The 72,089-nt window shown below is 44.4% G+C and overlaps 1 protein-coding gene across 1 annotated transcript; it reads right to left on the minus strand.

The window, feature by feature from the left end:
- Positions 1-944: 944 nt before the first annotated feature.
- GRHL3 (grainyhead like transcription factor 3) lies at positions 945-53,381 on the minus strand. The gene is made up of 16 exons (XM_053398768.1): positions 53,206-53,381; positions 35,188-35,374; positions 33,719-33,780; positions 32,145-32,481; positions 30,414-30,493; positions 29,366-29,519; positions 28,601-28,712; positions 27,948-28,042; positions 25,801-25,959; positions 21,989-22,067; positions 16,048-16,181; positions 14,203-14,240; positions 13,333-13,421; positions 12,153-12,238; positions 10,761-10,825; positions 945-1,881 (listed from the first exon to the last, which is right to left on the minus strand). Exons 1-16 carry the CDS (start codon positions 53,220-53,222, stop codon positions 1,767-1,769), a joined length of 1,809 nt encoding a protein of 602 aa, XP_053254743.1. The 5' UTR covers positions 53,223-53,381; the 3' UTR covers positions 945-1,766.
- Between the last annotated feature and the right edge of the window lie 18,708 nt (positions 53,382-72,089).

Here is a 72,089-nt window from a genome sequence, read left to right on the forward strand (position 1 = left end):
CCTGACATCTCCAGGTATGGCAGAGAAAGATTCCCTTTTTGAAATTCTGAAGAGCTGCTGCCAAGCTCAGCAGAAGGCTGCTTTTTATGCTTACAACCATTTCCCTCAATATTCTAAAAATCACATTACTATGTTTTGCCCGCTCAAGGGAAACATATGTGCACACATGCTCCCACTTGTCTTTGTATGCTTGAGTATATTTCCCATCAAAAGTGGAGTGAGAGTGGGATTGTAAGGCTTTTGTTCGTTTGCCTTTCCCGCCATTGTTATCTCTCTTTTGCAGCTTAGGCATACCCACCCACACCCCACTGTCATCCTTTCCTGAGTGATTCCAACCAATCCTGGCCGACATAATAAATGCAGTGACATAACACACAGCAGCCAGTCAGATTTGGCTGCAGGACTGTGCCCCAAAGCCAATTCAATTCAATTCAATGAACAAGGTATCTGGTTAAAGCCCTTCATCAACCCAATGGGGCAATGATTTACAGGGGTCAACCATGTTCACAAAGTACCCCAATATCAGCTAAGCTCCTGTCACTTATGATGCTGGGTGCATACGAGGGGGCTTTAAAGGCCCAACCCATTTGTAATTAATCCATTTCCCCTTGATGATAATAATAATAATGTTTTTATTAGTTCCACAGCCACTCTGGTGAACTACTGGCCCAAATGAATCTACCACCTTTACCAGCCTTCTCCCTTGAGAAGCTCTCCTCCTATCACCTCCAGCTTGGTGCAACTTCTGTTTCCGCAAAGGACCAGAAGCTGCTTCCTAAGAGAGGCCTGGCTTAGGCACATTGTCAGTCTACGGAATGTTATCAAAGCTGCATTTTTGCTGGAAGCAAGACTCAGCAGCCAAGGTCTCCTTGTTGCCCCACTTCCAAAATGCTCCTGAAGAAATTAAAAACCCATTCCTATTCAATACTTACACTGTCCCAAGCTTGCTTTCAGTCTTTGAATCTTTATTACCATAATAATAACATACACTTTTTTTTTACTTTTTTTTTACAAAAATGAACAGAAAAAACAAAACAAACAAAGACAACAACCCTGGGGAATTATGAAGCAGCCTGGTTTTGAAATGCTCTACCTTCCTCCATTGTCAAGTTCAGTATAAAACAAGATACTATTTATACATATACACACAGAAAGAGAGAGAGAGATATTATTATTATAATTATTATATATATATTTATAAAATAACAAATGGAATCAGAAATGTATAAAAAGGTCACTCTGGCCAGGTACTTCTCTTGCAGGTATTTACATCCAGGGTCATAAGGGCAAGTAGTAAGGCAGTGAGAAAATGTAAGGTTATGTGTGTGCTTGTGTGTAGGCATATTTGGTAATATCCATATGCAATTGTGACAGTCTCTTGTTTGCTAGTTTGGCAGTTCAGAGAGCCAAGACAGGCAATGGGTCGTTCCCCTGCCTGAAAGAAGTTGGTTCTTCCCTAAGTGCGGAAAAGTAAAAAAGCTCAGTATTGATTGCCTGGCAGAGGATCATAATAAAAATAAAGTATAAAACAACAGCAACAGCAACTCCTCAATGGACAGTTCCACATTCACACTGAGAATGGATCTTCAAAGCAATCTTCACATGTGGAGCCTTGGTTCTGTCTCTCTCTTGCTCCCTCCCTCCAAAAGGGAGGGTGTTCAAGTTAAATGCTTTGAGCTGATGGTTTGACTATGGGGTGGTTTGCTAGTGGATCGAGCTCAGTTTCACAAGTGGCCTCCCAGCAGAAGTGTAGCCTTTTTGAGTCCTTAGAGCTCCTTGAGGGTCACCTGGAACTTGTCCTCTGCTTCAACTACGTCAAGTAAAAAAGCCATGTGGTTGCTGTAGTGTTGAATTATGTTGTTGTCCATATTCACCAGGATTCTGGAAAAGAAGCAGAACAGAGAGGCTCAGCTCAACAACCAATCCTTCAACAGCTCCCCATTGGAAGTCCCTCAAAGATGGGGAAACCCTGCAATTTTCTGAGGTGGAGAATTGCACTATAAGATCAAAACAATGTTCTTTGGCGGAGAGCCATAGTACTTCTCTCTTAGGGGGCTGACTGCCATTTTGAAAGGAGAAATGAATTCCCACCCCACCCTCTAGGGCAAGCTTAACTAAGCATCTGTTGAGGGCAGGGGGTGAAGAGGATGGCCTCTCCAAATGACATATGTACACTTGCTTGTATCCAATCAAATGACAAATGCTCTTTAACTACAATATGGATAGTGGAGTGACTTGCTTCCACTTTCTGCTCTGTTCTGGTTGGAGAGGCCAGTAATCACATCCACACTGCACATTTAAAGCATCGTTCTTCGCCCAAAGAATCCTGAGAACTGTAGTCTTTAGAGGGTGCCAGGGATTGCAGCTGTGTGACAGGTAAACTACAGTTCCCAGGATGCTTGGGGTGGGTGTGTGACTATATAAAGTTCTTGTTGAGCTTTCTCATTGGTATGTCCACGACAAGCACAGTACATCAAATCACTTGATCATATAATAATAAAGCACAAAATAAAAGCCAGTTGTACAATGTTTTCTAAGTACACAAGTGTCTTGTTTAAGACCAATGATAATTTCATGAATGAAAGTTTGATTTATGGACTTTGGGGCTTAAAACCCATTTACTGCCAAACCAGCATTATAAAGGAGATCTGATAATTGATCTCTTGGCTTTATTTTTTATTGAAATGGGAAGAGACCGTGGTGGGCTTTGAATCTGATTGTAGCTAGCACCAGTGCTTGGAGGTGGAGTGTTTAACCTTTCCCCTTGTGCTATTTTCTCCAATTAAACCCATACCCATCCCAGCTACTCTGTGCAGGGCTGGTGGTGAGAGTACAGTCCCCCTGCACATATAGTATGGGAGGGGAGAGGGCTATGCACTTATGCCCCAGGACCTTTGCTCCAATCAAACTGGCAACCCTGTGCAACTCTATTTGAGTAAACATAAATCTGGGAAATTGATCACAGAACTCCCATGTATCGTGTGGTTTAGCTCTTACCTACCAGGAACAAGTCATTGTAATCATAGAGCATACACACCCTTCAAGCTACAATTCAAGGAATGTCAGCCAGCCTCAGATACAAGGGGGAAAATCCCAGGCCCATAAAGTCGGAACTGGATAGATTATTGTCATATTTTAAATTTCTCAACTGCAACCAGTTCTCTCTCTCCTTGTAGTGCACAGAGAGAGGCATTTTATATGGACAAGTAACTGCGGAAGAATTAGAAGGTTTTCTCATGTTGTACCTGGTGGTTTTGGGTTTTTTGTTTTTTTAGAAAAAACAAAAAACAAACCCCGGAGACTCTCTTCATTCAACATTGAAAGCTTATATATAACGACCCCTAATAAATTTTACCGCTCTTGCTGTTTCCAAAGCACAAAATTGCTCCCCTGAGGAAAGATGTCTGGGTTACATGCTACAAAAGAGGGAGCTTCCAGGTGGAGTGGTCTGAGAGTCAGGTGTGCTCTGCGCTCATGCCTGGCTCCCATAAGCCACCTGGTGTCTGTGTGCCTTGTCTGGCACAGCAAAGAGTAGCATCTAGCCAGCCACACCAAAGCATCACACTGGAGAGCACTTTAAGATACTTCCTGAACTGGTGTTCACCCCAGACTTGTACAGCTTACTACCCATTAGGTCTGATGCAGTTTGCCAGGCCCAGAGGAGGCTGATCTATTAGGGTTGATGTGCTACTGCCCCACCAAGCTCAGCATGCCCTTGGCCAGCCCTCACCTGTCTACCTCCTTAGGTATAACCAGTCCCCGGGGTTGCATTGGTTGCTGGCTTCTTCCTCCTATAAAAGCTACACTGACCGCAAGAACTCAACACAGAAGGGCGGGGGAGACAAGAATTAGTCAGCACCACCTGCCATTGGCTCTGGCTTCACTTACTGTTTGGGTCCACTGTCTTCTACCCTACTGGTCTCAAGGGGCTCCACCCACCACTGGCCTGCCAGCCACATATAGCAGCCCAGCAGGCAGCCCCAACCTGTTTTGGAATAATCATAAGAAGGGTCTGCTGGATCATGCCAAAGGCCCACCTAGTCCAGCTTCTTGTTTTCACAGTGATCAGCTCATGGGAAGCCTTAACATGCAAAACCTGAGCACAACAGCCTTCTCACCTGCAGCTGCGAGCAACTTGTATTTTGGGGTATATTGCCTCTTGACAGTGAAGGCAGAACATATAGCCTTGTCCTCCATAATTTGCCTAACCATCTTTTAAAGACATCCAAGTTAGCGGCCATCACTACCTCTGCAGTGAGAAAATCCCATAGCTTAATTCTGTACTGTGTGAAGAAGTCCTATCCTGTGTCCATCTGGAACCCTCCAACATCTAGCTGCCTTCAGGAACACATTTTAAGTAGTCTCAACTGAGTAAATGAGCCACTTCTTTTCCCTGTTACAGGTGCCTTACCAGTTTTCTTGTTTTTTCAAACAACTGGCAGGCCACAATTGTGGCTGATTAGTCATGCTTGGTGAGTTATGTACGTTGGCCTTATTCTCTCTCTAGCCTGATGCTCTCATCACCACCCACAAGCTACTGAGGGCCTCCTTTCCCTTCTCCAAAGCCCTGCTCAGCTGTGGGCTGCATCAGGCACACCCTCTAGTGCTCGGCAGTTCTGCTGCTTTGCCTCTCTTTTCAGCCCAAGCCCTGGACTGGGTCCAACGAAAGCAATGAGCTCATCTGCCAAGCATTGATTGGGAGGTGCGGGGGAGAACCTGGGATACTCGATTGTATCTCACTCACAAGGAGGCCTTCAAGGAAACAGAGGAGAGAAAGTTTGGCAATGGAGGAGATGTTCCTCACCTGTCAGACAAGGGGAGAAGGGCTGCGGTTTGTGGAGGACCTGGGGCGGTTCAGAGACACAGCTGCTTCTTTCAGAAGCCGCTCTGGAAAACCTCAGCTAGCTCATTCCCATGGAATTAAAACCTGCCCCTCCAAAAGTGGAGGGCCTCTTTGCCTGTTCTGCAGATGAAGCCGACCCACGTCAGTCAGATAACCCTCCTTTGATGGGATGAAAGGCTTCCCTCACCCAGCTCATACAGGTGCTTTTTTTTAAGGGGCTACAGTAGCTTCCCTTCCAGCGCCACTATCAGTCTAGGCCCAAGCTTGATGTAATGCGGCAACAACTGTGGGAACAAGGGCAGCAAACTTCCACTGGTTGGGAGCCAATCTGAAGCATGGGGCAGGGTGTTGGAGGCCCAAGTTTTAATCTCTGCTCAGCCATGAAACTCTTCGAATGAATTTGGGCCAGCTGTGTTTGCCTAACCTACCTCACAGGGTTGCTGGGAGGATAAGGTGGGGTGATTGACACACCCACACACCAGCTCACCATCCAAAATGCCAATGTGATGAATGACAGTGATTATAATCAACTGAAGCTTAAGTGGGAAGGAACGATACAATATTAAAAAGTGGCCTTTCTAACATAGCGCTAAGTTTTGGTTTGGTTTAGCCAAGGTTTGTTCAACAAACCATGAGCCATCTCACAGGTGAGCAAACAAGCCATGGCTCATTTCGACAAAGCTTGAGTTGCTTTCAAGATGTTCCTGCTTCATGCCTCTGTAGCTTGGTAAAGGGGCGACCAAACACACCATGGTTAAACAAGGCTGCTGGCGTCAGACAGGCTACCAAACCATAGTTAAAACAAGCCACGTGTCATCAATGAACTATGGCTTCACATCATGGTTTGTTGCCAGGAAATAAGCCATGGTTAGTCTGCTGAGCTAGTTTCCAGATGCTGAAACACATCAAATTTTGCCTAAACTAACAATGGCTTAGCATTATCTGTGAGCAAGGCCAATGTGCTTTTCATGTGTGCTGTGTATGCAACCTGAGTCTCTTGTCATCAGTAACTTCCCAGGTTCTGGCCACTTGAACCAAGGACTTGCCAACCCATTATGAGCTATCATGCCATATTAGGTCTTCCTTGATTGGGATTATTAGAGCGAGGGAGGAGTCATTTCATGAAGACATGATGGTGGAGGCAGCAGATTTTTCAAGGGCAAGTTGGAAGTACTGAACCTTCCTGCTGTCACATAGCTGCAGTTGGTTGTCCAGGGATCTCATGCAAGAGTGCTGGTCTTTTTCCATTTCAGTTTGCTGCTGACCAGGTCAGGGTTTGGTGGTTTCATTTATAAGCTTGTGACTTTGCATTCAGTTAATTGCACAGCAATTTGGATAATGAGCTTGTTTGTAAGTGAAAGACCTTTAACACCAGTCTCTGTTGTGTTTGCTGAGCTTGCTCATTTCTATTCAGAGCACAGAATTGCTAAGAGGAAAACTCAAACCTCTCTTTGGGCTCTACGCTTGGAACTTCACCTAATTCCAACAAACATGTGATTTCACAAACACATGTTTGCCCATTAACTGATGTGGAGGGACCAGCCAAGAAAGGATAATCAGCAGGTGAGGAAAGACTGTTCTGTCTTCAAGAATGCAGAGTAAGGCTACTTGCACGCACAAATGTCTGCATTAGTATTAGGAGGCAAACATAAAGCTAGGAACTCTGTTATTTCCTCATGAGGTATAGGACTCATGCAAGACAACCCAAAGAGGCAGAAATGATGCATGATACAGTCCTTATTGGATTGTACTATTTCAGATGGTACAGTGTTCCAGGCTCAATCCCTGGCATCTCCACTAAGAAGGGCATCAGACCACAGGGCCAATAAAACCTCTGCTCGAGATTTGGGAGAGCTGATGTCACTCAGAGGGTGCTTTCAGATGGTCACTATTTTCAGGATTAAATTAACTGGAATTTCTTGTATAACCAAACCATTTCCTGAAAATGCACAGGAAAGTGCGGGATTACACTTGCTGGATGCAACATCGTCTAATCAGGATGAATGTTCACTAAATGTTCACTTTTATTTATTAATTTTATATCCTGTCCTTCCTTCCAAAAGTGCCCAGTCCAGCAATCCCACAAGCATTATAACAATTAAAACATTAAATCAAGTAACATCCTCTCCCCAAAGAATCATTGGAGCTATGATTTGTTACAGGTATGAGGGACTGTAGTTCTTTAAAGAGTAAACCGCAGTTCCCAGGATTTGTGTGCATGTGTTTGAAATGTATGGTGTGTACATACCATCATCAACACAGCACTGTGAATGGTCACGGTAATAATTTTATATACAAGTAAGTTTTAAAACAGTGATCACTCTGAATTTCTTACATTTCTCCCCTGACTACTTCACAACTAACTTTTTTCTTCTCTCTCTCTCTCTCTCTCTCTCTCTCTCTCTCTCTCTCTCTCTCTCTCTCTCTCTCTGTGTGTGTGTGTGTGTGTAGCTATGTATACCTTTCAATACTCCATACATCTGATGAAGTGGACTCCAGTACACAAAGATTTACACATATTGCCCATCAAAGTTTATACAATGATAAAAAAATTAGACTTTAAGACTGTGTTGTTCTTGTTGCAACTGAGGAACATAGAATCTACATCTCTGGAAACCAGGGTCTGGTGCCATGAGAAAACATTAAGTGAAGCACCATGCAAAAATAACAAAGCTATTTTTCCTACAAAACCCCAAGGGGCAACAGCGATAGAACTCTCCTGTCCCTACCATGGGCTAGAAAGAGCTGCAGTTTTCCAGACACAACAAGATTAGGAGAAAGGGGAAGGAAGGGTCAGCCGCCCCATGACAAACATGCTAAACTTGCTCCTTGTCTTACAACATGGGGCAGGTGGGCAAGAGCAAAAAAAGATTAGCAACAGTCTAGCCCCCTCCCCCTGATCTATTTCTTTTGTCTTCTCCCAGACTCAAATGGCAAGGTGGAATGCAAAAGATCCTTAAGCCCAGCAGGGAAGCTGCTCTATTGTTCAGCCTGGGGGGAAGAGTTAGGTAGAGATTGCTAGGCCCCAAACAGAAATCGGTTACCTGAGGCTGCATACACAGCTATACCTTTAAGGCACATTCAAAGCGTATTCCTCCACCCCATCATATAAGTTATCAACACTGTTGGCTTCATTAACTATGAACCCAAAAAAATCAGGGATCCCCTCCAAACCATCTGTAAGGTTGTGTAATCTTTTTGTAGGGTGAAGCCTGCATTTTGTATCTCTCTCCCCGCCCCGCCCACAAACCGAGTAATTAATACATCAAAACCAGGGTTCATAGTTAACATCCGGAAATCCAACATTGTTCGATTAAGCCGACATTATTCTTTGTTAAGGCTTGCTGGGAATGGTAACTTTGTGAGGGGTAAACTACAGTGCCCAAAATCCTCCAATGGGGCTTGAGGCAGAAAGCTGGGGCGCAAGGCAAGACAGTCCTCACATCTCCCCCAAGGTCACATTGATTAAGCTAATTGTTCCATCTCTGCTGGTAGCTACAAGTTGAGGTGGAGTGGGGTATCCGGCACCCCCAAATTAAGAGGCAAGAGGTGCTCAAATTATATGCAAACTCATTGTGGAGGCATTGATCCTAGTGATGAGTGTAACAACGTATAGGCCAGCTGTTTGGCAGAGCTATAGCTATGTGGGGGCTAGCCAGGTTTTTTGCCCCAGGCGAAACCTCTGGAGGGGAGCCATTGGGGCTGCCAGCCTGTGTGTGTGTGTATGCAAATGCGTGTGGGGGGGGCGCCAAATTGGATCTTCAACCTGGGTGAAGATTAGCCTCATTTCGCGCCCACATTTGGCTCATGGTTTTCTGTTTTAGCCAAAAAGTCACAGTATTAGGTCTCACAGAGTTTAATGTCCCTGACTGCAGGCAATGTCCATTGAATTTGAGCTTCAGGTGCTCCGGCTTGGGTGATAGCATCTAAAACAACTAAGTGCTGTATCTGTACCAAAATTAGTCACCCTGGTGGGATCACACACAGACACACACTTTCCATCCAAGACTGCATTGTTCCAGTGTCATCTGCCACTAGGAGTCAGAGGGTTACTCTGACCCTGCTAGCTTTGTGAAACAAACACTGGTGCCCTGGTGATTGAGATAAGGTAAACCTGTTGAGACCTCAGGCAACTACCTTGGGAGATAACAAAATACCCAACAAATTAGCCAGGTTATTCCACTTGTGTACATATACACACACTTCTTGGTAATTCCTTTTCCATAGGATAATCTGGCCATACTACTGAGAAGCCAACAGGATTGCTAGGCCTTGTACGCCCCACAGCCATGGGCAGACCTTCTGCATCTGGCTTTTTCCAAGAGCTCCCAAGGATCAGGAACCTATTTCAGCCTGAGGGCAGCATTCCTTTGTTGGCCAACCATGGGCAGAACAAAAAGTGGGTAGGGCAAGAGTCAAAGTGGGTGGGGCAGCAGATGTCACTCTTACCTCTGACCCTAGGCGACATACCAGCTATGCAAAAGCAAGTAGTTTCTACCCACCACCACCCATTTCTCCATCCAGGCAAGCAAGAGGCATTATATCCCAGTTCCATGATACTTCTCAGCCAGGCAAAAGCACTCTAGGAAGGTGTTGGGCAAGGCTTCTGAGGGCTTGGCCTGGGGAAGAGTACTGAGGGCCAGAGAGGGGCCTGAGTGGCAACATGGTGGGAATGTGGAAGAGGACCTTTTTTGGTGGCCACTCCCATACTTTGAAACTCTCTTCCTAGAGAAGCTAGACTGGCTCTCCCCTTATTGTTCTCCCACTGTTATTCCTGCAGGGCTTTGGGAAGCGGTCGCTTTTAAGGAAAGGGCTTTCATTCACACTGTGTTGTGTTGTTTTTACTCACTTTGTTTACTAGATTTTATAGATTTGCTTTACATTGTTTTAATTCTATTATAGTGAATTACATTGAAACTATTATCTTTTATATGTTTTTAGCTTTCTGTGTTTTATCCGTGTTTGTTTTAGTTTTTATAAGCCACATTGAGTCCCAGTTTTTGGGGAAAGACAGGATGATGATGATGATGATGATAATAATAATAATAATAATAATAATAATAATAATGATGATGATGATGATGATGATGATGTAGTATCCCCAACCTTGCTTTAGGCAATCTGATCTGGGCCAAAATTACTTCCCTCCCTAAATGATGATATTCTTAGTCGCTCTCCTCACAAAAGTGACCCAAAGTGACTTTCATCAAAATCAATTAAAACAAATGCAGAAATCATAGAATTGTAGAGTTGGAAGTGACCCTAAGGATCATCCAGCCCAACCCATTGCAATGCAGAAATCACAATGGAAGCATTCCTGACAGGTGGCTATAACCAATGAAATTCAAAGAACACAACTATACAGACGGGTCTTGCACATCCGCCCCCAACTAAAAAACGGCCAGTGATGATCTATCAGGTTTTGGTCATGGACAAAAGCACCACCTCCCACCATGCTCAAAACAGCCCTGACCTTTATTGGATAATATTTATCTAGGGACAAAAGCCTGCTGTACTATAGTTACAGCTATAGTCATCATGATGGCTCTTTGATACCCAGAGGATGAATGCTAGTTACCATGGAACAGCAGCAGGAGACAGCAGTTACCTGCATGAGTTAGCCCCTGTGGGAATCTGAGTCCTGGATTTAGATAGGTCATTAGTCTGATCCAGCACGGCTGGACTTAAGTTCTTCATGGAGGTGCACAGAACTCTTCCTCAGAACCAGTACCACAACAGCGCTGAAGGCTGGTAAGAAGTTCTGTTGGTTTCTAAAGCCTGCATACTCAAGGACTACTCCCATGCTGAAATTGTCTTGCCTGTTTTCTAGTACAGCACCCACTGTCTATGTTACAGTGCAGAAAGTCACAGAGTGGAGCAAACCACACAGAGTAAACATGGATGGGCCATCACTTACCCTCGCTTGCATTTTTTATAGACTTTATAGATGCTCTCTTCAGGCAGACCGTATTTTTCTGAAATCTGGAAGAGAAAAATAATATTCTGTCAATACTGTTGCACCCTACGAGAGGCATCCCCCCAGTGGATAATGTTCTAGCAGTAAAGGGAACCACTGCAGGCAATGCTGGAATCTCTGACCTACTGAGCCTGTAATCTTTTGCATTTTTATTTTATTGTACACCGTTTCAATAGTTTTGGTAGCAAAGCAGTATATAAATCTGAGGATAAGATTAAAATTAAAATAATTATTTGGGAGCAGCCCAAACCTCTCTCCTGCAATCCCTTTTCTGACGCTTTCCCAAAGGCGGTTCTGTAAATTGATATTTCCCCCCCAAAGTGCTGTTTGCTCTTTTCCAATGTAAAAGTGTGCAAAACCAACACACACACACAAGCACAGCCATAAAAAACGGCTATCAGATAATTTCAGACGATTGTTTGCTTTATTCCCCACCTCAGCAAAGAAGAGCTGGGGTTATCAGGAATGGTGCTGATAGACATCACAGAAATATGCTTCGCATTGTGTGCTCTGCAAACACTGAGAAGCGGGGAGGGGGCGGTGGGAGAGAGAGAGAGTTTCCAGCCAGCCCAAGGGAAAGGAAGTGAGGTGCAGAGGAGAAAAGCCTAACCAGAAAAACTTTCTCCACCTGGGAAACTGATTGGAGAAGGGGTGTTTAACAGTGCAAAATATGAAAGTCATCACCATTAAAACAACATCAACCAAAAGATGCACTTGGCAGGGGGCTGTAGTTGGCTGTAACTTTCTGCATTGTGTAAAAGAGCCCCCATACTGGTCAAGGTCAGAACAGGCATATTGTAATCCAATATGCAATATGCATTCAAATATAACACTCCAAAAGTGATTGCACTACACTATTGGCATCAGTGCTGGCCCACGACCTTTGACTGACCAAGGCAGAAAAGCCTCATTACGCAACACAAAATCTTCTGCACAAGCCTCACTGGGCCTGCTGGGACCTTAAAGTAGCTCTTAGCTCTTCCAATGGAGATTCTGCAGAAGAAGGCCCTGCATGTCATGTAGTGTAGGGGTTTAAAATGTTGGATTAGGATCTAGGAGACTAAGGTTCAGAATCCCCACTCAGCCATGAAGCTCACTGGGTGACCTTGGGCCTGTCACTGTTTCTCAGCCTAACCCACCTCACAAGATTGTTGAGGCGAGAAAATGGGGAAGGGGGAGAACCATTTATGCCACCTTGAGCTCTTTGCAGGAAAAGCGGGATATAAATGCAACAACTCCCCCCAAAGTATTTACTATTACTTCATTAGGTAGCCTAGTAATTTTATGTAGCAGAGATGACAGGGGCGGGGAAGAGATAGGGGGGAAACTTACAGCATTCCTCAGGCCTTTGAGGTCTGGCGTCTTCAGCATGAGAGCATCGAAAACCTCCTCCGATTCTCTTCGTACATAGAGCAAGACTGAAATGTAGGAAACAGACAGGTGTCACGTGTGGGCTCAGCCTTCAAGAGTTGGTCATTTCTAACCACACAGAGGCTACATATATACACTCCTGTTTACTCTGCATCCAGTGCACTCTCGCCACTGTTTCTGGATGCGATGTACACACAGTGTTAGCCACAATTTATATCTATACTCTCGTTTCTTATGAAATTAGGGCTATGTACACATTACTGGCTTAAAATGCAGTGAGGTTGTCTCCCCATTCCAGACACTGTGTTTTAAGTTGCATTTATATGGTGCTTTACACACCAGAGAATCGGTGGGGATGCCTTCACCCAATGCACATTTACCCAATTGGTTTCCCCACACTTGCAACTCCCCCCCCCCCAGCTCCTATTCTGTGAAGCTGTTATCTGTGCATGTGTTGTCATCTGCACAGGTACAACAGCAGTCTCAAATGTACACACCTCAGTTAATGCAGCTTAGGCTTTCAAACTGGATAGAAGCTGGTTTGAGAGAAATCACATCAAGCAGCAGTATCTCTCAGGAAACTACAGGATAGATATGGATTGTGGGTAATGTCATGTGTACCCGGCTTCAAACACCAGCGAGCACGCTGGAGTCAGAGTACTGTATTTTTCCATGTATTAGACAATGTTTTTCTATACATGGATAGTGGTTTTTGGCAACCCCTCAAAAAAAGCTCAACAACTCTGGGCAATCGCCCCCTCATTTCCTTAATTTGGAGTCCCCCAAAATAGGGGTCGTCTTATACATGGGGGCATGTTATACATGGAAAAATACGGTAAATGGCAATGTGTGTACAGCTATATTAAAAATATAGCTCCTCTTCTTAGTCTGCTGAGACTTTGGAAGTGCCAGTTAGTTGTCCTTCACCCCACCAAGTTGCCCCATGGTAAGATCCTCAAGTTGAGATCTCCTTTCTGGGCCTTGCCTTCAGTGCCATTTTTCATGGGCACTTGCTGTTTATTCCCTCACATTTTGTAAGCCCACAAGGCTCTTTCCTCATCTGTTCCACCTGAGGTTGTTGTTTCTATCTATAGCTTGGTGTGGAGGTATGTGTATGCGTAATCTCTGAGAGCAATATTACCTCGTTGAGGGTCTTCCTCTTTGGCTTGCTTTGAAGCTAAAGGGTCAAATTCATCAGGAAATGAAGGGCAGCTCCTCTTTAAAGGCAACCTTAGTGAGGAAAATGAAAGTTCAGAAGATTCCAGGATGGGCACCAAGATTCAGAAACAAGTGGTTCAAATGTCAGTACTGATGCATTGTTAAAGAACAAAAACAAAAACACAGCTTTCCTTCATTTCCACAGGGCCAATGCAGAAAATGTCCTAGTGGATTGTGCCCCATGGAGAAGGTCCCTCTGGTCTCCTTCTCTGCCACTCCAAATCCAATTCCTCACATTGCCCAACAGGTAAGGACACCAATGATGCTGAGCATTCTTCCTGCATCTCCAACCATTTCCTTGTGGAAGGCTAGGTTGTGGCAGAGTTCAGAGTAGAACTACTGAAGTGAATTAACATTACTAACTTAGGTAGGTTCATCCATTTCAATGGGTCTACTTTGAGTACAACTTCTTTGGACACAACCCAGAGTATCTATCCTTGCCCTCAGTCTCACAGCACTTCAGCATAGCTCCTGTTCATTTGGTTTCAACAGGATTCTCACCACTTTTATATATCCTGCATTTATTCCATTAGGGACCTCAAGATCTGGTAGACATCAACTTTGCAGGGCTGAAAGCAGCTGATGCATCAAACTTCCTGTGGTTAATTGGGTCTGGGTTTGGTCAGTGTCTGGATCAGAGGCCTACTTATGTGGCCTTGACAAGACTCCCAGAGAAAGATGGGATAGAAATAAAATCAAAATGGGAAGTGGGAATAGGGCCAATGGGCTGTCTAATTATGCAAGAATATCTTGGACATGTGAGCCAAAGGGGGGATGAATCCATATTTTGTACCTGCTAGAGTCATGTGGAACACCAGCGGTGGGTAATGCCTGTTGGGAAAAAAGAAAAGAGAGATGCTTTAGCCCTTTGAGATTAAAAATGCCCCAAACTTTTTGGGGCAAAAGCATTGTGGCCTCTCAGAAGGAAATCTTCTTCAGACTTCTTCAGACTTGGGTTGTATTCACCCAAGTCCTACTCAGAGTAGATCCCCTGAAAGTAATGAATCTAAGTTAGTCCCATCTATTAACTTCAGTGGGTCTACTCTGAATAGGACTAGCATTGAATACCAGCCTGTGTGATAATTTAAAAGATAAATGGGGTGTACTTATTAGTTATGCATGCCCAAGGTACTGATTCCTTGTCTTAAGAAAAGGGGGGGGGGTAACTGACTTTGTATTTATAATGTTGTTATGGTTACAGTGAGGTTTAAGAACAACATCCAGAAAATAGAACAGTCCCACAGCAGCCTGCTTTTGCAATTTAATCATGAACCTATCTGAGAGTATACCTTTCAATCCTCTCCCTCCCCTGCTTAAATTGTGCTTCTGTGGCCAGACACTCTCCACTCCTGCTCTCTAATCTCCTCACATCTTTATATGAATCCATTTTGACTTTTAAATTCCTCCTCAAAGCCTGCACTTTCCTTGCTAGGTATCTCTAGACAGACAGTGAGCAGATATCTACACTACAAAGAAGAGAAGAAGAAGAGTTTGAATTTGATATCCCGCTTTATCACTACCCGAAGGAGTCTCAAAGCGGCTAACATTCTCCTTTCCCTTCCTCCCCCACAACAAACACTCTGTGAGGTGAGTGGGGCTGAGAGACTTCAAAGAAGTATGACTGGCCCAAGGTCACCCAGCAGCTGCATGTGGAGGAGCGGAGACGCAAACCCGGTTCCCCAGATTACGATACTACTGCTCTTAACCACTACACCAAACTGGCTCTCAAACTTAGGTTTAGTTTTAAACCAGTTTATTCATTTATGGCATCCCTCACAGAATGCTGGGAATTGCATTTTCAGGACATGACAAGTTCTGTCATGGAGCTCTATTACACAATTAAGTTCCCAGGGTTTCCAGGGAGAGGGGAAATACTTCTTCTTCTTTTAAAAAAGAACAGAAGTCTGGGGGGGGGGGTTTAGAACTGGCCTTAATCAGTCACTTTCTTGATGCTATGCCTTGCACTCCCGTATCTCTTTTTTGCTTCACACAAAATTTACAGTGCAGCGTTTAAACCAAGGCTGGGAATCTGTGGCCTTCCAGATGTTGTGGGACTCCAACTCCCATCAGCCCAAGCCAACATTGGCCAATGGCCAGGGATGATCGGAGCTGGAATCCAACAACGTTTGAAGGGTCGCAGGTTCCCCATCCCCAATTAAAACAGCATGCCTCTTCTCCCAAAATCCCTACTCTTGCAGTTGAAAGGTTCCTTTGAAATAAATGAAAATTGAGTCTTGATGCCTAAAATAAAGATAATGGCATTATTAATGGCGGCTTCCTTCCATTCCTGTAGCAGCAGGATGTTTCACTGCCTTAAGAGGTATTTGAAGGCAACATGCAGTGGGAGCTGTAAGGGGTAGGGGCAGCCTGTCCCATTTTGCTGCCTGAGGTGAAACAGGAAGGTGCTGGCCTGCCCACGTGCTGTGTGTTGCTGGTCCTGCTTACCAGGGTCACATGGCTGCGACTTCCTGGTTCCAGCACGATTGTGTGATAACAGCTCAAGATCACGTGAGAGCCCCATGAGATCGCATGGAGGCCTCACACGGCTCTCATAAGATTTCTCCAGAACCCAGAAGTTGCCACAGCTACTTCTCCTTGGTGTCTCATGGATGGGCTGGCTATGGTAAGGGGGACTTACCGTTCCACATCTCTGGAGGTTTGAAAAGTGGACGTTTGGAATAAACAGGACGGGCTGGGTTTCCAAGTCAGCCTGTGGCTTGAGATACGTTATTTCATTGCCTCGGAAGCCCGAAACCAAACAGCTTTTCAGACCTGGAAGGAAGAAGAGAAACTTAGTTTTCCACCATGTTTGTTGCTATAGAGACTCATCAAGAAGGGGAGTGGCGGAGACTCATCCAAGCCATGGGTGCTTTAGCTGAGATTCCTGCATTGCATGACCCTCAGGGTCCCATCCAACTCTACAGTTCTATGATTCTAAGTAATGAATGCCTCAGTTTGCAAGATTAGGACAAGACCAGCCTTCCCCAATCTGTTACCTTCCAGTTGCTTTGGACCACACACTCATCAGCCCCGGCCAAAATGTCTGGAAAGCACATGGTTGAGGAAGACTGGGCAAGAAAGAGGGGACCTATGAGCACCCTCCCAAAGTCTTTCCCTTTGGTTAAAAGCAGCTAAGCAGTGAAGGAAATACTCAAACTGCAGCATCCTCATCCTTCAAAACCTGCACTTATCCGAATTTTGCAATGCAGTTCTCTATAGTCAACTAATGAGCACAGAAATGCATATAACTGGGGTGTAGTTTGTATAAAAATGTGTAATATTAGTGAAGACAACATACAAGAAAGAATTATGGTAGGGAATATTGCTTTGCAAAAAAATCCACATATTCAGAGAAATTTGCCAGTGAATTTTCACGTGGCCTTGAAAAAAATGATGTGGAAAGGTAGAGAACTGGAGTTAAGATTAGAAAAATGAGAAGCTGAAAGAAACCCAAACTGACTCATTGACCAGCCCTTACTCTCTGCCCAAAAAACATATCCACAAGGTGGCTGAGAATTGTTTTTTTTAAAAACCAATGAGGTTGGAGGGGGGAGGAAATTCAAATGGAAAAGACAATAGAAACAGACAAAAAACAAAGCCAAAACAAAGACCCAAAGTAGAAGTCTCAGACTTCATGCAACACTAACACAATCTGATCAATCAGCACACACACTGAGCTTTCTGAAATAATAATAAAAAAAGCCTTTGGGGAACTATTTAACTGAGAGGTGGCCTGGACACTGTTTCTGGAAAGCAAGTTTCTGTAATTTTCACAATCTAATTTTCAGACAAGAATGATTAGATGTGTCTGAAGAACATTAAAAAGTCCAGAATAGAGCATAAGAGTTTCTGTCTCACCTTATTATTAGTAATAATAACCTCTAGAGCGCCTACAGTAATTAGGTGCCACACACAAATCAAAATGAAGACACCTGCCCTGCCTTCGAGCTTACAATCTCAGAGACTAGACTTATAAGAGAAAGGGAGTGGAGGGGGAGTGTTGAATGGTTTCTTTAAATGTAAAGGTTCATCATTGTTCCACCCGATGTGTATGTCTTTAAGGGGCCAGAGCAAGGGCCAGAGTAAGATAACGAGACCCAGCTTTACAGCTGTGAAACGTAGCAGGTGCTGTTGAGTGTATTTGATTAAGGTGTGTCAGCATTTGGGTGTAGTATATAAGGAGCAGCACCTAGCTCTCCCATTACCCTGGGGGATGGGTTGGTGGTTGGGTCTGGTTTGGTTGTTAATGTATTTAGTGTAAAAGGAGTTTTTGTTTTTCTTATTAAAACCTAGTTTAAGTTATTTTTGAGTCCTTTATCTTTTAATGCATGGTCTCCCCAGCAAGCTCTCTGCGCTACTAAACTGCAAACAGCCAACATCTTTGGTTATGGGCCCAGCTGCTGAGTGGATGGCTGCATATTTTTGGACTCTGAGAAAGGTTTGAAAACTCCTTCTCCTGTTAGTGTAGTTCTGTGGGTCTGGAAGAGTTCCAGAATGGTTGACCAGGTTCCTGAAGCTGAGAAGGCTCTGGTCTTCCCACAGCTAACAGATGAGAACTATAGTTTATGGTCTTTTCGGGTGGAGGCGCTTTTGACCTCTAGAGAAGTATGGACCTATGTAACTGATGACCCTCCTGACCCTGTGACTAATGCTTGGTCGAAAGGAGATGCAAAAGCCAGGGCGATAATTAATTTGGCAGTCAGCGACCAGCAAGTAGTCTATATAAGAAATAAGAAAACTGCCAAAGAAATGTGGGACAGTCTTGCAGCAGTGCATGTTAGAAAAGAGTCAGCATCTGCATTGACGTTTTTCAAGCAGTTGTACCAGACGAAGTTGCAGCCTGGTGGTGATTTGGCAGCACACTTGAGACGTCTGGAGGCAATACGCTGCGAATTAATTCGAAGGGACATGGACATACCTGATATTCAGTATGTTTTTATCATTCTATGTTCCCTTAATGAGGACTTTGATGGTATAGCTAGCCAGATATCTGCCGTTCCACCAGCACAATTAACTGTGGAAGGGGTGACGGCAAGATTAATGGGCGAGTTGGACAGAAGGGAGGCTTGTGACATAAGCACTCCTATTTCCAGAAAGAATGAGGAACGCCATATGCAAACTTGTGGTGATACAACTGTATTTAAAGCTGCCAAGTGTTGTTGGTTCTGCAATAAGCAAGGACTTTTTGCAAAGGACTGCAGATCCAAAAGAAAGCAAAGTACTCCCAAGCCTGTTTCTATTTGTCAGTCACGGTTGTCAGCCCAACAGCCGACATCGTATAGTAGAGACAGAAACGAGCCGCGAGTTTTCCATGCTAGGACAACAGATCGTAAAAGACTTAAACGTGCCAAGTGGAAGTCTTTTGTTGTGGACTCAGGAGCATCTCAGCATATTTGCAACGATCGAACCTTGTTTATTTCTTTCGAAGAGGAAATTGGTAATGTACATTTAGCCAATTCACAAGTCTTGCAGTCGCTTGGCAGGGGTACTGTTAAACTTGACTCTTTAAACATTACAATAGGGAACTGCATTTACTGCCCGTCAGTGGACAATTTATTGTCAGTAAGGTGCTTTGCTCGTCAAGGCATAACTGTGCGTTTCTTAAAGTCAATGTGTGAGTTTTTCGATGGGAACAAACGTCTATTATATGCCCGGGAATCTGATGGTTTATATAGACTGTATTTTCGCACCTACTCCCAATCGCCTATAAATTGCAGAGCAGCACAGTCAAGCCAGGGGTTGAGGAATGTAAGGCCACATTCCGGGTGTGTCCATGAGGCGCACAGAATTCTGGGACACCTGAATTTTGCTGATGTAATTAAGACAAAGAATATTGTTAATGGCCTCAACTTAAAACCATGTAAATTCTTTATGCAATGTCTATCTTGTTGCAAGAATAAGATTAAGGTTGCACGCAAGGGTAGGTGCTCAGATAGGAAAGTAACTGAGCCATTTGAGCGTGTACATTGTGATTTAGTTGGGCCACTCCCACCATCATTAGGAGGTTCTAAGTACTGGCTCACTCTGATAGACCAGTATAGTAGATATTGTTGGACTTATGCAATAGCTGAGAAGTCCCAAGCATTTGAGAAGTACAAAGTTTTTTGCAACTGGGTAAAAACGCACTTTAACAAATCAATTAAGAACCTGTTTTCTGACCGGGGCGGGGAATTTGTTTCTGAGGATTTTGAGAATTTCCTGGAAGCGCAGGGGACTACTCATGAGTTATCTTGCCCTCGAAGTCCCTGGCAAAATGGGCTTGTTGAAGTTGTGCAGCGTGACCTACAGGCAGGGGTTAAAACGTATCTGCACGATGCTAATCTGTCCAAAGACTTTTGGGCTGAAGCGCTTAATGCGTTTTGTTATGTTAGAAATCGCAGTTATCATTCTGGTTTAGATGTCACCCCCTATGAGAAGCTGTTTAAAAAACGCCCTAATCTGAAATACCTACGCATTTGGGGTTCAGATGTAACAATGCATTATCCCGCTAAGCAGAAATTGGGTGAACGTAGTGTCCAGGGACGGGCGATGGCCTCCGTTGCCCTCGGCCAAATAATTGCAGGGGTGTGTCTGGTATGGTGTTTTGTTATAATGGTTGTCCATTTGAATGGAAGTCCCAGACACAAACCATTATTTGTCTCTCCACAACAGAGAGTGAATTATGTGCATGCGTTCAGGCCACTCGTGATGTAGAATGGTATCTGCAAGTATTTGCAGACCTACAGATGCAAGTAACACTACCAGTAAAAGTTTACCTTGATTCCCAGAGCGGACTTGCTATCCTGTGTTCAGAGACCAATACGCAGCGCACTAGAGTCTTAAGGTTACGTTTACAGTTTGTAAAGAAACTAATTGCTGACGAAATGATTGTATTTGAATATGTTCCAGGTGACAATCAAATTGCGGACATTTTTACTAAAGCACTTCCAAAGGTTACACATGAAAGACATGTACAAAATATGCTTTATGTTTTTGTTCCACAATGATGAACCGCAGGGGAAATGTTGAATGGTTTCTTTAAATGTAAAGGTTCATCATTGTTCCACCCGATGTGTATGTCTTTAAGGGGCCAGAGCAAGGGCCAGAGTAAGATAACGAGACCCAGCTTTACAGCTGTGAAACGTAGCAGGTGCTGTTGAGTGTATTTGATTAAGGTGTGTCAGCATTTGGGTGTAGTATATAAGGAGCAGCACCTAGCTCTCCCATTACCCTGGGGGATGGGTTGGTGGTTGGGTCTGGTTTGGTTGTTAATGTATTTAGTGTAAAAGGAGTTTTTGTTTTTCTTATTAAAACCTAGTTTAAGTTATTTTTGAGTCCTTTATCTTTTAATGCATGGTCTCCCCAGCAAGCTCTCTGCGCTACTAAACTGCAAACAGCCAACAGGGAGAGTAGAAGCCAGAGGATAGGGATCAGCTTGACAGTGCCAAAATGAAGAGATATCTCATTCAACTGAGATCTTCTTCTCATTGGTCCCCCACTTTTGGAAGCTGTCTTTGGCTCCATACACACAGCACATCTGAATAACATTCAAAATACCCCCCCCAAAAAAGAATCATGGGAATTGTAGTTTGTGAAGGGTGCTAGAAGTGTAGCTCTGTCAGCAGTAAACTGCAGCTCCCAAGATTCTATGGAGGAAGCCAAGTACTTAAAATGCACATTAAATGTATGAATGCAGCCTCTGACTGTGTCAGACCAATGGCTCATCATAGTTGAGCCAGTGGATCAGACACTGTCCTAGGCTGCATACTATTGACACCTACTGCCAGCGGCTATCCAGGTTTCAAAGGAGGGGTCTTCCCCAACCCTACTTTGGGATGACAGGGATCAAATCCATGTCCTTTTACGTGCAATGCAGATGCTCTCCGACTGAGCCACAGCCTCTCTCCAGCGGTGCCCAAATTGCAAAACTCTCAACTTGAGGCATGTTCATCAGGCACGTTCGTTGCTAATTTTTAGGCGCCAGGCAAAGTCCGCCGGGAGCTTTTAGTCGTATTTTAAGGATCTCAATCACTGGTTTTAGCTGCTATTTTTATCTTGCCACACTCGTTTGCTCTTCTTCCACCTTTCTGTAGTTTTTATTGCTGTTTTTATTTGACATGCTGTTAATTCTGTTTTGAACGTGGAACTGTTTTGTAAGCTTCCCAGAGGGCACGTGTCAGGGCATAAGGATCCCATGAGTAAATAAATAAATAAAAACGAAAGAGGTGCGTTTGTAAAAACAACCCTTGAAATCCAGTTAGGGCCAGGCTGAGCTGACCCCAGCAGCTGCTCTTTGCTGGGATGAAGGCAGAGCAATTTCCCTGCAGCCCTTGATCCTTCTCCGGTCAGGGACTAAGGCTAGATTGCCCTTGCCTTCTTCCTCTTTGCAACCGCCCAAGGCAAGGGACTGTTGCAGCAGAGGCCTCTCTGGCAGCTGAGGGTCCTAATCACCAGGCATCTCACTCCCCGGGCCATCCTGCGCACCATGCATTCGAAGCGCACTCTGCCGGCAGCACATGACCTCACACACCCTCCCCTGAAGGCAGCGTTTATATATACAGGGCCCACACCAGCTTCCTCGCCCCCTTCTACTCACTCACCATTGTTATTGGCGTCCAGGCATTTTCCCTTCCTCCTGAACTGCTTGCGTTCATCGTCTCGCATTTTCCTCTCTGCTCCCTGCAAGGGAAGTTGAAAGAGATGAGAAGCTGAAAACTTACCAGCACAGGCAACTCCCAATTTACAACACGGCTTACGTTCCAAGGCGCCACACGTTTAAGTGCAATCGCATCTATTCGAAACACCTCGAGAAAGCCTGCAAACGCCCTTTTCGGTGATGCTTTTGTGATGTTTTTGGGTCACGTCTGGGTTTGGCGCAATGCATGCACGGCCGCGCATGTATCTGATGCGTCTGAAACGATGGCTGCCTGTATGTTGCTGTGAAGCACGTGCCTCCTGAGCATCCGTGGTATTAATAATACTGTCACTTGGGAGGAGATTGCGCCATCTCAGGAGCAAGGCCGCAGCGAGGGGGTGGTGAGGTGGGCCCCCGCCAGGGGCGCAGGCAAGGCAGGGGGCACAAAACTGGCTGGAGGAGAGGCAGAAAGAAGAGCTAATTTGTCCATGGCTAGGGGGCACAATCTGGGCGGTTCTGCCAGGGGCGCAAGATCACCTAGCTATGGCTCTGCTCAGGAGCCTGTGCACCAGACACACTGCACCTCCAGGTCCTTGTTTGCAAAGGCAACGCTGCCTAGTTTCAGGGGGAGAGGCAGGTGTTGCTTCCAGTGAAAATGGCAGCTGAGGTGGCTCCGTTAGGGGAACCGAAGCATTGCCCCACCAAACACAGTCTGCCTGCACCTGCCGGCCTTCTTGCAACCAATCTAAGTGGTAGGACTGCTTCTTCCTCCTTAGTCTCAGGAATATCACAGGGACAAAACCAGAAGTAGTTGGCTCTGCCTCTACCTGCTCCCTATCTTCTGCCCTACTGGTCTCAAAAGGGAGCACCCACTGTGGGTAAATGGGTACACTCATAAAGGAACACCTTCGTCTCAGAGATTTACCTAGGATCAGGGTGGATAAAAATCAATGTGGTTTTTTTTAAAAAAAACAATAATCATTTTTTTAAAAATTTAAATCAGATTTTTAAAATTTAAATCGGATTTTTAAAATAAAATGCTTTTGGAGGAAAAATCTTTCTGAATATAGTTTTCTTTTTTTAAAAAAATAATTTTTATTAACCGGCCAATCAAATCAAATTAAATCACATCACATAAATTCCGAATTACAAAGCCGAATTTTAAATTTTGTTGGGGGGACCCATATTTCAAGATCCGAAGGGGGAATATAGTTTTCTATTTAAGTTACACTATAGTCCAAAGGCTATTGATCAGGAAAGAAGGATTTGTTTTAAGTTTTTCATGTGTGCTAAAACTCAGTCTAAAGTTGTTGTTGTTTTTAATTGTTTAACCACACCAGTTAACAAACATGGATACATATGCTATAATGTTACTCTTTCAGCTAAATAAATTGTTTAAATTGTTATTAAGGAAATGATTATTTTTCTCCTTCCATTAAAGTACAGCAGAAAAGTTGTCCAAATATAAACAATTAACTTATTAAACCTTACAATAAGTTCATAATTACCTCTCTATGTATTTCTAATAGTATAACCAAATCAGAAATTTTTGTTATAACTGTAAAAACTACTCTGAAAATTTATTATTCCAAAAAATGAAACCTTCACCTGGTTGTGAATATTAAGATTATACCAGCAAGAATGAGTCTTTCTATAAAAAAAGATTTAAATCAAGTCTTACTGACTAGTGATTTAAATCGTGATTTAGATCGATTTGATTTAAATCAAATCCACCCTGCCTAGGACAGCCAGATGCGAAAAGAGGACAGCTTAAAGCAACTATTTAAAAATCCAGGTGATTTCAGCAGATGTAGGTATTAAAGGTGTGGGGCCCTGCCCTCTTTTGCATCTGTCCTCCCTAGATTATACCTGCCTGCCCCTAGTGATTTACGGCTAGGGAGAGAAGCCAGGTTTCTCCACCTTCCCCACCCCTGCTCCAAACATTGTGTTTCAAATTGCAGCCCATTGACTGTGTGCCGCAGAACACAACAGGATGCTTTCAGAGAACCAAAGAAGCCCCTTCTTTGGGCATCCTTGGTTCCATTTCTCAGTTACCCTGAGCTGGGCAGGGGGGAGAGCAATGCTGGAATATGTGTGCATAATATATGTCCATGGCAGCCTGCATAAGCAAGAGTAGACAGAGCACTCTTTCCATTTCAAATATAAGCTTGCCATTTAAATGCAAGCATTTATCTTAGGGGCAAACTAGATGTGGCATTAATCTTGTGACGGCAATTAACAGGCATTTTGGAGTTTGGAGAGAGACACCGTGAACCATTATCTCCAAAGAGAAAGAAGATTGTAATCCATGAAGCCGTTTCAAACAGGGGAAGGTAAAATTATAGGAGATGCTGTAATTCCACAAGCAGATATGTGTTCCCAGGGAGTCTTTGGGGTCGTAGTTCTCAAGCAACAGTCCCTTCATTCCACCTGGCAAGCCATTTTTTTTAAATGAAAGGACTTTTGGAAGAGGTCAGGATTGTGTATGTCAAATTGCTGTTCAAAAAAATAAAAAGCCTTTGAGAAACCCAAAGTACTTGTTTGGGTCCCAGCCTATAACTGGGGCCAAAAATGCAGAATGCAGGCCTGAACATATTTCTCACTTCAAATTTTGGAAAGTTCGACTAGTGAGGAAAGAATCTAGCTGAACTGGTCTGACGGCCAGTCTAGATGTGATGTTAACAGTATGAACATGTGTAGCACATATGTGTGTGCATGCAATTAACATGCACATTTAAAAGAATGTTCGCAGAATGGAGGCTTCCCTTGTGATGTAGCAGCTTCAGAAGAGTTATTATTGCCAGAATCACAGCAGCACAGTAAGTGTCGAGAGTCTCCCCACCTTCTGCAGTCCTGCTGCTTGGCCTCCCTGCAGGCGATATTAACTTCTTCTTTTGTAAGCCTTCGTCCCAATTGCACCCACACGACTAACCTCACATCTAGTTTGGCCCTCAGTGAAAGGATCCAGAACATGGAATGTCACCTCTGGGCTAGTACTGAATCAGATTAAGCTCCTAGAACATTTTTATTATATGTTGCCTCCTAGCATTTAAAAACTGGAGGCTCACAAGTGAATTCCAGTCTTGACCGATTTACAGGTGAACTCTTGCACAGTTTACGTTATTCACGTTTAAAAGCTTTCATCAGAGCCAAGTTCTTCAGCTAGCAGTTCAGCTCTTGCAAAGCTGCTCTTAAAAGGCCATGTCTTTGTTTAAGAAGCTTATTTCTTTCTTTCTTACATTCAGTGCTTTTTTTCTAAAAAAAGGTTTAAGGGTACTCTCATTTTCCTACTCTTATTGAAATACTGCCCCTCAATGAGGCCAAACTTGGATTCACAAAATGTTTAGGGGTACCCCTGCGTCCTCCCAGAAAAAAGCACTGCTTACATTTATATCCTGCCTCAATCACAGGGAGTACAAGATGACATACAAGGCTATCTCCTTCCTGTTTGAGCCTCACAAAAGCTCTGAGAGAAAGTGACTGGCCCAAGGCTATCCAGTGTGAGGAAATTTGAACCTGGGTCTCCCAAGCCCTAGTTCAGGCATCCCCAAACTTGGCCCTCCAGAAATTTTTGGGACTACAACTCCCATCATCCCTGGTTAACAGGACCAGTGGTCAGGGATGATGGGAATTGTAGTCCCAAAACATCTGGAGGGCTGGGTTTGGGGATGCCTGCCCTAGTTCAATGCTCTTACCACCCCTTATTCTCATCACTCAGACACACGTCTTTTGGAAGTCCTTCACATCATAACTTCTTTCCCAAAGGCTTCACTCTACCTTATCACAGAATATTTTGATCTGGCAGACAGCTCGGTGAATAAGCCGGTTCGTCCCAGTACTGTAGTCATAAGTGTCTATCTGGAGGTTCAGAGGGACTCCCTTGACGCCTTTCTGGGAGGAGAAATCTGTGCTCAAGCAGTTGACGCCGATAAACACCTGCAAGAAAAATGGACAGTCAGGATGCAGTGGCAGTCAAAGCACTGCTCTGAAAGATACAGTGAATTCCAAGAAGTTTGTAGCTCAATGGTCGGACATCTGCTTTGCATACAGGCGGCACCTGATTCAACCCCTGACCATCTCCAAGTAGGGATGGGAGGCTGCAACCCTGGGGTGCTGCTGCTGACAATCTTCTGGTCCAAATATAAGCACAGCTAAACCTTGCAAATAGAAAATAATGAGCCTGGCTCCATTATTTAGAGGCTGGTAGATTCAGAGATAGGTGGAAGATGCAGGAAAAGGCCTTCAACAGCATCTCCCAGGTATTTTATGTCTCTGAAGCATCAGCCTTCAACGGCCCCCTGGGCGGCAAGGGGAACAAGGTTTCTGGTAAGTTACATCTAACCTAAGTGCCCCAGATGACTATCACATGCTTGGAATATTTCCATGGAGGGAGAGTGAAGCGGAAGAAGATGCTTTGAAGATGGCTTATAACCTCTCAGTTTTTAGGTTTTTGGTTTTTTTTAAGACCATGGCTACCTTTAGGCTAAAAAGAAAGGTGACCCAATGAAATTTCAGAGCAAAAAAACCTACCAACTGATCAGGTTTCAGAGTCACTAAACAGCAGGATTACTATGCATGTCTACTCAGAAGCCCTATTAAATTCAGGATATCCTATGACTGCAATTCTATGCCCACTTACTTGGGAGTAAGCCACATTTAACTCAATGGAACTTACTTTGGAGTAGAGTACACACTGCAAATTCATCTAGCGTTTTTCATTTACACCTCCTGCACAATCTGTCCTGCGCATCATAACTCTGTTGCAAGCCAGCACTACCTGTGACCTACCAAGCTAAACAGAGTCCACCACCTGGTTTTGCTGTTTTCCTGGGATTGCAAACCCAAGATTGCTTTGCACCAACAGATCACGGTTCATGTCTGTGGTGGGTATGTTGAGGCCTTATTCCCTATTGCAACACAAAGCTACCTTGAATATCTGGTCTGGGTTTATGGGAGAGTACAACTTGCAGAGCCTTATTAATCTGCAGGCTAATAAATGGCAGTTTATAGTCTCAGGGTTGTGGCAGGAAACTTTCCCCCTATAGCCCAGCTAACAGTTTGGAGTCAGCTGCTGGTGTAGTGCTTAAAAGAACTACTAACATAGCACAACATGTGACTAGTTTAAATCTCAGTTCGGGTAGGAACTCTTATGAAAGCTTCAGACAAGCCAAATCCCTCCAGACATCCTTTTTATTGTGGGTTCATAATGGTTTGTGCTCATGTTGATATTGCGGTGGTTATATCCAATTGGGCTTTCAGTATTATTTGCACATGCAAAAGATTTGGGGCGGACATACTGCTTTGTTTCTGATCAGCGCATGTCCTGTAGCTTCTTGCTGAAATCCTGCAACTTTTCATACCATGAATGTTCTGGTTCATTTTTGTCCCACTTTTGTAGTGTTACAGCCCCTTGGGGAAATCCACCACTGATGCACTACTGTTGTGTCAAGGCAGAACATGCTGCAGAAGATACCAGCAATAAAACACTAGTCTGGAGGGGCCCCCAGTTTCACCTTTGAAGACAAATAGGGTGTCATCCCCCAGCGAAAGAGAGCTGAAGGCAGCACAACAGAGGCATCCCTGCTTACTGTGTGCAGACCTGTCTCAACTCAGTGTCTGTTCACAGGTTTCCGTAGCACTTCAAACCCTGCAATGCCTGTTTGACTGGAGTTGATAGCAGAACAAACCATAAAAGACACAAGGGTGCAAACTGAAGTCTCCATGTGTGCAGAGGAGTTAGCAAACCCAGGTGAAAGGGTGCTGATGAAAAGTGACTGTGAGTTCGAAGCACGGTTTAATGTTGGAATGCCAAAGCAGGAATGGGGAACATGTGGCCTTCCAGATGTGGCTGAACTACAGGTATGAAATGGAGGTAGGTTTGCGGTACAGGGGGGACCACATGTTTTGCACGGGCCTGATCATACCTTTGCTTCTTCAGCAATGTTCCAGACGAAGGACAAGGCGTTGTAAGCCACCTCCTCAATATGCTGCACAGTATTGAAATTCTCTTTACAGTCAGCTGGAAGGCATGAAACATGCAGTTACTCTTCAATTGCCCAATTATAACTTTTGAATTAAGTAACAACCATACTCTTAAAGAGGTGTGATATGCCCCACCCTTCAAGGCTACCGGAAACCGCTCCTAAACTCCTTCTGGATTCTAAGGTGAAGATCCAGATCTATAGGCGGGGGCCGGGGCTAGGAAGATAATTGCTGATTTTTCTTTCTGGTGGCAGACCCCTGTGTCTAATACAACTTTCCAGAGCTTTCAAGGGATGCAGAAGTCTGCTATTAAAACTGGGTAGCTGAAAGCTATTCTTCATGATTTTCTATGTACACACACAAGGCCACCCCTTTATCCTAGGAATCTTTATGATGAAAACCCTGTAAACACTGGACGGGGTATAAATAATAAATTCTTATTCTTATAAATCAGAGCAGCGACCAGTTCGATTTAATATCCTAAGTGCTAATAAGGACTGCATTCACTTGGAAATAAAAGGGGGAGGGTTTTTTCCACTGTATCTGTTTCCTTTCCCTCCTAGACAAGAAATCCGAAAGCATCTCTATTCCTTACCAACATCGATGACTCTCTGTTTAGCTGTAGGTTGACGTGAATGCCAGTGCTTCCAGAACTTGAGCTGCTCCACTGGAATTTTTTCATTGTCAAAAACCACCATCACAACACTCTGGGAGAAAGGGGAAAAGCCAATTAGATCACTGTTCAATACATAATAGCATACATAGTATTAACATGTATTCATTTACAAAATCAAATCCAGCTTGGGGAAACACTTTAGTACAGGAGTTCCAGCCCATGGGCTGGTATGCATCCCCTCCCACACAGTGGGGAGCAGCTGAAAGGGAAAAGGGCTTTGCTGTTGTGTAATGTATGCAACTGCCACTCCTTTCCTTTTCAGGACCTATAGCAGGAAAACCAAAGCAAAATGTCCAAGCAAAGAGAAAGCTTGGTGTACCTTGGAAATATGGAAAAGGCACCCATGCATTTTGCAACTGCATGACTGCAATTGTCAGGATGCAACTGCGTTTTGATGTTTGAGGTTTTGAATAACTGTCAGCAAAGGATTGCAGTTTGTCTGTGAATCAATATTATTCACATTCTTGTGCTGGGTTTAGTGAGTTCCATTTGGGTAATGCAGCCCTCAGCACTTCCCTGACCTCTGCTTTAAAGCATATGCTATAATTTCTGAAACCTCCATAGCGATTGGCTGTAATATCTCTGGCTTCAGAAAACTGGGGGGGGGGGAACCACCTCCATCACCATTGTTTCAGCTGTTCCACATCATATATTGCTGGGAACTTTCCTTGGCACATCACTTACCTTCACTTTATTAGAGGACAGGTGTAAACATTTCGCTTCTGCAGCTGTCCGAAGCGTGACTGGGTAGAACTGTCCTTTGTTGAGGTAGGCCATGGGTGAGTCACCCGATTTGATGTGAATAGCTTTAGGGGATCCCAACATATATTCAAAGTCACTTAAATAGAGCAATTAAAAAAGAGGGAGAGGGAGAAGGTAGAGATTAAATAAACCACTTATACTATTTTACTCTGCAAGACACACCAAAACACAGACAAAGAAGCCAGTGGCGGCTGGGGACCATTGGAACTGGTAAGGGCCGAAGGCAGAGAGGCCAACAGGAAGTGGAGCCAGGGCCCATGGCAGGGTGAGCCAACTAATTCTCTTTTCCGCCCCACCTTCCTCCCTGATGAGTTTTGCAAGGGCAACACTGAGCCTGAGGAGGAGGAGAAGGAAGACACAGGGGGTTGGACTAGATGACCCTCAGGAGTCCCTTCCAACTCTACAACTTTATGATTCTATGAGTCCCTGGACTGGGTGCAAGTAAAAAGGTAGGCAGGTGGGACAGTGCCTTATTCACCTGAATGGTGAATTGACAGAAGTATCTGAAGGCCAAACTAGGTGTCTGGCAGGATATTGGCCAAGGGAGCCAGCGTACAGCTTCCGGGTCATGTGGCCAGCATGACTAAGCCACTTCTGGCAAACCAGAGCAGCGCACGGAAACACCGTTTACCTTCCCGCCAGAGCGGTACCTATTTATCTACTTGCACTTTGACGTGCTTTCGAACTGCTAGGTTGGCAGGATAGTCCTATGTATTTATTCATGTGTTTGTCCTGTTATATATAAAGTAGGTGACTGGAGGGGGTCCATTTTAAAAATAAAATAAAATAAAATGGAACACACGGATTAAACAAGCGAAGTTATTCTCCCTTCTCACCAACAACAGTGCCCAACAGGTGTGTGTATGAGACAGAACTACCCTCTCATTAAACTTCCACCTTGATTTACTAGGAATATTTCTTCAGAGAAACACATTTTGATCATATTATTTGAGAAAGCCTTTGCTGTTACCTCTTGGCATCATTGGCGGAATAACTCTCTGAACACGGTGCATCTGTCTGGGACTTCAGGATATCATTGAAGATCAATGACTGCAGGGAGAGACAAAATCAGGACAGCTGTATATGGATTCTTTTGTATTCCAGTTCACCCATGGAAATAAAAACACCTCAAAAACCCATTCAGGTCCATTTGGAACCAAGGCAAAACATTCGTTCTGAATTTTTTGAAAACTGGCGTATGCCTCGCCGTTTTTATCCACGTGTAATCATTTAGCAGGTGGAGGTTTTCTAAAAGTCCTAAGGGAAAGCTTCATCTGCTGCTAAACTGTGCCAGGCTGCTGTCAAAAAGCAGGGCTAATAATAATAATAATAATAATAATAATAATAAAAAACAAGTTAGCATGCCCAGCTGGAATCCATCCCCTACTCTTAATCCAGTGAGCCTACTAAAGGCCATAGGATCAGGCCCTGAATAGGAGAGAGGGAATTCAAGAATCCAGCTCTTCGGTGGTATTTTTTTCAACTAGCCTTGCAAGGAAATTCTAGGGGTTTGATGGAAGTGGAGGAGGATTGTTATATAAAGCAGAGCCTTCCCCAGCCTGGTGCCTTCCAGATACTTTGAACTATAGCTCCCATCAGTCCCAGCCATCAGAGACAATAGTCAGGGGTTATAGGTACTGTACCTACAATGACCCATAGCCTTCTCGGATCCCTCATTGCCCACCTCGGGGGAAGGCTGATGCTTTGCCAAATGAATGCATTATGAACCACATCCCAAACCACTTCCTGATCAGGTAAGGCAGTAACAGGAAGCTACAGTGCACTTCCTCTTCCTACTTTAGATGTGAAGCAAAACATCTGAGCCATAGGAGCTGACATGTGTGAAAGGGGACATAGCAAGTGGCTTCATTCGCACACACACATACACTTCTCCCCAGAAGCCCCCCTTGAAAGACACTCTTTCAACTCTACAACTTTAAATGGCAGATCCCTTTTCACCCACCCTTAGCCAACTTTTCAACAATATTGTCAATATATTTGTGGTACATTTAAAGCTCTCTTTTACCATGGAAGGAGTTATGGCTTCCATGAAGAATCTGGAAACTGAAGCTTAAGGGTGCTGGGAATTATAGTTATGCAAGGAGGCTCCTCAAAACTCTCAGCACCCTTTGACAAACTATAGCTCCCAGGATTCTTTGAGGTGGGGAGCCATGACTATTAAAGTGGTATAATATTGCATTAAATGTATGGTGTAGTTGTGACTGTAGTGTTCATTAGTGGCCGATGGAGACAATGGGAGAGACAGTGGTTGTTGGGGATGGACATGGCTTAAGTCTTCCTCTTCTCCTTTCATCCACCATTTGCTTTGCATACGTCCAGTGGATTGACCAGCCCTGATGTAGCAGCAGGGAGGGAGGTGGAAATTCGGCAATAAGCTACAGAAGACCGACAACATGGCTAGCCTGCGTACAGGCAGAGAAGATTATTTCAGGAAGCAGAAGGGCTGATGGAGGGAATGTTAAGAAGCGCTTCCAACAAAACAAGCCACTTCATCCTGTTGAATCTCAATGACGGCTAACTTGGCACATAAGGGACACTCCCTCTGCTCGCTTAATTAGTGCAATTTGTGCTGCTCCCATTTATACCATACATGTCACATCCTGCCCAGAGATGGGCAGAACCACAGAGTTTTGTTCTAGAAACGTTTTGGCAAGCCCAGATGTCTGGGCACAGTGCTGACCTCCTGAGGGTCTTCTTTGAATGTGCTGTCCGGTTGCCACCTCTGTTGCGGCGGAGCCACGTGAATCGCGTCAAAGAGGGAATTGAGCGAGCTGTTGTCATACACATCCCCCGAGGTTAGCATATAGTTCTCGGGACTGGCTTCCAGCTTGCTGGTGCCCGGGGGCAAGGCAGGCGGCTTGTGAGGAGAGGGGATGCCCTCCATCCCTAAGCCATTCTTCTTGGGCACATCGAGATACTCTTGGTTCATGGAAACATTTTCGGCCAGGAGCTTCATGATGTGAGTGGAGTTTTCAAAGGAAGAAATCTCGGGTTCGTACTCCATCCCGTGGCAGTGCCTAGAGGCGGAGGAGGAGCCAGACAAAAGAATACTTAGCAATGCAAGACCATTTGGTCACTCATCTGCACCTGAGGCACAAGGAAAGAACACAGGCAACTATTTGGGCAAGGGAAGTTCATCATTCCCAAGCAAGGAAAAGAGTTAAATCTAACCGCTCCCCACCCAGCCCTTGTGGGACTGGGGAGAGCCCACGCTTCACGATGACCCCGCTGCAACGGTTCAGAAATAGGCATGTAAAACACATAGCTCAGGGGTACACAGAGTCCAGGAACTGAGGGACTAAACTGGAAGATGCCAACCGACTGTTAACTTATTTCGGGGAGGGTTATCTGAAAAGCACGGAAGCCAAGGAGGATGAAAGGGAGTACATTGCTCGATTTGGAAGCAGTTGAAACAAAAGCAGGCTTATCACCTTCATGTTCAGTGCAGAAAAAGACCACAGTGAGCCTCTCTCTCCTAGTTCTCTCTGTCCTTTGCTACCTCTGCCATGGGGGACATGGGTGAAGTTCAATCCCCCCCTCAGGCTAGAATAAAGGGGATTTGAGAAGAGGGAGGGGGTCCTACTGAACCATATTCTGGAGCCCCACACTTCTTGAACCAGTGCTCCAGGGTCTGCTGCACCAGCTCCATTTAAAAGTGCTGCTGGCAGCCTGGGTTCAGAATACCCATGGCCACCTTCAACATTGACCTACCACAGACCTGTAAGATCAACCAGGAACAGTCTCTTGAATCACAACATCTATGCACCACGATCAGATCTTTGAAGGCTGTCCAGAGAGGCATTCTTAGTTCCTGTCCCCCAGCTATGGAATTCACTCCCCCTTAAGACATGTCAAAGTCAGGGCCTTGATGTCTTCCAGAAGCAGTATACCATTTCAAAAACATTCAGAGGGACTTTGGGTGGGTAGCAGAGGCATGTGGAGGCTGAGTCTTTGGCTTCGTGCATGCAACCATACATTTTAAAGCACCCCAAAGAATTCTGGGAACTATATTTGTTAAGATTGCTGGGAATTATAGCTCGGTGAGGGCAAACTACAGTTCCCAGGATTCTTGAAATGAGGGGGTGTGCTTTAAAGGTATAGTAGCTTGGGCTCTGGATCTCTTGCCCCTCCCCCCATTTTTAATGTTTTTAACTCTTTGCTGGGCCAGTATTTGAAAGATAGTTAGTCACGAGCCAAGCTGACTCCCTGCACTTGCAAACTCTGGAGGTCTCCCAGGGCGGGATTCTCTCTCACCTCTTCCCAAGTTCGTTGCGCCCCGTTGTCCCAGAAGGAAGGATCCTCTTCTCCTTTGGAACCTGTCAAGTTAACAAAAACCAGAAATGTTCCCTGAATAACAGGTAGGGAGAGAGACGCTTCTGGGTTAGCTACTGTCAAAATAGGTTAACTATGCTTTAATTTCCCCATTTCCTTAGTGTCAGTACATCCCCTCCCCCATGGTCCAGGGCGACTGTTTTATATATCTTTATATTGTGAAATTGCTCTGAGATGCTTCATAGAAAGCAGTTCTTAAATGAATTAATTAAATGAATAATAATAATAATCTCCTGCCTCTCACATCCATGCCAGGAAAAGCATCCTTTCTCAACGAACAACAAATGTGTTGCCAACACTTGATTGTTAGCGATTCTACTGCAGAGCAAATCTGTTTGATCAGACAAGATGTCTGCTTATTCTGTGTGGACACAGAAGCGTGGAATGGGATTCCTTCCTTCTGTGAGACTCAGGCATCTGAGAGAGCATATCAACAGTGTTTTAACAGTCATCCCCTCTTCTCAGGGAACCCTGGGAATTGCAATTTTGCATTTATTTGTGAAACTTTTGCAATGCTTTTCACCACAAGTGTGGTCCTATCAGCTTTTCATGTTGCCCTGGGGCTTTTCGCCACAGAAGTGGTGCCGTAGTTCTGCAAGGAAAAAGTTTACCCCTCACAGAATTAAAACTCCCGGCACCCTAAACACATTGCAGTTCCAAGATTTTTTATAAATGTTTGGAAAAACTTTGACAGTAAGAGCTGTTTGGCAGTGGAACAGACTCTCACGAGAGGTGGTGGGCTCTCCTTCCTTGGAGGTTTTTAAGCAGAGGTTGGATGGCCATCTGCCATGGATGCTTTAGCTGAGATTCCTGCATTGCAGGGGGTTGGACTAGATGACCCCTGGGGTCCCTTCAAAATTCTATGATTCTAAGCCATGTGCTTTGCAGGTATAGTGTGGCTGTGACCCAAACAGAGTGATTATAGACAACTACCATTGCCACCTGATCTGTGGTGAAGTTCTTGTTACTGCTTGGTGGGGCGTGGTAAGGACCACAAAGTTATCACAGGCCAAGAATACTCAACCTGAAGTAACCTGGTCATGTTTACAGGCCTTTTCCCTGTGAAGAACTTAAAGGGGCACAATAAACCAGCCTTCCTCCAAGCTGGTGCCTTTCAGATGTTTCAGATGTTTTGTACTACAACTGCTAATGGGGATAGCTCAGTAGGTTACAGCTTGGTTCTGACAACGGCAATGTTGCAGTTTCAATCCCCATATGCATATTTCTGCATTGCAAGGGGTTGGACTAGATGATCCTCAGGGTTCCCTTCCAGTTCTGCAATTCTATGATTCTATACCAGCCCCAGCCATCACATGGTTAGGTGTGGGTGGGGGAAGACGGCAGGAAATGTCATTTTCGGGGCCTTGAGTCACGCTGGCCGCTTTTCATACCATGTAATAGTCATAGAGGAGACTCAGGGCAGCCACGCTGTCGTCATCTCCATTAACCCTCATCATAGCCTTGGTGGCTGCTGTCAGAGGGTTCTCCAGGTAGCTCTTCCAAGCCTCGTCTTCATTCGCGTAGGGGTATTTCTGGAAGCCCATCCCGTCATTCTTCAGAAAGCGCACAGACCTAAAACTGGGTGGGAAGACAAAGCAGATGGTTTATTTCTAGCATGTTTCCTGGGGAAGCTAAAAAAGGGTGCAATTTCATATTTTCCTCTCCTTTTGCAAAACATTTGCACGTGCTGGGGGTGAGAGACAAAAACCTGATTGTATCAGTGAAAGGATCTTATCCCTGTTTTTTGTCTTTCTTCCCAGCCAAAGATTATGGTAATTTGTTGTGTTGTCATCGTTTTATTTTATAATTCTGAGCTGCCCTAATTGAGTTTAAATTGGACGGAAGGGCGGGTTCCTTGTTTTTTTTACTATAAACAGGTAAACCCATGATTACTCCTACTTCATATTTTTCATAGAGTCCAGCCCTACCTCCGGAGCCAAGCCCTGAATCAATTAGCATGTTTCTGCCCTATCTTTCACAACAACAAAAAATGTAAGCAATTTGAAACAAAACAGAACAATAACAATAATTAAAAAAAGAGTAGGCCAACAATAAAACCATCTGCGACAGGAGGAGCAGCAACAAGACCAGCAATACTATATCGTTCACTAAAAACCAGGGGAAATCAAGGAAGAAATCTGACAGCATGGAAGCTAATGATGCAAAGGTTCTCTACAGAGAATATTTCACAGTTGGGGACTTCTTGATGGTAACACCCTTTCTCCAGTTGCTGTCCACTTAACCGCTAAAGACTAGGGTACCCAGAGGTTAATGGTGGACCATATGAGAGCAAGGTATCTTTCTGGCATCCTGGACATAATCTATATAGGGTTGGATAGGCTAAAACCAGAACCTTGAATTGTGCCCAGAAACAATTTGGAAGCCAGTCATGGCAACGTCCCAGTAGATTATGCCCTTTGAGGATTATTTTGTGAATTGAGAGTGTTTTTAAAAAGAAAAGCAAAGAGCGTGGGATGGTACAGTGTAATAATTTTTTAAAATAGAAAATGATAAAAGTCAATGTTCCACTGGGTTTTCATCCAAGATCTGTCTCTCTGTGTATCTACGCCACCCATTTAAAGCACCTGGCTCCCCCCACCCCACAAAGAATTGTGGCAACTCTAGTTTGTTAAGGGTGCTGGGAATTGTAGCTCAGTTCCCGGGATTTCTGGAAGGAAATAATGTGTTTTAAGTGTATGGTGTGGATGGGAGACAGCAGCCTACTGTACCAAGATCACATTTACATTTGTTGCTCCACCCACTTTGCCTCTGGCTCCACCCACCACTGATATGTGGCCCTCGGGATGGTTGCTCAGAAAGGAATGTGGCCCTCAGGCTGAGAAAGGTTTCCCACGCCTGCTCCAACGCTTCCTGTTCAGGCTGAGATTTTACTTGGGCAATGGTAGGTTTTGGTTGATGCTTGGCTGGTCCTGTCCCCTAGTTTCTGGTTCCCACTCAATAACCTATGGCTCAGCTCTGACAATCTCTCTCCCTCTCAAGCTTATTTGCATCCTCTATATTTGCATTGGAGTTATGATTATATAGATTGCGCAGCATGACGTTTTCAGGATTAATCATATTAACTATGAACAAAACCCTGGAACAGCTCCTCAGGAATATTATGAAATACAGGGAAGGGGGAGGGGGATTAATGAGAACAGAGTAACCCAACACACCTGGGCTTGTTACCCTTTTGACTTTAGTTGCCTAAATGTTCTGCTGATATTTCGGTTTCTGGGATTTACATCCCACCCCAAAGGCATGGGATGGGACCAAGGCAACTCCAGAATCAGAAGGTATTAAGTAAACACACATCTGTGAACAACAATCATGTTTAGACTTTGAAATCTGTCCAAGAAGATGAAATGTGCTAGCTGTCTCTTTGCTAACAGAAAGACTGCACAGAAATGTTTTAACATACAAATGAAATTCAGTTCCATGTGGAACAGCTGATGAAGGGCTAACCAAGTGTGAGGAGAAACCCAGCATCGAAGCTGTGAACACACATTTTATTCTGGAATCAATGGAAGCTTGAGTACTTGTTTCCCCCCCAACATAGTCCACACACAATCTAGATCTATTGCATATTTTTTGCCCCTAACAAACTGGTTTTATTCTGAAAATAAATGCTCATTCCATATTATTCTGCAGTGTGTCCATTTGAAAATAGAAGTCAGCAGTCCCAGCAATGGGGTGTACGCACACCTGCCCAATAATGTTGTAGCTAGAGGTATAGTCAGGGGTTGCCCTCTCGCTTCCTGTGGCTGGTGCCATGGGGCCCATGAAGACTTTTACTGGTGCTTCCAGCAGGTTCTCCAGACTCTGAGCTGTCTTTCTTTCTTTCTTTTAAGCCTTTAGTGCTCCCCAAAAGTAAGTTATGGAATGTGTTTTTGGGAGGGCATAAGCAGCCCAAATGTAAAGGGGCTTGTAATATCTGTGCAGGAGAGAGGTGCAGTGCGTCAGGCAGCAATGACAGTAAATAGAGGTCTCCTAACAACTCCCAGCACCCTTAAAGGTAAAGGGTAAAGGGACCCCTGACCATTAGGTCCAGTCGTGACCGACTCTGGGGTTGGGGCGCTCATCTCGCTTTATTGGCTGAGGGAGCCGGCGTACAGCTTCCGGGTCATGTGGCCAGCATGACTAAGCCACTTCTGGAGAGCCAGAGCAGCGCACGAAAACGCCGTTTAGCTTCTCGCCAGAGCGGTACCTATTTATCTACTTGCACTTTGATGTGCTTTCGAACTGCTAGGTTGGCAGGAGCAGGGACCGAGCAACGGGAGCTCACCCCGTCGCAGGGATTCGAACCGCTGACCTTCTGATCAGCAAGTCCTAGGCTCTGTGGTTTAACCCACAGCGCCACCTGTGTTCTTTGGGGAAAGCCACTACTTTAAAGGGTCTAGTAGTGAATAGAGTGTTGGGTTTGGGAGACCCAGATTCAAACCTCTACATAGCCATCGATCTTGAGGCTCTCACATTTACCTCACCTCCCGCCCCTGATAAACATGGGGAAGAGAACCTCCTCCTTGGAGCTTTTCTTTTCAGAGGAGCTAAGGGGGAAGAGGACAATCAGAACAAATAAAGAGCTCCGTTGCCAGAGGGGACAGAGCCAAATAAATCCTTGCTAAGCCCCACCCTTGGGCACTAGCGCACTTTTCAGAGGCACCATCGCCTCAGGGGCAGAAGTTTTTCTCAGATCATTGTTGACTCCACAGTCCCAGAATCAAACAGCAACTATTACTTACTGGCTAATAACAGTCTTGAAGAGTGGATGGGCATTTTAAGGCAAGTCTAGTTTGATGCCACTGACTGGGATGAGTCACCCACCAGCCCAGGAGCCACCTTTTTGTGAGAGCTTGCAAAACCCTAAAATCTGGGCTACGTCTGCAAAGGAAAGAGCTTCTGTATGTGGGGAGATTTATTTTCCCGCTAGTTCAAGGCCTATTTCCCCTCCAATGAGCTCATCCAATTCCTTCCTTCTCTTTTCTATGAGTTGTCTCCAATATTAGCCCTACTTAGAATAGAGCCATTGAAATTAATGGACATGACCAAGACCCCATTTGAGCTTTATATTTAAAGCAGTATCACACCACTTTAAATAGTCAAGGCTTCCCCCAAGGAATCCTGGGAACTGTAGTTTGTTAAGGGGACTGAGGGTTGTGAGGAAACCTTGTATCCCCCTCAAAGAGCCACAATTGTCAGAGTGGCTTAACAATCAATCACTCTTTCTAAAGAACTCTGAAAATTGTGACTCTGTAAAGGGAACAGGAATCCCCTAACAACTCTCACAGACCCTCCAAGTGTACCCATTTTCCCGGGACGTCCCTGATTTAGAGAAGCCATCCCAGTTTCTGATTTGATCCCGGAATGTCCTTAGGATGTCTCCTATTTTCATTGGAGAAATGTTGGAGGGTATGGAGTTATCTGACCCCCAAGCTGTCTGAAGGCAATCCTATGTAGGGAAGGTTTTTTTTTTAAGTGTTTAATGCTTTATTATGTTTTTATCTATGTTGGAAGCTGCCCAGAGTGGCTGGGGCAACCCAGTAAGATGTGTGGGGTATAAATAGTAAAATTATCAATATAGAATGGGACGTCCCTATTTTCATTGGAGAAATGTTGGCGGGTATGCTCTCAGCACCGTTCACAAGTGACAACTCCCACGATTCTTTGGGGGAAGCCACAACTTTTTAAAGTGCTATTATGCTGCTTTAAGTGTATAAGTGCAGATGTGGTCCAATGTAGGTCCATAAATTTCAGCGGATTTATTCTGAGTGGAACTTACTTGGATACAACGCAATGAATTTACCTCATGGGGGAAAAGAGAACCAGTTGGAATGCTTACAGCCACAGTGGCCCTCAGGAATCACTAAGGCCTAATGTGGCCTTCTTGGAATAGGGATACTCTCACTGCTTGCTTAGCTTATCAGTTCATCATCTTACTGGCAAAAGCCTCATGGCCCTTCATAAAGCCTGACAGCCAACTTGCTAGGGTTGGGGTGCGTGGGAATGCCAGTGGTTCAGCCAGAATCAGGAGTGGAGAAACTCTGGCTTGCCAGACCTTGGATGGATTTAAGTTCCCCTCATCCCTGACTACCGGCCATGCTGTCTGGGACTGATGGGAATTAGTCCAGCAACATGTGGAGGGCCAGATCGTTAACGCCCTCCCTGCACAGGCAGAGATCTAGTGAGAAAACAGCCTGCCTGCCCCACCTACGCTATGCATGATGGATATAGCCTGGCCATTAGAATCACCAAGCAGCTGAAGAGAATGCAACAACAGGAAGTACTAGGAGGCACCAAGTTCGAAGAGCCCCAGGCCAAAGAAACCCAGGTGGCTCAAGCAACCAAGTCATCACAGGCAACAGAAAACCATCTCCGTGGTTATCAGCCAGCATCATCTAACTATTTTTGAGCGTCTAATCAACAAGGGCCACTAAGCACTGTCAAGTGACTGGGAAAAACAGCAGCAGCAGTTGCAGCCTGTGCCTTTCAGAGCAGCTCTGCCTGCAAAAAGGTGAAGGTGACAATGATCACTAGATTTTATCTGTAAGTGAAGCTGTTGTTTAAAAGCAGAAGAGCAGAGGCCTATAAGAAAAGAGAAGTTGGCAACCATAGGGCCACAGCAGGCATGTGGATGTGCATACTCAGCAAAATGTTTAGAAAAAAATCTATTTGCTTTTATGCTTTCATTATGGCAGCAAAAATGTAATGTTGGACTAGATGGCCCTTGGGGTCCCCTTCTATTATTCTTTCCATAATTTTGCTTCCCCTTTCCCTAAGTATGGTTATCAGAAGAAAGGAGGAGGGAAATCCAAGCCGAAGTGCCTAAGAGCAAAAGCTTACGTCCCCCCATTCTTGAGCAAACAAACCTGCCCCTTCCCCACCAGCCTCTCCCAACGGGACATGATGGCACTAATGCTCATCAGTTTCACCCACTGCATAAAAACACCAACAGGTGGTTTTTTTCATGCTTTTTTTTTAGTGGAAGTTTCGTTGTCTTTAAATTTTCTCACGCAGCCCTCCCTCCCCTTCAGTGCCGCCCCACTGTCTCCAAGGAGCACACGTTAGGATGACTCAGGTTTCACCACCATCAACTCTGCTTAATCCTGTTCAGACAAGAACCTTCAGCCAGACTGAATCCAAAATATTCACATGAAAAGGAGTAAGGGGGAGGGCAGAGAATCAGCAGCAGGGCTATTCAGCCCAGGGATGGGCTCTCTCCAAGCTTTGCCTGGACTTCCCTTCTCCTTTATTTATTTTTTAATTAGGCTCCCCACGGTCTGCCGCTGTATCTTAAGCTGACAAAGCAATGCATGCATGCTCAGCATCTCCCCACAGTTACAGCATGAACTAATGTGCATAAGCAATTTGCTCCCAGCTACGACATTCTCAGGAGCGTAGAACCACTGAACTTTGTGGGGTAGGTGCGCACAAGGGTAGACACAGGATCAGGACACACGCACAGGATGAGAGGAGACATGTGTAGGTTTGCAAGTGCCTTGCAGACGCAGTGATCTGGTTCAGCAATTTAAGCTGTGTACAGATTGCCATTTTTACTGCAGCTGTGGTGCGCCCTCACCACTGGTGTTGGAAGCAGAGAACACATGGCGTTGCCACAATCCACAGATACCCTGTAGTTTATTGGGGAAATACTGCCTTCCCTTAAACCAGCTTCCATCCAGTTTGAGAACAGCAGCTGCAGTTCAGCTTGAGGTGTGTACATTCCAGCCCATGCCCATGGCCCAACGGGCAGCTTCATTGAACAGGAGTTCAGCGCAGGAAATTGAGCAATGTGCATTGGGTGGAGACATGCCCTTCTCTGGTGTGAGAAAGCGACTTGAAAGGCAGCGGGGCGAGGAACACTTCACTGTGCCAATCTGTACCAATAAGACTCGGGACTTAATGGTCTTACAGAGGGTTGAGCATCTTTTCCTCTCTTTCCCTATTTGCCCAGTCAGCTTCCTCCTGACATCCCTCCAGCCCTGCAAAGGCCACCACCATCATCCCTGGTGATGTGACCTTATTGATCAGCTAAGCTGTACTCTAGATTGTTACATTCAGTGGTGGCTGGTCTGGTCCACTAGGGTGAGGGAGGTGCTGTCCCACCAGCCCCTGTCTGCTGGCCCCCGTACTTAACACCAGTCCAGTGGGGACTGTGGCTCTACCTCCCAGCCCAAACATTCCCAACAGGTACCAGCTTCCACTAGTTACATTATTCCTATTTATGTAGAATATTTATATACTGTACTACCTTTCAGCAAAAGGTTAATACAGAATAAGATGTGCAGGAGTCCCCCCCCCCCAACATACACATCTTAAAAAAAGTTCTTCCAAGAGGCCCAGAGTTGCAAACTCTCTGTATTAATTCCAAATGTGAATAACAAAACTCTCCACATCTGTGTGTTGTGGGGCCGAATGATGTAAGTGGGAAGGTACTCTGCGACAGGTTGTGGTTCCCTGCACCCCTGACCCCCAATATAGCACCTCACCCTTTTTAAAATGCCCCCAAATCCTCTCTAAGCAGCAATCCCACCCTCCTACCCCACCCACTCACTTTGCAGTTATTTGTCATGCTATCCTTGACTTCTCTGTCTGTGGGCAATTCTGTGTGGTTAAACAAACTTTCTTCTTCTTTCTTTTACAAGCTTGTTCTCTTTTGTGCAGCTGTCAGACTAAAAGGGGGAGATTGAAGCGGGTGGGGTCAGGGTGGGAAAACCCACAGTTTTGCAACACAGACAAGGTGGCCCTTTCTCCCTGCTTGGGAAGAAAGCACTGTGCCATCCAAGTTATGGTTAAAAACAAAGCCCACCTCCTTTTAAGAATATGGGAAAGAGCATTAGCTCCCACTCAAGCATGCATGGTTAGGAATGGCTGCATTCACACAGAACAGTAAGTCAAGGCTATTGGATTGATAAGGCATATTGTGTTTGCTGACACACTAAGAAGAGGATCGCTCAGCTAGCATCATGTCCACTAAACTCAAGGTTGCGGTTCGTTTCACCATAATGATTCACGAGCACCAGGTAGTCTGAAACCATGGTTTGTTGTTGGCTTACAGATCACATGGTCTGTGAGGGAGCAACAAACCATGGTTCCAGATTTGGCTTTAGCACTAGGTCATTTCCTTCCTGGTTTGCTTACCCACTCACACCCACTCACTTCCAGGAGTGATCAGGGCTGTGTGCACTCTACTCACATGCCAGTACGTTTTATTAAGCCAAGACACGGCCGTGGTCCCCTGAGGCCCTTCAGAAGACAGGCGGGGGGGGTGACCAGGGAAGGGCCTTTGCAGTGATGGGCACCCCATTCATGGACCTTCTTCTCAATAAGGAGGCTTGCTTGGTACTCTTCTGTCCTTTGACACCTTATGAAGATTTTTTACTTGGTTCAGACTTCTTAACTTTCCTAAAAGTGTAGATTTTTAGTCATGTTGTTTGTTTGTTTTTTTTAAAAAAGATTCTTCTATCATTACCTCACAATTATTATAAGCTTCCTTGAAGGTTTTGTAAAACAGAAGGGCAGGATATATAAATAAAATGAAAAGGTCTTTTCAGATGGCAACCAGAAGGAGAACGGAAGAGGGTGGGGGGTGTCCATATTGCCCCCACACCAGCCTCCACCTGGTCATGTGATGAACCTGTGTTCAGGTGACTATAATACATTGCAAAAAAAGAAAGAGGAAACGTGTGGCTTGAAAAAGGCGCAAGGAAGCATTTTCATAAAATTCACATATACTAATTGTATCAATGCAAATGTATAAATAATTAGTATAAATTATATCAAAATACAGTCCATCTCATCATAGCAAGGAAGACTGTGCCCAGGTGACTCATGCTGTCCACCTTACTCTGCTCCCTAGGGCTAACTGTGGACGGACAGCTTCCAAGCCCTGCTGCTCTCCCTTGGTTTGGTTCTTCCGTTTAGCCTATATCCAGACCAGACAGCCTTACGGGTAGAGAATGACTTCAAGTCGACAATGTTTGTGCTTGCACGTAACGCTAAGCCAAACTTTGGCTTGGTGTAAATGTGCTGGTTCCCAAGGAGGAGCTTGAACTTGCTTTGCTCCTTCCTGAGCTTTTAAGCTCAGTGACGTGTGATGGCTAAGCCAAGGCTTGGCAAAGCGAGCAGGTCGTCTGAACCCAGAATCAGGGTCAGTTGTTGCAGATTGTAATTTAGGAGGCGAGAACTTAAGTTATGATTCTGGATTCAGGCAGCACACTAAAGTTGAATGCACATCACACATCTAAAATACAGAAGGAAAGATTTGAAGAAGAACGACCTCCTCTTCCTTCCTTTTTTTGTGTGTTCGTGCTTCCCCCCAGTTCTGGGGGATAACAGCATATGAACACACTCACTGCCATTCCTGAGTTGACTCTAGGGTTACTAGTTCTCAAGGTCTGATGATCTCCAGATTTCATCAGGCTTCTCAGGATTTCCGAAGGAAGGCACTCAGCTCCCCTCCATGCTACCATTTAAGGGGCACAGGTGCCACATTGTACGCGGAATCCAATAAGCTGCACTGCATCTAAGCAAGCGGGCCATCTCAACTGGGGCCACATCCATAGCATGCATTTCAAGCCCATTGCTTCCCTCAAAGAATCGTGTGAACTGTAGCTACAACTCCCAGCACCCTTAACAAATTACAGTTCCAAGGATTCTTTGGAGGAAACCGACTTACAGGTCTAGACTGAAATTAAGGCCCAGATCAAAACACTTCAAAACCAGAATCCATTTCTCCAACAGCAATTTCATACATGGCAAATATAGAAACATCTGTGGAGGTGCAGGTTCCCCTTCAGTGTTTAGAGCCATAGCTTCTAACCTGTTCCAGACACATTACTGAGAAAGAAGCACCACTTCTCCCTGGTGCTCTTATTTATCACATGCAAGAAGGTCTAAGCAGGGTGGGGCAGTCAAAAATAGAGCTTCCTCTCCCTGCAGCCTGCAGTAAGACTGTCCAAAACCCTACCAGAGCCAGTGTGGTGTAGTGGTTAAGAGCAGTGGACTTGTAATCTGGTGAACCAGGTTTGATTCCCTGCTCCTCCACATGCAGCTGCTGGGTGACCTTGGGCTAGTCACACTTCTCTGAAGTCTCTCAGCCTCACTCACCTCACAGGGTGTTTGTTGTGGGGGAGGAAGGGAAAGGAGATTGTTAGCCGCTTTGAGACTCCTTAGGGTAGCAATAAAGCGGGATATCAAATCCAAACTCCTCCTCTTCTTCTTCTACCACCAAACTCTTTGCGAGTCAGTACAGCTTTTAGGCAAAAGTCCCAAACCTACTTATTGGACAGTAAGGCCCACTGAACACTTCTGAGAAAATCTTTATAAGATTGCACTAAGTGTACAATTTCCAAACTGTGACAAGAGAGTCGCAGGTGGTTTACATTTATTAGGCAAGTGCCATGGGATGCAATAACTTCTAAAACCAGATTGTGTGACATGATGGCATCATGCTTCATGGAGCTCCGGAATATTTTTTTTCTTTTTAATAAAAGCGTTATTAAAAGCCAGCCTTGTACTTGCTTCTCATTGTCTTCTGTGGTTGTTTTATAGTTTACTGGTGGAACATCAAGTCAAACACTTAGACAATTGTACAATAATTAACACACACACACAGAGAGAGAGAGAGAGAGAGAGAGAGAGAGAGAGAGAAGACTAAACAAATGCTTTTAAGAATCTCAATCCGTTTTGAACTCCACACCTTTAGACCTAGAGATAAAACTCTGAATTACAAATCCCAGATATTTAGGTCTGGGTTCTGGGGCACCATGCATACTCAAAGGCAACTCTTCCACATATTCCAGAACTAAGTTACAGGTAAGGCTGCATGACAGACTAAAATTTATTGTTACAGCTGAAATTAATTTTATGGGGGGGGGAGGGGATTCTTGAATCAAATTCGTTTAGCATATACTTGTTGAAGAAATTTTAATTTTTATCCTATTCTTCAAGGGTTCCCCTGCTTCAAAATTGGATGCTGATAGAATTAGGGATTTCTTTTAAAAAAAAACAGAAAAGGAGGGGGAATTTACAAGTATATTTCAAAATGTCTGGAATTGAGAAGGTCAGTCCTCGATCCAAAAATGTAGCCAACGTTTTGAAGTTGTGGAAAAGTTCGTTTCAGTTCTGTAAAACGTTTGCAAGCATTGACCTCTGAACTAGGAAAGCTACACCTTCTGAATTTCAGCCTGAATACAGATGTTAAAAGCATGGGAACATTCTCAGGATTTAAAAAGGCCGCTCCAACCCTGGTACTGGGGGGAAGCTTTTTTCCAGAAGCCACACCTATGGCTTGGATGAAGTCTTGATCCTTGTAAAACATTGTAAAGCTTTTTATTAGATTTGGCTCTTGGCTTGCTTAAAATTAAGCTTTTAAGGGGCACAAGGTGCCTCACAAGCACAAACACTGGTATCGGAAAAAGTATCTCGGTTATCCCAGTGCAAAAATTTGATTATTTAGAGATGGGGTGGGCTGGTATCGGTCTTCTGTGACCTACCCACTCTCTCTCTTATTTTATTTGAACCCCCATGGTGGGATTTAATTTTACAAAGCAAGGGGTGGTTGCTCCACACTTTGGCTGTGTTCACACCAAACATTTAAAGCACATTATTCCTCCCCAAAGAATCTTGGGAACTGCACTTTGCCCCTTCAAGAGCTACAATTCCCAGCACCCTTAGCAAACTACAACTCCCAGGATTACGCGCTTTGAAATGTTATGGTGTGCAGTATCCAGGTTATCTGCCTTAAATTATGCAGAACATGCCTTATTTTATGAGAAGGTAAAAAGTGTGCTGCTGGAAGGTAAAAAGTGTGTCCATTTGCTGAGGTGGGTATTCTTTGCAGCAATTCCAACCCCAGCTGCTGCCCAAGTGACCCTATGGGAACTGGACATTGGCTAGTGGGTTCACTGGCCTAGCACCATATGCACTGACATCCCCCCAATTCAGAGAACACCCTGCCTTCAATTTAAATTGGCAAGGAAAATCATGGGATTAGGTACACAGTAACAGCGTAGGAAGAACCCAGGAATATAGGAAGCTCTCCCTGGTCCACCTAGCTGAGTACTGTGGACACTGGCTGGCAACAGCTCTCCAGGGTTTCAGACAGGAGTCTCTCCTGCCCCTACCTGCTGCAAGGCAGATTATCTACCACTAAGACATGACTCTCCTCCAATGCATACACCTAAGAAAAAACAGGAACTGGACTTACTTTTAAAAAACCAGGTCCAGCTGTAAGCCCCTACCTTCCTATCTTCTTCAAACAGCATTGTGTGTAATTTTAATTTGAAATAAGAGAGAGAAAGGGGGAGAGAGGGAAAGCAACACCCAGCAGCAGCAGCGTGACTGTAAAACAGATCCCTCTCTCTCGGCAGGGACCAGCCCTTCTGTGCTTTAATGAAGGGCTTTAACCTTTTCATTCACCAAAAACATAACTCAACATTTTAATAGCACGCCTTGTTGCATGACAAAAATTTGCTCCTGGCAATCATGGTTTCGACCACAAAACCACAGGAGGGAGCAGCTCTTGGTTAACTCTTTCAGGGCTGCCTGCTGCCTCGACACACTTCTGGCTTGCTGACAAGGCCCTGCTTGTTAAAAGCTTTGTCTGAGGCTATGTGCACACCACACGTTTAATGCACATGACTTTCCCCCATAGAATCATGGGAACTGTAGTTTACCCCTCACAAAACTACAGTTCCCAGGATTCTTTGTGGGAGGTCCTGCACTTTAAATGCAGCCCATGTTGGATCACGTGCAAAGGTGCTATTTTTCAACCTATTTTTCCCCCCTTCCAGTGAATGGAATGCAGCTTTAAAGAGCTTTGGAACATCTCCTGCCACATTTTGCCATTTCTGTCACAATGTAGATTCTCATGAACTCTGCACGCTATTCGCAACAGACAGTCAGAGCCAGCCCTGGTTTTCCTAATAAGTATGGGCTAGCTCACACACGCGTGTACGTTACTGGATTTTTTTCAACACTGGATTACAGTGGAATGTGTAAACTTTCTTCATAGAAAAGTACTGCATCTGGGAGTGATGGGAAAGGGCCTCCTTGCCCATGTGGTGAGGTGGTTGCCTCAGGGGGCAGATCCACCTCCTCGCTCGCCCCCACCTCCTCCTGCTCCATGCCCAGGTCACCTCAGACTATTCACTGTGTGGGCTGGGGGTTATGGGTGTTGGGAGCCCAGAAACATCTGGAGGGCCACAGGTTATTCACAGCCTCTACACACCCTCTGGTGTAGGCTACCATCACTTCACACAAGTCAACGTAGAGTGTCTTAATTGGGTAGGTTTTCCAAAAAAGGGGCTCATCTAAATATGCACGTGCCAAAATCCATTCATTTAGTGAAAAGAAATCCAGGAAGAAAACATTTCTCCACATGTTTTCTTTCAGTTCTGTATTTCAGACATAAGAGCCACAAATTATGTCCCTTGTCTCAGAAGGACGCTGAACACTATTCATCTTTCTTCTGCATGGTGCAGCGTCTAGACTAGGAAGTGCATGAAGGTCCAGGTTCAGATGCTAACACCCCCAGGAAGCTTAGCGTTGTGTCCTTTGGGCCAGTCACCACCTCAGCCTAACCTCCTACCTCATACGGATGTTGTGAGGAACAGGGAAAGCACGAATGCCTCCTACATTTCTTTAGAGCGGAAACAGGAAACCTGTGGCACCCCATATGTTTTGGCCATTGGCCAGGTTGATGGGAGCTGATAGGAATTGGAGTCTGGCCATATTTGAAAGGCCACAGGTTCCCCAACCCTGCTTCAGAGGAAGGGTGAGAGGGTAACAGCAATGAAAATTATTGCCTCAGCACAGGGGCTACCATGTCGAGCTATATTCTGGGTCTCTCCTACCCCCGAAATAATACTATCTTATTTAGTTGTTTAACAAGGTTTATAAGCGGCTGAATTTTAAAAGAACAACAACTTGCAAGTGGGTTACATAACACAAAATATTCCTAAGAAAATACAAATAAAAACAATTTGATATTTCTTTCCTTCAAAGTATGAGGCAGGGGTTCTTGCCACTTTCCTCCTCAAGGTCTGTATATTTACTTGTACCTCCCAGAAGCCCGGCACCAAAGTTTTGAATGAGCAATTTACATGAACACTGTGGCTGAACTGCCATTTTGGTAAGGGAGTTCATTTCTCACTTTTGCTCATCCCTTCCTCAAAGCCCTCCTGGCTATTCTGGAAATGGTTATTGAACCGAGCCCATCCCCAAATGATTTTGACCTCGAGGGCATTGTCTCTTCTGCTCTTGTCAAATAAGGTGCTCTTTGAAGGCACCTGCAGTTCTCCCAAAGTTCTGCTGCCCATGCCTTCAGGTCAAAACCAACCCATATAAAGTCTGGCCATTGATCATCCTCCTGATCAATCATTCGGAATAAGCTTGCCCATCACATGCCTGCATAAGCCACACAGTTCAAACAGAATAGAGGTGGCAGACAGGCTCACTTGCATCCATTTAGCTGAAAGCATCAAAGCAAATGAAGCCACAATTCTCAAGACAGGAGAGAAAGCAGAAAATACTTTAAAAAGCACCTCTCCCCCCCAAAAACCCCCAACCATTAGCATTCAGCATCACAAAAGAAAGAGGTGAATAACTTCCTTTGAAAGAGAAGGGAGGATGGAGTAATAAAGCCATTAATTTTGAGGGAGGGCAGAAACAACTGGGACATTGAATCACACAATCTCTTGGGTTTGAATTGCCATTCAGTATCTGTATATAAAAGCCAAGACCATGACTAAATGGTTGGCCACTGTGAGAACAGGATGCTGGACTAGGTGGGCCATTAGCCTGATCCAGCACTCTTCTTATGTCCCCCCCCCCCCCAATTTTAGGAAAGGCTCTCAAACTTTTACCATTCAAAGACTTCACAAGGGAAAGTGTCCAAACACCTGCTCATTACATGGGCTTGATTGGCAGTTCTTCAGAACAGGATCGTCTTTTGGTTAGGCTGTTTTAGAAGAGGAATCGGGAACCTGTGGCCCTCCAGACTCCTGTTGGACTCCCCCTCCTCTCAGTCCCAGCCAACATGACTAGTAGTTCAGGGATGGTGGGAGTTGTAGTCCAGCAACATCTGGAGGGGCACAGAGCCCCCAGCCCTGCTTTATAAGGTGCCTTGTACACAGGCTATCCTGCAACAGCAGTGATGACAATTATGATACCACTGGAGTACACATGCACACATTTTACAGCTTGCACACAAGCTAGTATTTTACAGCCAGCAACTTGCATTTGGTCCGGGTGCCATAATTAAGGCAAGCTAAAGTTCCTTTAATCTATAAACTTCCCTCTAGCTACTGCTTAGAACCATAGAGGCAGATGCAACAGATGCCTCCAGCTATAGGAACTTAGCAGCAACAAAGCATCAGGATCAAATCAATTTCTAGCACAAACTAGAAACGCAAGCAGGCAACAACCTACTTCATGCCATGACCAGATGACCAGAGAAGGTGCGGAAAGCTTGCATGCACAGATGGGGAGAGTTATAAAATCACAGAATTGTAGAGTTGGAAGGGATCTTGAGGGTCATCTAGTCCAACCCACTGCGATGTAGGAATCTTTTTGCCCAATGTTGTAGTAACAAAGGCAAAATTGTAGATTTTCTGTAAGGCTGCTGAAATTACACATGCAAAACACTTAGAGCCATTTTAAAATATATAGCATTATTTATGTACCACTTATCAAAAAATATCTAGGTAGTTCACATAAAATGGTATAAAATAGTCATTAAAATAGCAATAAGAGAGAGCACAGGAAGCCATCTTTTCCTGAGCCAAACCATTGGTCCATCTAAGAATATTGTCTACACTGACTGGCAGCAGCTGCCCAGGATTTTAGATATAGAGTTTTCTCTCAATCCTAGCTGTAGGCCTACATGCCAGAGATTGAACCTGGGACCTTCCTCATAAAATACAATGCACTTCCAATGAAAGGTATGTGGGGAAGTCACTCCCATTAAAAAAGAGAGTAAGGCCTGTTTCTTAAAACAGAAGACACACAGGAGCCTTAAAATGGGGTTGCCAGCTTGTTCCATGGCCCTGCTTCTATGCCATAAATTGTAGTCTGTTCACAAAAAATTAAATGAACCAAGCTGTTCCCATGACTTCATCTCAATTGAAGCAAAAACTCCACTTGTTTAGAATGAGCTGCTATTAAAGACACAAGAGCAATTCTAGGAGAGAAAATTAGCAGCCCTAACCTAAGGGCAACTGTGTGTACAGACAGACAGGCAATCAGGTACACCATTCATCTTTCAAAATACAAATGAATAAGCTAACTCAAGAAAATATGCGTACCAAGGAGGGAAAAGCAGTAGAATAAGTTTTTACTAGTGAACCGAGAGTCGGTGCAAGATATGGGCTGTGTGTACACATCTAGCACATACCAGCTCTTGGTTTGTGAGGCAATGTACACACATCAGTCACAATCTGTATCTATCCTGTGGTTTATTGTGAAATATCCCATTTTGATTAATCCCTCCCCCCACCCCCAGCTTTGATCTAAACTGAGAAGACCTAGCTGTACAGTAAGCCCGAAACTTACGCACATTTAACTTTTGCACATTCAGCTTTGCACGCTTGCCAGAAATGTTTTTTTAAAAGGGGGCGGAAAGAGGGAGAGGGGTGTCCAGGGAAAAGACTTTGGCAATTCCACCTGCCATTGAACCCAATGTGTTTTTGGCTAAGTGCGATTTTGGCTTTAGGTGCAATTCCTGGAACATTAACACCCCCCCCCCCAAACTGTACTTCAAACCAGTAATGTGTACACCGGCATAGTAATCTGAAGGCATAGCCTCATTGTGCCCCACCCCCTGGTGGCCACAGGAGATTCTGTGTTTGAAAGGAGATGCATTTGCATTGCGCATTTGGAACCCTGAAGGTGGCCACACTCTATCTGAAGCAATAATTACATTTTTGGGAGAGGAATCAGTTGTGATTTGCATATGGCCCATTGTCAGGCTGAATGGAAAGTAGCCAGCTTAGAGTCACTGCACAACCTGAAAGCTCTCACATTACTTCAACTAAACTTTAGTCCAATAGGAAAGCTTTTCATATTCTGTAGGTTTAACAGCTACCCATGCAAAGGAAAATATCCAGATGTTCCTCATCTGAAAGAGCACAATACTGAATTCTGCTGAACATAATAGGTGTCCCCTGTTTCAGAGCACATCTTCCCACATCCTTTAATGATGAAATCATGAAATTCAGGTCTGGGATTTAAAGTGATACCAAATGTATGTGTACAGGAGGCAGATTTTCCAGGTTTCAACTTTCCAATGAAAAATGTCAATAATATTCCACATAATACTTTCCTGGGTCTGACTGTAACTAAAAAGTCTTAATTTTCATCGCTCAGTTCTGCTAAGGAAGTAATTAGGGGTGAATCATATGCAAGCAAGCTTCAAGTCTGCTAGGACATCTCCCTTTGACTTCAGATGACATTATTGTGATTAATTTTAAATACCCACCCTTCACTAGAAGGTCACAAGGTGAGTTGCATCAATATAAAATATAGCGTTAAGAACAAATTATAATTGCAACTAGAGTGGGTCCTAAAATGATCCTAGAGGAGTGGCCCTCCATACTGGACTTCTGGCAGTGCGATTTTCCATAAGCCCTTTTTATAGTGCTCTTGCCTAATAAACGTGCTAGTCCTTAAGGTGCCACAAGATTCTCCCCAAAGGTGTGTTTTCATCAACATTTGGGAACGAATTACAGTCCTTGCGCGCACGAACACGCAGAGACACACTCAACTCAGAACCACTTTCCATATCCCCACTGTGTCTATGAAATCACTCTATCGAAAATTACACACATCCAGGGGAAAACCTCATTGAAAGATCGCGGTAAAGGGAAACTGTATCCTAGAGCGGACACACACCAATAAGAGCGGACACACTCCTCGGGAAAATAACAGCACACTAAACATCCCGAGGAAGGAGGGAGACGAAGGAAACTGGCGACACTTCCTTCACTTGCGATTTCTCCCCCAGAATTTAGAATGTTAGGACACGATCCAGCCGAAGTTAAATACTTTCAGTTTACTTCAGAGCGGAAGTCAAGCACGCTCCCTTGGCTGCCACCCACCACCGCACAAGTTTCTTTAAAAAGGGTTCAGTTTCGGCTGGATTTTACCCAGAAAACACCGACTTTTCTTCTTTTTAGAAATAAAATAAACAGCGCATTAAAGCATCACACAGCCTCAAGGTTTGCTGTTATTAAGGAGGACATCAGAGAATGCTAGGCAAGGAGGCGGAAAGACTGAATTTCCCAGCTCTTTCTTAAAGAACTTTCATTGGAGAAGTGGCTACCTTAAATCACAGCACAAGTGGGAAGCCTTAAAATCTGTCTCCGCTGAAAAACGCGATCGCTCAAAGTAATAAAAAGCAATTAACTTACTCGATCTCATTAGACATGTTCCCCCAACGTTTTCCACTCCCTCGCCAACAGTAAGATCTTCAGATATTTTCCCACCTCTTTTAACCTCTACTAATACCGTCTTCTAAACAGAGACATCACCTGGAAAGTGAAGAGTTGGATTCAAGTTAGAGGTTTATGTGTGGTGCAGGCATTCTGCTGACAGGTAAGGTCTCTCGAAGCTTGCTTCTGATTGGCCGGAGGAGACAGGTGCCAGAAGACAGGTACACCTCAGCAGGTGCAAGGGTTAACCCTTTGCAAACCGAGCAGCCTGTTGCTGAAACAAGGAGCTACCTTTTTATTGCTGGGGGGGGGGGGGATGAGTGAGGAGGCAAAAGAATAAGGAAAATTCCTGGAGGGCAAAAAGATGGAAGACAAAAAGAAAAAAAGTGGCGTGGATTCTCTTATGAAATCTTTTGGGTTTGTGTTCATTGTCAGGAATTTTGGATTTTTAGACAGTGCAAGGGTGAGGCTGTCCACCTGTTACTCTTGGAAGAGAGGGGAGGGGGGGAAGCCTTTTGTCTGCGAGGAACAAAAAATCAAGAAAATGTAGGACAATATGTGCGATGTTGTTTTGTTGTCTTCTTATAGTGATTCAGTGAAATGTTTTGCATCTGTCAATCTGTACCAACACTTCTTGATAACTTAATTTAAAAAGTTAATGGCTAAAAATAAATAAATCCTGGTCTATTTTTCATGCACATTGTCAACTAATCTGTACTGGTGGACATGTTGTTGTTGTTGTTAAACTTGTTGGTTGCTTTTCAAACTGACATACAATATATAAACAAATGCATACATTTTTCAAATAAAGGTGATGCCAAAGGAGTCAAAGTCTGTTGCCTTTTGTCGTTTACTAAAGTCAAGTTTTCCCACCCTTAAAGTACTTCGTTCAGAGAAGCTGCACAGAATGAAATTCTCTCTTGTGTATGCAAGCTCAGTTTGCACCTGGCTGGGGCTGAGGGAAGCCATGGTCCAAAACATAGGGAAAGGCACCAGGTTGGGGGAGGCTGCCTTACAAAGTCATCAAGGCAGATCACTTTGAGATGTTATCATTGCCACCTTACAGGGGAGACATCAGAAGGTGCCACCAACTCAGCCAGACCATTGATCCATCTAGTTCCCTGTGGTTTAAACTGCCCAACAGCAGCTCACCAGACCAGGAGTCTTTCCCAGACCACCTTAGGCAGGGGTCAGCAACCTTTTTCAGCCAGTGGTGTCCCTCAGACCTTGTGGGAGCCAGACTATATTCTGGAAAAATATATGAATGAATTCCTGTGCCCCACAAATAACCCAGAGATGCATTTTAAATAAAAGGACACAGTCTACTCATGTAAAAACACACCGATTCCCAGACCGTCTGTGGCCAGATTGAGAAGACAATTGGGCCGCATCCAGCCCCCGGGCCTTAGGTTGCCTACCCCTGACCTTAGGCATGCCAGGAATTGAACTTGGACCTTCCTGCATACAATGCATGTGCCAATTCTTTCCTCCCCACAAAGTGTCTTTTAACTGCACTCCTCACCATGTCTACTCAGAAGTAAGTCCCACTGAATTAAATGGGGCTTACTCCTGGGAAAGCGGGGCTAGGATTGCAGCATATGTGCTGTTGTCCACCTCCTCCTCTTCCTTCATCTTCCTAATGTAAACATGATGGTAGGCGACAAGTCCTGTGCCATGCTCCATGGCTTTCTTCAAACCAGGTTCTTTGACCTGAGCGTCCATGATCACACCGCAGAGTTTATTAGCCTTGGCGGGCACTGTGCTGCACTGACGCACTACCAAGTGAAATGGCTGAGGGCTGTTAAAAAAGACTCGGACATGTGCAACGCCACATCATTCATTTATCACGATTCTTTAGATCCCACCTTTTAGGACACAAGACAAGTTATCCTGGTCCGAGTTGCCATCATATGTACATTGAGTCTATATTTTGTTGGCTTTCTTTCCCAGAGGTCAGCCATTCATTTCCCAGGAGTAACCTGCTGCTCCAAGCTGTGGCGTTTAGGACAGTCTAGCCAAAGAGGCTAAAGCCACTTCCATTTCAGGCCCACAAATCAGCACAAGGTAGTGATAGGTTTCTACAAGCAAAGAGAGTTTTCAGTGGGACAGCCTGAACACCCCTTAATAAAAAGAGACTTGACACCACTGCTCTTAAGTAACAGCACTTTCCAGTTATTGAACCCACATGTGGTTATTGGTGTCACCAGTTCAAAGGAAATGTTTAAGAAGATTTCCTTCCGGACATCATCCCTGTGCTTTTATCCTGTTTCCTGGCACACCCAGTGGAAATAAATCTGCCGTGCTTTTTAGTGGGAAAGTCTATGCACTTCTGTTATATACAACTCAAAATAGTCCAGAATCCAGGGTATTTGAAGGACTGCCTTTTCTCACATAAACCTCCCTGTTCCTTAATATCATCGTAGGGTGTCCTCCTCTAGGTCTCCTTGCTTGCAGAAATTAGGCCGGCGGCGACCAGGGATTGTGGCACACTCTGGTGGCACAGAAATTGCGGAACATTTATTTTGTGACTAATCTTCCATCTGTGGGGCAAGAAGTCAAAGTTTTATTTCCCTGAGCATTTAGCAGATTATTATTATTAATATTATTATTTCCCTTACAGCTATCAGATTACATATTGCTTCTTGACATTCAAATTTATGTTTGGATTGGTTTTTTCAAGGTGGTTGTGGCTGCTGCTGTCATTTCATTGTTTGTGGCTCTGTTTCAGCTTTGTTAGCTGCCTTGAAGGCTTGGTAGAGATAAGGTTGGGTACAACAAAAGTTTTAAACAAAACAAAATATAAATAGAGCTGTTCTCTGTGCAATGCAGTCCTTTATGATGCACATACTTATTCAGCAGTAAGTCCCAATAAATTCAGTAAGCGAGTTAAGATTTGCAGCCTTAATCAGGTAGATTAAGGGCGGGGAACCTCAGATTTAAGACACAGAACTGAACTGTAGAGTTGGAAGGGATCCCAAGGGTCATCTAGTCCAACCCCCGGCAATGCTGGGATTCTGCCCACACTCATCCCTGGGTGGGCTCAACCCACCAACTTTCTGGTTAACAGCCAGACTCACTGACCCATTGCGCCACCTGAGGGCTCATAATTGCTGCTTAATTAAACCATTTCTTTTTTTGCAAAAATGCTAATTGTTTTTACTTCGCTACTTCTTAAATGCTCATCTTAGAAAAGCATCATCTTAGAAGAGGCATTCCCCCCTGTCATACACACATATAAAGCAGGAGGTGCCACATATGCAGAAATGTGCCACCTAAAACTGTATGCTTCCCCTCCTCAAACTATTGTTTTTTTAAATGTGCAGATTGATTCACATTTAACCCATGAATTAATCAATTAAACACCTTGTTGGCTTATTTGGCTGCATAAACCGTACTCCTCCAATGCACAGATGTTTGTCTTTTGGGCTCCCTCTCCTCAACACAGCCACAGCTTCAAACTCGGCTATTGTTGAGAAGTTAAGATTTATGCAACAGAAACAAAACTAATTGAGTATTCAAGCACTTCCCATCCTCCTGGAGAGTTTCTGTCACCCACGTTGCAAACGAGAGTAGGCAAGTGGATGGGCTTGGCGTCTGACTCACTTCAGTTGGGGATGGAAGGCAATTCAGCGGAGGATTCCAAGCGACATGTCGGAACAAGCCGATTTGAAAGGAAGGAAAAAGTTCAGCATACCCTCCCTCTCTCTCCCCATCTCTCTTTCTGTCTCTTATCAACAAAAGTGTTTCCATCTTCTTCCTCTAGGGAAGACTTGCAGCTTAAACAGTGCCAGATTTACGCACAAGCTAAGTAAACGACAGTTTCGGCCCTCAGATTATGAGGGGCCTCTAAACACACACACACAAAAGTATAGTAATTTTCAAGGGTTACATAATTGGCTGAAAAATAATGAAATAATAGGGTTATGTCCAGCTGGAATTAGTGGACATATGTCTGAGTAGACCTGGCATTGGATGCAGCCTGTATACTTTTTCTTGTAATGTTTTGGACCTCTTAAATTTTATATCGTATGGGGTCTCAGCTTTAAAAATGCTTATGAAAATACAAAGACACCCCCCCACCCCGCCGCCGAAGGATGTGACTCTGACCCTCCAAGTGTCCTTATTTTCCAGGGAAGTCCCTGATTTAGAGAAGCCGTCCCGGTTTCTGATTGCATCCCGGAATGTCCCACTTTTCCTTAGGACGTCCCTATTTTCATTGGAGAAATGTTGGAGGGTATAGAGTTATCCGACCCCCAAGCCATCTGAAGGCAATCCTGTATAGAGAAGGTTTTTTTAAAAATGTTTAATGTTTTGTTATGTTTCTATATATGCTGGAAGCAGCCCAGAGCGGTTGGGGCAACCCAGTAAGACGTGTGGGGTATAAATAGTAAAATTATCATTATGGAATGGGACGTCCCTATTTCCACTGGAGAAATGTTGGAGGGTATGGTGAACGAGTAACCTTCGGGGGAGCAGAGAAAAATGGGGATGTTGCTGCAGGGCAGACTTTGGTAGCTGCGTCACCACACAACCAGGTAACCTGTGAACCCTTTTTGTGTGTGCACATCTCTTTTTGAGGGTATTTTTTTTGGGGGGGGGGTAAGTTTATATCCCAGAATGTAATGTGTGAATGAGACAAATGTAATTGCAGGCAAGGGCTGTATGCACACACCATCTCATCAAGAGGTGCATTCTTCTGTACAACATAGATAGGAACCGGGCATTTGGTGTGATATAACTCCCTCCTGTTACATATCAGACAGGTGCCATCTTGACTGTCTTTTTGGTGCACTCTAAAGATTGTTTATATGTGGATTGTTTAAATTGTTAATTGTTTCACGGGAAGCGAAATGAAACAGAGCAAAATAAATAAATAAGCATGCAATGTCATCAGGGCCGGATTTAGGTTTGATGAGGCCCTAAGCTACTGAAGGTAATGAGGCCCTAAGCTACTGAAGGTAATGTCCAGCTGTCCTTTGTCAACAACAAATTGTCACTGTTTTTTGTGTTGACTATACAGTAGTACCTTGGGTTACATATGCTTCAGGTTACATATGCTTCAGGTTACATACGCTTCAGGTTACAGACTCCGCTAACCCAGAAATATTACCTCGGGTTAAGAACTTTGCTTCAGGATGAGAACAGAAATTGTGCGATGGCGGCGCAGCAGCAGCAGGAGGCCCCATTAGCTAAAGTGGTGCTTCAGGTGCTTCAGGTTAAGTACAGTTTCAGGTTAAGAACGGACCTCCAGAACGAATTAAGTTCTTAGCATGAGGTACCACTGTATGCTATATGGTAATTTATGGACCTAATTGGTATCTAAAGCCATTTGCACATGACAAAATATGTATTTTATCGAAGTACACCCAGTTTTTCCCCTTTTATTTTTTTGGGCCCCCCCAAGAGAGTGGGGCCCTAAGCTATAGCTTGTTTAGCTTATACAGTAATACAAAAGTGCTATAGCTTGTTTAGCTTATACAGTAATACAAAAGTGCAAAATGACATCACGTGCAAGCGCAGAAGCAGCGAATCGCAACCCGCGCGTGTGCAGACGTGCCGCTGAGGGTTGCACTCTTTTCATGTTGCGAATGGGCCTCTGGAATGGATCCCGTTCGCAACCAGAGGTACCACTGTATGTAAATCCGACACTGGATGTCATCAAAGGACCCTCATGAGGGAGCCAGAACTGGCTGCAGGAAGTCCATGTTTCATGCTGTTCAGCGGAGCACAGGAGCAACAGCTGGTGCCCAGTGATTCATTCATTATTTTTTTTCAGATTTCCTACCCGCCCTTTACAACAGCAAACACACAAGTATAAAACAAATAAACCATATTTGTTTTTGTTTACCAACCATAAAGCAAGAATACTGCAAATATCATTAGAAGCTGTTGCATTACCTATTTATTTCCTATTTATTTCAACAACTTATGTATACCAATCACGGTCATCTCTAGGAGGTGAGCAAAACCTCAATACAATGAATTTTTTTTAAAAAAAATTATAAAATCTGACTTTAGTTGAAATATCTGCTGGAATAAAAAAAAATCTTCAGTAGGTTCTGGAAGTTCAACAGGGAGAGTTGATCTTAAGTGGAAGGCAGTTGTACAAAACTGGGGCCACAATACCTGAATGCAGTGCTCTTGGTAGACATCTGAGCCATGAGGAAATCACATACATAAAACAGCTTAAAACAGATCCCATATATAGAAGCAGCACAGTTAAGAAGACCTCTGCATATAAAAGCAGCTAAAAATAGTTGCAATATGACAGATGGGATAAAAATCTCCACTTAAAAGGCTTGTTGAAAGATGAAAATCTTAAGCAGACCCTAGAAGGGCAACAGAGATGGTGCCTGTCTGATATGTAAAACAGGAGTTAGGTGCCACCACACTAAACAGATCTCCTCCCAAGATTGTATCTGCGGGAGGCCCTCTCACAGTGCTCAATTAAGTATACAAGGGGTGAGATGATCTTTCAGGTCTGATGCAGGCCAGCAAAGAGTTAAAGAACAGGGCACCTCTGAGCACATTTTGAGCCTAGGGATTTGTTCTCAGAAGCAGTGGTGGCTTCTAATCAGATGGGCCATGATTAATTAATAAACTGAATTAATGACTTTATGTATACTATGCACTGACAGTTAAGAAAATTCTTATGCCCTTATGCAGGACAGGCAGAAATCGGACAGGAGAAACTGCAGCCTGACACACATATATGGTGGGATGGGTGGGAAGATGGTCATGCTTGTTCAGTTTCACCCCACCCTGAAGGTGTGTGTGGGGGGAATGGAAGCCCAGCAGTGGGATTGCATTTGTGCAGTCATTACTAGCCAAGTGAATATCTCCGTAACACAGAGAGATGTATAAGAGACCCTGTTGTGTCCTAGACATGAATAGGAGCATGTTGAAATAATTTCTGTTACAAGCTGCCAAGATGCCTCCAGGCTTGGGCACCTAAATATTAGACCCCCCCTCCCCCTCTCTCCTTCCTTTCCTCCCTCTGATTTTGGTATTTTGGATTTGTATCATCTGTCTTTTTTCAAAAACAACAACTGATACTCCACCTTCTCAGAGTCTTTGGGGGAATGGGTGGGAAGAACCAGACATTCTCCCATGCACAAGGGTGACCCACTCCCTTTCCACTCCCCTGCTAAATATACCTTGGAACAAAAGCCCTTTATGATATTCTAAAAATAAAGGCGAGACAGGCAGCTAAGATGAACGGCACCAGGACCGAGCTGGTATTTCAAGGGAAATCTTAAGAAGAATTGAAAGCACTGCAGTACGTATTGTAACAAATCTGAAAGCCTACAGAACAGAACATTTAACAGTGTATATAATTGTGGCAAGCTGATCAGGACCTACTGAGATGCCTCTCAGATGTGAGGGTGAGAAAGCATGAGCTGGGTACCGCGTACTTTTGGAGTCACCTTTGGACTGTCAGTATCTGAGGGATCCAAGCGCACACTGGGAAGTTTAGGTTTGCGCAGCGAAAGTGGATTCAAGTCTCTTGTCACCGTAGTACAACAAATCTGCTTCAAAAAGGAAACAGACTCTTTGCTGTTAGGGAAGTTATGGGGAAATGTATTGAAAAGTACAGAATGAACTGATGGTTAACAGGGAGACATGTAGACACCCTGCAAGCAAACCAGGATGAATGTTTACTGTCATATAACTGCCCCGCAAACAAATAGGAATGAATGCTCAATAATGATCAAATAGAACCTCTGAGTAAGCCAGGGTTGGGTGGTGAAAGCTTAATAGATATCACCCACAGTAACTGGTTAACCCTGGCTGCAGAAGCAGCTGCAAAGTTCAGGCAGTGAGGGTGGCAGGGTTGTGATAAATCTTCCGCTTCAAAGGGTGGCAGCAGTGACTGGTGACAGGTGGAGCGGCTAATCATTTTAGAACCAATCAATAGTTGTAATAAGTGGCAATTTCACTGGCAATTGGAGGGTAACTCTAGTTGCAGGAGCAGGTAAAAGCTCAGGCACACATGCATGCAAATACATTGCCTACAGTGGTACCTTGAGTTACAAACACTCCGGGTTACAGACTCCGCTAACCCGGAAGTAGTACCTCAGGTTAAGAACTTTACATCAGGATGAGAACAGAAATCGTGTGGTGGTGGCACAGTGACAGCGGGAGGCCCCATTAGCTAAAGTGGTACCTCAGGTTAAGAATGGTTTCAGGTTAAGAACGGATCTCTGGAACGCATTAAGTTTGTAACCAGAGTTACCACTGTACAGTGAGCTAAACAGGACTGGAGCTAACGGGTTCCACTAGCAAAGCGTTTTGTTTTGTACACAAGCATGTAGTCTACGGTGTTAAAATCTGTGATTCAGGCAAGCAAGCCATCCCGTTTTTCACGGCAAGAGCTTGCCAAGAACAGGGAAGACAATAGAATACCATCTCAAACAGTGAGCAAAATCACAAGGATAAAAACAGGGGCTCAACATTGGCTCGGAGTTGTTTACATTTGCCTGTGGATGTCAGTGGACACCAGATACAGGGCATTGGCTCAGTGCCATTCGGATGTCGCTGGACTCCAACTCCCATAATTCCTGGCCATGCTGGCTGGTACTGATGTGAGTTTTGAGCCAGCCATAGCCGGAAAACATCACATTGGTTGCCACTGCCCTAACATGTACAAGCAAAAGCAGAGTGACCCAGGGAAGTCATTGTTCTGTGAGTGTTTGGGACTTTTTAGTTTAGAGAAAAGTGAGTAAGAGATGATGGAAGCTCTAGAATTCTGCATGACGTGGAGAAAATGAATAGATAAAAGCTTTTCTCTCTCTCTTGGACATCCAGTGAAGCTGTGGGTGGTAAGGGCTAATGAATACTTTTAAGAGAGGACTCCATATTCTATTTATTCTATTTGCATTTTCTGTAGTTATTTTATTGCATTATGGAAAACTGTAATCTCATATGTTAAAAAAGGATGCTTTCATTAACATTTACATTTTGTTATATTTTGTAACTTCGTGAATTATATATTTTTCTCCTTGTGAGTGTAGTTTTCAATGGAAGGCTGGCATATAAATAAGTGACGGCGTTGATGATGAGAAGAAGCCAGGATATGGAAAAAACAAGGTGATCCCTCCCCATCCGCATTCTCTTTCCCCTGCTCAAAGGGATATGTACCAGTTGTGTTGCCCTCCTCTGCAAAAGATAGGCAGTAGGAAAATTCCTAGTGTTTTCTTCCCTTTCCTTTCCATCTCGTTCTACCAGTTTTCTAATAGAAAAAAAAAGAGTTTAGATTGTAAACAGCGTGTCTTAGAGGCAACTGCTTTCAGTTTAAATATGTCAACAAATAACATGTCCCACACAGGGCACATTTCAGTTTAAGGTTACTTTCAGATGCACCCTTCACCTAGTTTAGGAAGAGGCGTTTGTTGTCACTTTTTGGAAAATCAGACATGGTTAACAGCCAGGGTAGCCACTGTATGGAGCAGGCTTTGCCAACCTGGTGCACTCCACATGGTTGAGGGCTGATGGGAGTTGTAGTTCAAAACATCTGGAGTGCCCCAGAGAGCACAGAGGAAAAGGGAGAAAAGAAGATGGCCGTTTGGGGCCTATGCACAAGATTGCAGCCATTTATTCCGGAAGAAATATTTGACATTAGGCAGACGCCCTTGCTGCATAGTTTGAGACGCCTGCTGAAAACTGCTTTTACTTCAGCAAGCCTGCCCAGACATATAATTTCGTCACTTATATTCATTTTAAAAGCACTGATGTTATCTGTGCTTTAATGATAATTATCTAATGTACACTTGCTTGTAATAGCTTTGTGGATTTCAGCTGTGGGTTGTTTTCAATTCTGTTATGCGCAGAAAGCTCCTTGATTAAGCTGTCCGTAAATCTTTCTGTATAAATAAATAAGAACGCAGCTGGAGCCGTACAGGGGTTTCATTAGCAAACAGGTTGTTGAGCTATCACAAATGGTTATATCACTGGTTTTGTCCTTTAAAGCTTTATGAGGCTCAGGATGCCAATACCTCTCCTGACATGAACCACCCCAGAACCTGAGTTTATCATTGGGGTGCTTCTTTGTGTACCCATTCCATAGGAGGTTCAGAGGGTGGCAACACGAGAATGGGCCTTTTCTGTGGTGGCTCCCTGATTATGGAATGATTTCCCAGGGAAGCATGCCTGGCACCATCACTGTCTGTTTTTAGGCAACAGACAAAAACTTTCTTATTTATCCAGGCTTATGGTTTTTTTTTTATTGGGTGGGTACTTAGATATGCTAGTAGCCTTGGTTGTGCAAAAGGAAAACAGAAGCAGAAAACAAGACAGCAGGTGTACTGCAGCCGTAAGCTGTGTGGAATATGGTTATGCAAATATTAAATAGCATCTACAGTATTGGCTAGAGCCCACAACATCATCAATAAAGGCTGTCTTTCAAAGTTCTTATGTTCTTACAGTGAGACATCCCTTCCAAACTATATCCAATTTTGTAAGCTCCCTGAATCAAGGACCTGTCAATTGTAGCCAAAGCTAGTCCTGCTCAGAGTAGACCCATTTGAATGAATGAATATGACTCTCTTAAGTCTACCAATGGGTCTACTTTAAGTAATACTTAGGCCTGCATGCACACCGTGGATGGGATTCAGCTAAGCTGTTGTGTGTGAGATGAGGTCTACTCAGGCAACGGGATTTCCCTCCCTCTCCCCACCATGGGCTGCCCCACACCTGTTAAATCTACTCGAGGGCTGGAGGAACCCCCAGGACAAGTTTAGGACAGGGAGGAAAGTCCCACTGAATGAATGGACCTTGTTCCCCATGGGCATATTCTGCTTAGTGGCATGGTGAATTCCACCCCACTTGAAGCATATTTCTCCCTCACCCCCAAGAATCCTGGAAACTATAATTCCCAGCACCCTAAACATACTACAATTCCCAGGATTCTTTGGAGGGGGTGCTTTAGATGTACTTGAACTGTATGGTGTGCATGCACCCATAGTTGAATACACCCCCCCCCCCGTGTTTTCACTTATGTTATTCTGCAAAGGACCATGACAGCCCTAAATACATGCAAGCAGAGAGGCTGACTTTTCTAGGGCAGGGGGACTCTGACGAGGAGTTGTGTGCAAACAGCTGCCAAGCACTTAGTGACCCATACGATGCAAACGCCCTTTCCACAGAGCTTCCCTCTTTCACTTTTTAAGGGCTGTCATTCAGATTGTGGGAAGGAGGCCAGCCATCCTGGGGTGTTGCCCAAGGAGTGCATGGAGGAGCTGGTCATAAATAGGAGAGTGCCTGGCCGTTGTCATCAGGAGTAAGTTACACAGCCCGTCCTGTTCTTGATTTACACAGGATATGATTGTATCACATTCTCAGAGCGCACTGGACGGTTCACCCGACGGCCATCGCCTCTCTGACCCCAGAATGGCAGACACCAGGCTGATGTCGCCTGTCCCAATCTGGTGCCCTCCAGAGGGGGGAAAAGGAGGGGAGAGAAAACGGAATGGAGTATTCGGGAAAGGGGCGAGGCAGGTTGGAACCTTGAACCAGAGCTCTGCGCGCGGCAACATTTCCTTGCAGGTCCCGTTCGTAATAATAAAAACTCCAGTGATTGGCACTTAGTCACCTGCACAGTACAATTCGGTTAGGAAAAAGAAAGGAGGGAAAGAAAGAAAGACAGCTTCTAGTCACGCTCAGAATTCTCTTGTTACCCGGCCCTGATTCATCTCGTTCCGCCTCTCTCAGATGGAAAGGGCAATTGGGGAAATCCTGGAAAAGATTCCCGGTGACTCAGCGATACTTATCAGCTGCATGGACCAATTTGGATTGATCAGGATATACAAAGCAGGCTGCTGAAAACCCCCAAGTCGCTCCTGAGAAGAAGCCTCTTTCAAAATCGTTCTCAAGATGCAAATCTGGGTCGCTTGTTCTTCCACACCTTTTGTTTCGTCTTCCCTTTGTCCCCCCCCCCCAACCATCCACCTTTCAAAAGGGAGGGAGGATTTCTCTCTGATATACGTGTCTGGGTCTTTCTTCGCCTTTGAAAACAAAATGGGCTGTCTGACCTTAAGAGCGTTCCTCCTGATTTCCCATTTCAAATAGTTTGCGTCTGGACAGCCCAGGTGGCTGCTTTCATCCGCTAGGAAATCCATTCAAGGCTCATTTCAGGCTAGATTAGGTTGTCTGATATTTGTCTGGTCGTCTTGGACCAAATTCACGGGCGCCAATCTCAGCGATGTTTCCCCCCCCTTTTGTATTTTTATTTATTTCAAACATGTGCAACCCACATTTGTAGCCCACGGGTTCTTCAAAGTGGAAAACGCACCAAGGTAAAACACTGTAAAATAAAACCTACGTGAATTAAGGAACAACAACAAAACAACACGGGGAGAGAATCATCAGTAGCAAGAGTAGCAGCCAAGAAGCCACAACAAAAGATCGGAGGCTGACTTTCCCCAAAGCTCAAAGGTATAAAATGGTTTTTAATGGGCATCTATATGATGGGAAGGTAGGCAGGTGTGGAGGAAGCAGAGAGGGGGAATTTGTCTTCCCTCTCTCATAAAGCTACAACCAGGGAATATCTGAATGCTGGAACACAGGAAGCTGCCTCATACTGAGTCAGACCATTGGTCCATCTAGCTCAGTATGATATATACGGACTGGCAGCAGCTCTCCAGGGTTTTAGGCAGAAGTCTTTCCTCCTCCTACCCAGATATGCTGGGAATTGAATTTGGAACCTTCTTTCCTCTGAGAGAAGATACCTTCTTGATTCTATGCAGACAAAATATTTTCCCCTCCCCCACAGCGCATAGTTAAACTATGGAATTGAACTACGCCAGCTGGTCAATATAGGAACAACTGGTGCCTGAGTTTGGAGCTTTATTTTCCTCTCTCCTCCCGGTCCCTTGTTCCTTGTGTGTTGTTATTGTTAAATTTTATTTTTTAGAATGTAAGCCTGCAGGTATGAAGTGTCTTGTTTTGATTTCACACAAGCCACTCTGGGAGCCTTTTTGGTTGAAGAGCAGGGTATAAATGCTCTAGATAGATAGATAGGGGACTCCTACAAATCCAGTTGTCTTTGTCCATGGAGTTTTCTTGGCAAGGATACTGGAGTGGCTTGCCGGTTCCTCCTCCAGGAAGGGCAATGACAGGCCTAGACAGCATCTTGAGAAGTAGAGACGTCACCTTGCCAACAAAGGTCCGTATAGTTAAAGCCATGGTTTTCCCAGTAGTGATGTATGGAAGTGAGAGCTGGACCATAAAGAAGGCTGATCGCCGAAGAATTGATGCTTTTGAATTATGGTGCTGGAGAAGACTCTTGAGAGTCCCTTGGACTGCAAGAAGATCAAACGCATCCATTCTTAATGAAATCAGCCCTGAGTGCTCACTGGAAGGACAGATCGTGAAGCTGAGGCTCCAGTACTTTGGCCACCTCATGAGAAGAGAAGACTCCCTGGAGAAGACACTGATGCTGGGAAAGATGGAGGGCACAAGGAGAAGGGGGCGACAGAGGATGAGATGGTTGGATAGTGTGCTCGAAGCCACAAACATGAGTCTGACCAAACTGCGGGAGGTAGTGGAGGACAGAGGTGCCTGGCGTGCTCTGGTCCATGGGGTCACGAAGAGTCGGACACGACTAAACGACTAAACAACAACAACAACACAAATCCAGTGGTGGCCACTGACTTGGGTGGCTTTAAAAGTGGGCTAGACATGGGAGCAGAAACCCTGTTGGGGGTGGGGTTGAGGGAATCTAGGAACACAGGAATCTGCTTTATAACTGAGTCAGACCAAAGGGAGTCCCTCTGCCCCCTTGATCATTTTGCCTGCCCTTTTCTGAATCTTCCCCATCTCTACCAAATATGTTCTTCCTCAATAGGATGGGATGCTTTCAGGGGGCAGAGCGAGAGTGGAGTGGCATGAATAACACATTGCCTTCTTTTCAATGCTATAGCAGCGGCATATTTGTTTTGTAACGACAATGTTGTGGTGCCGCATTCGGCATTTTCCAACAGGAGGGAAAATCCCCACACCCTTAGGGGCCAGCAGTAACATTTACTAACTGCCATCTCTGATGTTTTTAGTGCCCCATTCTTCAGCCAAATGTTGCAAAAGGAATGCTTTCTTTTCTTCTCCTTTTTTAATTTGTAGGACAAACAGGTATTTTGGTGTGAACTTAGCCCAGGGATGCTTCCGATGCCTCTTTCTTTCTTTCTTTCGTTGTCCCCTCCCCTTTTAGGAGCCAAAGCTATACTTTTCGTAAGCATGTGGCTGTCACTAAAGTCAACAGTCCTCTCTTCCTGAGTCTACCCTCCCCCTGTGTCATATCTAATACAACTCAGGGAAGAGCTGTAGCTCAGTGGCAGAGTACCTGCTCTGCATGCACAAGGTCCTAGGTTCAATCCCCAGCATCTCCTGGTAGGCCTGGGAGTGTCCCCAGTCTGAAACCCTCAACAACAGCTGCCAGTCAGGGCTCATCCATACCGTTGTTTAATGTACCTCCATTAATTCTATATGACTTCCCCTCCAGATCATTGCTTTCTCATAGTTTCCCCTCTCTCAGTCCAGATTTTCTCATATCATGAAATATTTTGAGTTGTTGTTGTTGTTGTTGCCATTGCTGTTATCATTTATATACCCCAGCCACTCTGGGCGGCTTCCAACAGATTAAAAAAGCATACTAAAACACCAAACATTAGAAACTTGCCGATACAGGGCTGCCTTCAGATGTCTTCTAAAGGTTGCGTAGTTATTTATCTCCTTGACATCTGATGGGAGGGCGTTCCACAGGGAGGGTGCCACTGCCGAGAAGGCCCTCTGCCTTGTTCCTGTAACTTCACTTCTCACAGTGAGGGAACTGCCAGAAGGGCCTCGGAGCTGGCCCTCAGTGTTTAGGCTGAATTATGAGGGTGGAGATTTCCTTTTCCTGTTTTCATCTCCACCCTGAAAAAAATCCAGACTTAGGGGGCAGAAAGTTGCAATTCCCAGAGTAGTTTAACAACCAATCCTCTCTTCATAGGGAACTCTGGGAATTGTAGCTCTGCAGGGGGAATAAGGGTCGCACTGTTAAGAAACTACATTTCCAAGGATTCTTTGGGGGGAAGATATAACTGTCTAAACTGTCATGATACTGCTTTAAATGTATAGTGCAGATGGGGCCTTAGTCATGATGTTCAGTGATACATGTACAGCAGGGATGGCAAACTGTGAAGCTCTCCAGAGGATGTTGGACTACAGATCCCACAGTCTCTGGCTATTTACCATGTCAGGTGGGGTTAATGGGTGATCCAGTTTAACATTCTGAAGGGCCATAGGTTCGCCATCTCTGATTTAGAATCTTGAACTGCACAGCTGATATCTGATACTTGATATTTGTAATATCTTACACTTTAACCTGCTTTAACTGGTTTTTTTTTATAAAAAAACAACACACCCACCTATGTTTATTAAAATATTATCAATGATGCAGAATTAAAAAATGGTAAAAAACCAAAATAAAAGATTATTGAGCGCAAATAATACATTACTTCTAGCCCATTCTCACACTCATAATCTTTGTGCATTTATTTTATTATTCTTGACTTTTCTGCAGCCTGTGGAAACACATTTAGTGGTAACTAGGGGGAGGTTCTTCTCTGTTTTTCCACCCAGTTTATGGAACTAAACCTGGTTGAGTTTTCAGCACACCTGAAATCACATTTATTCACCCAGGCATTTTTTTTTCCTGGCAGGGTAGTGGTGGTACTGATTACCTGGCTTTGAGAACCATTCTAGCTATATTGGTTTTCATTTATGTTTAGTGGATTGTCTTCTAAGACATGGCAAGACTCATTGGGATTGATGAGAAAGACAGTATATGAATGTCTAAAAATAAATGAAAACCTAGGAGTGGCCCTAAAAGTTTCATTGCTCGCAATCAAAAATATATTCAGCTAGATCAGAGACATCCTTTCAGTTCCCCTTGACAATGTCAGGAATAAAGGACATGTAGCAAAATGCTAATCATGTCTACTCTGAGGTAAGCCCTACCAAATTAAATTGGGGTTTATTGCCAGGTAAGTGGGGTTACTTTTTTGCAACCTAAATCTTACTTTTTAGACAGCCTGGGTTCCACCCCCTACAAAGCCCTAAAATCTTAATCTTTTCAGTTCCCTTAACAGAAAGTGAATTGTTTATTATTATTATTATTATTATTATTATTATTATTATTATTATTATTTCACTTCATCTGTCTCAATCTGTTGACTATTTCAGCTATGCAACCAAGAGGGTACCCATCAGCTTGCAAGGGCTAGACAGAGAGAATGCTTAAGACTGCAAAGTCCCTTGGATATTCCCAGCCTCCAGGCATAAGGTGGACACCAGGACCAACCAACATCAGAGGCAGCAAATCCCCAGACAGCAAATGAGGGTCCAGTGATGATGACGTGCATTCAGTCTGTTTGATCTCTCATCAGGAAACAGAAAAGGCACACACAGACTGCCACACCCACCCCTACTGCCCTTATCTGTGTTTTATGTCTCACTTGCATTGGTTCAGCAAAAGGGCAATGGTAAAAGGGACAGGGCACTTTGTGCCTTAAGGACACAGCACCACTATTGCACTCAGATGCAGATAGGATTAATTCAGAGCAATCAACTTTCCTGGTCAGAGAACTCAGAGAACTCCCTCCAATCCTTCCAAAGGTCACAGAAAGTCAAGGATGCAACTGATGGAAAGAAAGAGATATTAGAGCAGCGAAGGGGGGCACACTTTAGGCTAGAGGGACCCACTTTGTTTTTTACAGGAGGGCATGGAGATCCACTGGAGCCAAGGGTAAAAGACAGTCGTCTCCAGAAGTCCTGATTGTTGAACCTTCATCCTGATTTGTTTGCAGGAAGGGTTGATATTGATGACTTCATGCCAAGCAACTTTTACCCCACACACTTTCTAGTGCATTTTCTGTCGTTTTATCCTGCTGCCGAAAAGTCTGATTCAAAACAAAACAAAACAGGTCTGTTGCGCTAGAGCACCACATCCACATCAACTGAGCAACCTGAACTGGCCAGTATGCACTTGGATTGCACCTGCAAAATAGTGCTGAAGTTCTCTTAGAATTAAATAATGCTTCGCCTGGGTGTTTGTTCTGAGTATCAAAGCTAAACTGAGCTCACAGTCCTTCCACATAAAAAAATCTACTCCAGATACCACCCCGGCTTTCTTAGTTTCAGAGGCATAATTGTTAAACATTGTTTAATAACTTGGAGTCAGAAACTTTTGCTGATCTACTTTGCATTGCCCAGAGATCTACTAGTAGATGATCCCAATATGCCTTCTGCCCAGGCCTGGAATAGAGAACAATATGACCATCATGTCACAGGGACTGGAAACTTGCACACTACTGAAATTCCTTGTTAAGGATACAGCTGCCCTTTTCCTCTAGCCATTAGGGTGCTCTCCAGAAGTTGCAGCAACTTTTGTGTCCCAATTTTCACCTCTTGAAATATGGCAACCCTACTGGACTACAACTCCTATCATGCTGGTTGGGGTTTTGCCATGCTGGCTGGGGCTGATTGGAGTTGAAGACAAGAGTGGGGAACTTTGGCCCTCCTGATGCTGCTCCCATCATCCAGGGCAGAGCTAAGACTACAACATGCCCCCGAGGTGCACTTAGTTTTTACTAGCAGCTGGGCTTTGAGTATTGCCGCTCCAGCCCTCTGGAATCAGTTGCCAGCTAAAATTAGATAGGTTTAACCTGGTGACTGGAGTTGGTGCAAATTAGATATCCTTTCCCAATGTTAAGGGAGGTTTAGTTGTGTACATACTGAAGAGATTTTTGTACAGGAAGGCTTTCCCTTAAGTGTGACACACTCATTTTATGGAATGTTACATGTACAGTTGTAGTAATGGTTTTATAGTTTTTAGAAATCTGTGTCTTTTGAATTTTTTCTCACTTCATCTTATTGTGCACAGCTTTGATAGCCTTAGCTGTGAAGAGGTTTATAAATCTGTACAACACAACTGAAAATAAATCAATAAAGAAGTTATCAGTCTTCAAAGTTGCTGTCCCCCCCCCAGCTGTTCCTGTAAGTGTTCTTCACAGACAAAGCTTGTTCCTTCAAAACAAATTTAAAAGGCAGTCATCTTGATCTGCTATGAAGTCTTATTGGAACATGTTAAGTAAAGAGCAAAAGTAAAGAAAAAGATGGGAAAAGGTGTGTTCCTCACATGAAGGACTAAAGCATGTTGAAAGGGACTGCAAGATGGCCCCTATAGCCCTGCCTCCTCTCACCTTCCCACACATTAGTGACACATGGGTGAGTGTGCCCATTTGCGCCCCCACTTTTTGACCACACCTACTTCAGGAATCATTTTGGAATGCATTCCCCGGAGGAGATGCAACAGGACAAAACAGCCTGCAGGCCAAAAATAGCTTAGCCACCTCATGTAAAATAAGTGAGACAAGAGGACCTCTGAGGATGTGCAAAGTGCTCTCCCTTCACTAGTGAAGCAGTGGAGCAGTGTCATCAGGGGAGAGGCTCTGTAGGAAGGAATGTGACTCCTTGTCATCTTTCATTTTGGAAATCCAACCCTGAGATGAATTCGAAATTACAAAGAATTAGCTTAACCTGGTGACTGCAAGTTTCATCTCCTGGACTTGGTACGGATGTGAAATCCTTTTCCAGTGGCAAGGGAGGTTCCAGCCCTTCTGAGTAGCTGGCAGCTGGGTATTTCTTAACTGTGAAACAAGGAATCAATCCAGGTTCCAGGAAGACCGAAATGTCAGTTCACTTTACTCATTCAGAGTCAGGATTAATAAAATTTGCATCAGTGTTGTTCAGTGTGAAATCATTCAGTGTCGAAAGTCATTAAAGCATTAGCTATCAGGCTAAGAATATTTTTAATTAAAGTCTGTCTA

The sequence above is a fragment of the Podarcis raffonei genome, chromosome 8 (assembly GCF_027172205.1).
Source record: "Podarcis raffonei isolate rPodRaf1 chromosome 8, rPodRaf1.pri, whole genome shotgun sequence".
In the NCBI taxonomy this organism is placed as follows: domain Eukaryota; kingdom Metazoa; phylum Chordata; class Lepidosauria; order Squamata; family Lacertidae; genus Podarcis; species Podarcis raffonei.

What these genes read in the sequence shown, in the direction of transcription:
- GRHL3 (XM_053398768.1), bottom strand. An exon ending in TCCGCCAATGATGCCAAGAG is followed by an intron (nt 29,520 to 30,413) that starts GTAACAGCAAAG and finishes GCTCTATTTAAG; the next exon opens with TGACTTTGAATATATGTTGG. An exon ending in TATAAAAAATGCAAGCGAGG is followed by an intron (nt 1,882 to 10,760) that starts GTAAGTGATGGC and finishes CTTCTTTTCCAG; the next exon opens with AATCCTGGTGAATATGGACA.